The following is a 72,089-nucleotide window of genomic DNA, read 5'->3' on the forward strand; positions in this document are numbered from 1 at the left end:
GTATTATTATTATCTAATATCTATTATAACCTATAGCTGTTTCCACACTTCCCTTTCAAACTGATTCCTGCATTCCAACTGAACCACAAGTTTCACTTGGAATTCTAACAAACCGGTTTGACCATGAACAGATAATATATTATTTAATTGGCAGTAATAACGACCCGTTTGTATTTTTAACAGTAGCCAGCTGTCAGAGGTGATCTGTAACACTCAAAGATATCTAGCTAAGAAATCCATCAGCTAAATCATTAGTCTTCCAGATTAATGAATGAATGAATTAATCTCTCTCTCTCTCTCTCTCTCTCTCACACACACACACACACACACACACACACACACAGGGCATCACCGTGGAATGGGCAGTCGTGTGTCCAAAGTTCGGAGCCTCAAGTTGGATGACAAGGTCTGGACTGAACCATTGATGCAGGTGAGGGTGAGATTGATCATTGGGCTGTACCATCTGTACAGTACACACCACCAAAAGATGGCAGAGGACAAAGATATTTATTCGGATAGTAATCATTATTATAGAGTGTTAGTTAAAGAACCACTTCAACACTTTTCAACCTATCTGCGTATCGGCCACACACACACGCACGCACGCACGCACGCACGCACGCACGCACGCACACACACACACACACACACTCTCTCTCTCTCTCTCTCTCTCTCTCTGCACCGCTCAGTTCACATGTTGGTGTGGTTTTACAACATAATTAAAAACATTGACAGGGAGGGAATCACAATTACTGTGACACTCCAGCCCCCCCCCCCCCCCCCCCTCTCTCTCTCTCTCTCTCTCTCTCATTTCTTATCAATTTAATTTGTTTCTGTCTCAACAAATTAATCACAATCTCTGTCTATTCTTCTTTGTCACGGCTCTGCCCCCAGCTGTTTGTTCGCTACGGTAACAGGGTGGCCAATCAGATCTGGTCTCCAATTATCCCAGCACCAGAACAACTGCTTCCGGATTCTTCCAATGAGCAGAGGTCAAAGTTTATCTGGGACAAATACACCAAGGGACGCTACAGACGAGCCCACCCTCTGGCTTCATCCCAAAGACTACTGAATCAGGTGTGTGTGTGTGTGTGTGTGTGTGTGTGTGTGTGTGTGGGTGAATGAGAGAGAGATGTTGCTCTACAAACCATAACGTCAGTGAAGGGCGCCCTCTAGGGGAAAGTTGTTAATCCATGTGTATTTTGTAGAGTGTATTACATAAAAGAAAAGCAATTCATTAAATAAGATAAATTACTGTATACATAAAATATTTATGTGTGTGTGTGTGTGTGTGTGTGTGTGTGTGTGTGTGTGTGTGTGTGTATCCAGAGGCTGTGTGAGGTTGTATGTAGTGACGATGTAGAAGAGACCATGTTCCTAATCTGCTCTGGAGCCAAGGTTTGAACACTGATATTCTATTCTATTCTATTCTATTCTATTCTATTCTATTTTATAGTTACAGAAAATGTCTAGTAGGCTGTAATGGAATCAAGATAACATTTGGAGAAAATATATATTTTTCAGTACGCTTAGAATATAATGTAGGCTATATACTTTAGAAACATATACAGTACATTCTTCAGCATGGGTAACACTAAGTGTAAAAAATTGTTCTAATTCTTTGATTCAAGTTGCCATTTGTACATGTGCTACAGTGTAGTATAGTTATGTGGTACAGTGTTACTTCATACAGTCTATAGTTTACTACACTGTAGTAGTATGTGTATGGATTAAGTAACAGTAGTAAAGTAACTACAGTGTAACGTCCTGTCTGTACAGGTGTGTCAGGGGGAAGACACACAGAGTGGCTCTCTCACCTCTCTGGCTGAGAAGGCAGGCCGAACCCTGCAGACTGAGCTGCTCAGACATAATGAATACACAGGTACACACACACACACACACACACACACACACACGCACACACACACACACGCACGCACGCACGCACGCACGCACGCACGCACGCACGCACGCACGCACGCACGCACAGTCATTTCTTTATTGCTTTTTTGACATTTGTTGATTCATGTGATTTTATTTCCAGAGGTCCCACCCTACCTTCCTCAGTCGGCCGATCGTGACTCTATCCCCTCAGGTAGGTCTATTACTGGTTTAAACCACTGTCTATTATTCTGATTGAGAGTGTATTCAATGTCTGTATTCACATGTATATTTGTGTGTGTGTGTGTGTGTGTGTGTGTGTGTGTGTGTGTGTGTGTGTGTGTGTGTGTGTGTGTGTGTGTGTGTGTGCGGGGTACGCGTGTTCCAGGTGTCGATGAAGAGGATGAGGAGCTTCATGGAAAACTGGAAGGCGATCGTTTCCTGTTCTCGTTAGAGAATGAATCTGCGGCTTGCGACGTCCTGGACCTAAGAGAGGTCCTGTCTGTGTTCACACGACCCGGGTAAACACTGCTTTACTCAACCACTTGACCACACCACCCGGGTAAACACTGCTTTACTTAACCACTTGACCACACCACCTGGCCGGTAAACACTGCTTTACTCAACCACTTGACCACACCACCTGGGTAAACACTGCTTTACTTAACCACTTGACCACACCACCTGGGTAAACACTGCTTTACTTAACCACTTGACCACACCACCTGGGTAAACACTGCTTTACTCAACCACTTGACCACACCACCCGGCCGGTAAACACTGCTTTACTCAACCACTTGACCACACCACCCGGGTAAACACTGCTTTACTCAACCACTTGACCACACCGCCCGGGTAAACACTGCTTTACTCAACCACTTGACCACACCACCCGGGTAAACACTGCTTTACTCAACCACTTGACCACACCACCCGGGTAAACACTGCCTTACTTAAATGGATATTTCACTTTCAATAACATGTTGGGCCATTTTATAGTCTACTCAGGCTTATGTGAACACCCCAGACAGTTTTTAAGTTGCATGATTCAGTATTTAGATATTATATATTCATTTTAGCTGCCCTGCCCCCTTCCTATACAAACCCATTGTAACTCCAAACTCCATTTTAACCATGTTAGATTCATCAAAAACACCCATCCTTGGTTCTGGTACGTGAGACAAGTGAACGTGAGAAGGAGGCCGTGCTTTTTTTAATTACTTTTCCTTATTTTTAAGAATTGTTTTGGAAAATGAAAAGAAAATCCGCTCAAAAATGCTCAAAAGCAACATCTGGTTTGGAGATGTGTTTGGCCACCAAAAATGTGGGGGAAGAAAGTGAAAAATTACCCTTGGCTAAACCGTGTGTGTGTGTGTGTTGTACTTGTTATCTAGACCCAGTCATGAGTTTGAGATGGTGACGCTGACAGATCGCATGATTTGTGCTGCTGACTCACTGGAGGCGCTGCAGAGTCACTTTTTCCACATTGTGAAGGTACAGAACCGTCTCTCTTCATGCATTCAACTAATGTGAGTGCTCCTACAGTGATGTACAGTATCTGATACTGTGTACAGTGATAACAGTGTACACTGTATCAAATCTAAGAAGCACTTTTACCGTTCGAAATATTTGTTATTATTAAGTAGCACACTTAAATTCACTGTGTCACTATTCTAAGCTCAGTTCAAGCCTTTGCAAACAGGAGAATCAACTACATAACCCATAGGCTTTGTCAATCCATCCATCCATCAATGCATCCCTGTTCTACAGGTGATACTCCCAGGGGGCATGTCAGAATGCGAGCTGGGGACGGTGCTCGCTTTGAGCAAGGTGAGCATCATGGGAGTGGGCGGAGCCCTGGTGCATCCTGAAGCGTGGGCCGTCCTCCTCTTGGGCGGAGCTATAATCTACCCTGCCCCCATGTGTTCGCAAGACCCAATGAGGTTGACAATAGACACACAAACACGTCACAGTGAGTACAAAGTGCGCACGCACGCACGCACGCACGCACGCACGCACGCACGCATACACACACACACACCCACACACACACACACACACACAGATTTCTGTTGGATCCACATCTACAATATACTGTATATGTGCTGCATAAGCCACCAACCACACCAATTCTCCTATACACTCGAAATGAAACCAACTGAACCCTTAAAGGTGCATTTGGTTCCATTTGTACAATCTTCAGAGTTAAATGAACAGATAGATTTTATTGTCCAGCACAACATTGTGGATGTAAAGTGCGGTTATCACCCAGAGCATAGTATTGAACCTTTTAGCAAATCCTGTGCTTTTGTAAAACAAGAATTCTAGGCCTCTAGCTTAAGGGTGGAAAGTAAACATGCAGTAAAGTTGTTGGGTGAACCTTGAAAACAAACCTAACAGAGTTTGTAGGCTACGTCCTATCCTGTCTGGTTATCCTGTCTGGTTATCCTGTCTGGTTTTCAAAATGAAAGGGGAGGAATTTGTTTGCCAGTTAGGCTGTCAGTCAAACTTTCACAGTAGGAACTTGACAGAAAAAGTGAAAGTGAAAATGTGTAATAAAGATCCTTACATCAAAGGAGCCTGGGTCAGTTGTTTTGAACCAAACAACTAAACAACCACCATTCTCAGAAGCTTAAAAACATGCAATTTTGTAAAGAATTGTGAGGGTGACCATTGAATTAAATGGTTGCTTGGCCAGTGTGTGTGTGACCGTTAGACAAACTGCAGCTCTGAATTTCCCTTGCGGTATAAATAAAGTTCTGTCTAATTGCTCATCATGGAACTTTCATCTCTCCTGCAGAAATGGATGCAACTGAACACACCATAGCTCTTGTGACTGGAGAAAGGTCTGTACTAATAATAATTGTAATAATAATAGTAATATACCAATAATAATAATAATAATTAATATTATTATAATTAATATTATTATAAATGATCCATTCCATGTTATGTTAATCGTCCTTCCCATTTCAGGACCGTGTCCCTATGTTTTGAGGAAGACCACAGCTGCCAGACCTGGTTCAGTCATCTCCAGTTCGTAGCCAGTCAGAACTTGGCCGCTCCCCCCAAGTCCCCCTCTCTGCTGCCCAAACAGAACTCTCTCTACCAGCTGACCTGGGGCAAGGTGCCACCTGCAATTGAACGCTGCATCTCGCATATAACCCAGCATGGTGAGTCTGTCTGTCTGTCTGTCTGTCTGTCTGTCTGTCTGTCTGTCTTGTCTTGTCTTGTCTTGTCTTGTCTTGCACATATTTGCACACATTGTCTGTCCTCATGACTTACTTAACATCTGACACTGAAGCATGTATCAAACTCGGTAGGCAATTGATCGCAAGTGTAGCAAGCACACCTTCTGTCCTGTATAATCAGTAATCACATACCATTTTGTCATCAAATCTGTCATTTGCATTAATCAATCAGTCAGTCAGTCAGTCAGTCAGTCAGTCAGTCAGTCAGTCAGTCAGTCAGTCAGTTTTAGTTCAGAGCTCACTAGACTATGTTACACATAAATAGTAACATAGGGGATTTGTAATGAAAATGAAAAATGCTTAATAAAAACTTGGTCACAAAAAAAAATAGTAACATAGCCTATAGCCTATATCACACCTGCCAAATAACACATATCATCTAAAGTCACATGTGCATAAAGGATCACATCCAAACGAATCCACGTCCTGTAACATAATTTGACTGCACCACATCTATTTCACCAGCAGATGTCATATATGTGCACTATATTAAACTAAGTGTCAAGTAGTGAACCCATTTTGATTTGTTTCAGAAAGCCCTTGTTTGCCATTGCGAGGTAGGAATGACAGATACAGGTTACAAAAACCTTGTTTTCTCCCTGGAGTCTGTCCTCCTAGGTGTCATACTTATGTGTTGTTGTTGTTGTTATTATTACTCAAGTGAAATGCAACGTATTGTACTTGACAAATATAAGTGTTTTGAATATTTTGTCTTTTGGATTGCAATCCTTGTCTCAGGCCTTAAGGTGGAGGGTGTGTACCGCCGCTGTGGCCTCGTCACCAAAGTCTCCCAATTGGTAGAAGCCCTGACGACCTCGCCAAGCTCCACCCCTCTGGAGAAAGACGAACAAGGCATCCTGGACACTGCCTCTGCCCTCAAGCAATGTGTCCGCAGGCAGGATTCACTCATACCACTGGATCAAAGGAAACTGTGGGTGGAGGCTGCAGGTGAATGCCCTTAACCACTTAAGCCCTATATACTTAACCCTAAAAGTAGCCAATCTAATAGATCTCAATGCCTCACATTAAGATGTGTTATGAGCTGATCGGCAATTTTCCTTATGTTGGGCATATCATTATATGAACAAATAAATAAATCACATTAAAAAATGTCTCTTTGGTACAAAACCATGTTTTTAATTCTATGATTCTATTCTATATGTCCCTCTTTGTTATAACTCAGCCCTGACAGATGAGCAGGCCAGACTGGTGGCCTACAGGCGGTTACTACGACAACTGCCCTGTGACAACAGAGCTACGCTGAACGCACTCTGTGAACACTTCTACATGTGAGAGACACACACATTCAGAGAAAAACACGCACATCCTCTTTGTTGCTGAGCCAGACTGTAAAAACAGAAAATGTAGAACAAAGTGAGGGGTCGCAACTCACTTTTGAATGCTGAATGCTGAAGAAAAAGAATAAAAAATAGCGTCAAAACAGCACAGGTATACGACGTTTCGACCGTGAGATCTTTATCAAGTATATGACACACACACACACACACTAAATCCCATTCGAACCCATGTAAATAGCCTATCTTCAAGCTCACAATGCGTTGCAGTGTGACAAGTTGTGAACTTGTACATGTGCCATTTTCAGTGAGCGACACTGAGCCGGCACCAGAACACCACTAAAATGGATTATATGAAATGAAAGGAGAATTCCATGCTAGAAGGCTTTCTTACCTTTATTTGTAGTTGTTACGTCCCCACCAAAGAGGTCCAGGTGTTATTTTGTGCAAAAGTGCATTATTGGCTACCAATAATGCCCCATTGAGGGCTAATATAAGCCCTCAATGGGGGTTGGGTTTTTGTGCTAATTCGCTTATTTATATCGAAATAAGTAGTAAAGTGTGCCGCTTGGGATACTATTTACATTATGAAGAGATATACAAAAAAACCAAAAGATTTTTGAGCGATGGAAATAAGCAAATTAGCACAAAAACCCAACACCCCAATGCCCCATTCAATTCAATGCAATTCAATTCATTGAGGGCTTATGGTAGGGGAAATAATGCACTTTTACATAAAATAACACCTGGACCTCTTTGGTGGGGACGTAACTACAAATAAAGGTAAGAAAGCCTTCTAGCATGGAATTATCCTTTAAACATATATGTCGTTTAGCTTCACAATGTCTTAAAGTTTTCCCCCTCCTCTCCTGTCTTCTCTCAGGGTTCAGATCTTCAGTTCTGAGAACCGTATGACATCTCATAACCTGGCCGTGGTTCTGGTTCCCACCCTGTTCCAGGAACTGGCCATGAACCCAGAGATGGTCCGCCTCACCAAGGAACTCATCATCCATCACACCTTGCTGTTCCTGGTATGTGTGTGTGTGTGTGTGTGTGTGTGTGTGTGTGTGTGTGTGTGTGTGTGTGTGTGTGTGTGTGTGTGTGTGTGTGTGTGCATATGGGTTTGTGCAGGCGTACACATGTGTTTGCCTTCAACACCACCTCTCTACAGACTACATGTACCAACAGGCATCCTGTCTAGGTTTAGCTTCACTTAAAACTGTGGTGTGTGAAATTTTGGATACTTGCAAGGTCTGTAAATAAGATGCACTGTATGAAGGTTTCATGGAGACATGACACTAGAGTATGTGCATGACACATGCTGGCCATCATTCTGGCTTGTCATGTTGTCCAAACCCAGCCTGACTCTGCAGTCACGCTGGATTTTAGGCTCACCCGTTTTGACACAACCTAATTATTTTAATTTTAAAAAGACACATTTTTGTTTAGGTACTTGAGCCAGTATATCATAGGTGCCCACACTTTTTTGACTTGAGAGCTACTTTCAAAATGACTCAACAAGATCTACCCATCAAAAAAATGATTATCCATTGCTGAAAATAGTTTAAAAACCTACCTGAGGGGGCATTGGAATAGGCACTGGAATGACCTGGTTAAATGAAGGATGCACATGGATAACTGGAGGAGAGCTATAATATTGACACCATATGATCTCTCCACAGAGCCCTGAGGATGACAAAGCAGAGGAGGGTGAAGAACAGATAACAGTCTTCTAAAATGCCCAGATACAACACAGGACAGGAGAGAGGAAATTAACCGAAGAAAGAGAAGAAAATGGATGAGAGGAGGAATGTCACTTTCCATGCAATGTTTGGGCAGCACATATACCTGTATATAGGCCTACCGGCTACCGCATATTCTATATCAGTGGAGATTAACTTGGGAGTAACAGTTTACATTTGAGCTCTTAGCTGGCGTTCTTCAGCCAATGCTACTGTAATGGAAAACACTCTAGTCTATTTACCATGATCACTAACACAACCAAATGTAAGCGGCAGCAGAGCACAATGGTTTTGAGGTTAGCTGGTCTGAAACAGCAGTTTATACAAGGTACAGGAAGTTTTCTTTTGTAATGGTGGTTTTACCTCTCATGTTAAAGTTTTCTATTATTTTTACATTCAAATTTATGAATGTCTCATTTCATATTACTAATACTTACTAATATATGTATTCTTGTTTGTGGTGAGACATAAGGCCAGGTGTTTTTTTTGTTTTGTTTTTCTGTGCTGAAACTATAGAATGTATCCTCACATTATTGTACATACTCTAGCTGGTAAATTGCTTAATGGTTTTAAAGCTACAATCTGTAAGTTGTAAGTTGCATCGATGTCCAAACTACAATAAACATAGTGCCACATCTGTCCAATCCCAATGCACCGTCTGCTTATTGCCATTGTACACCAGGCACAAATCAGCAGCAGGCATAGTTTTTTCCAAAGAGGGCACTTAATTTGTCAAACCCCCCTATGTATAACAAATACTTACCTATTATTAACAAAGTGATGCGTTGAAAAAGGCTACAAGTAGGCTACAATTATGCAGCAGCACCAACAACAGACAAACAAACAAACGGACATATGTTGAAGTTAGTTGAACATTATAATACTATGTGTGATATAAAATTAAATGAAATGAATAATAATCATTAAGAACTTATATATTTAACATTTGTAAAACATATTAAAATATGTATTGGTAGGGTATGGTACTACTGGCCAATCTTAACTGGAGGGGCAGAATGTCCAATTGGGCATTGGGGGGCAATGCCCCCCTGTAGAGACGCCAGGTACGTGTCCCATCCCAGTTCCAGATGTTCTCAAAGTGGGGTCAAGGGACCGCCAGGGGTCCTTGAGCGGGTTTGAGTGATTGATTGATTGAAATATTTATTAACGGTTTGCAGAATTACAGTACATTTCGAGCACAAACTCAATACAAAGGCTGTTAACTGTGAGTGGACGACCCAATTAAGCATTACACTTGTTGGGTCCCCAACAAAATGAATGAATATATGAAAATCAGAATTCAACCTCTTTACGGTCCCTTTGTTGTACATTGGCTATTTAAAAATAGCTTGCAGATATCTGCCTTTTTTAATCTAGAAAAGAATGCCCCTGGCTGGCACACTTACCGGTGTATTTTTCACTCTCCATCATTTTTCCACTCCTCCATCAGAATCTGTCTCCCCACCGTCCGGTGCTCACATTGAAGAGAGACAGGCATAGATGATAGATGTATGATCAGTGTACAGCCTGCCGAGAAACCAAACGAAGAAGAAGAAGAAGATGTTAGATGTATGGATCTGTAGCCGGGGGACCAGTCGTGGTGGATCTTTACTCTTAAGTGGTGGATATGTTTACTTCTTCTTCGTTTCACCCGGACGAGATAGAGGGATGGTGTCTGGTGTCCGTCCCTTTCTCTCGTCCGGGTTGAGAGCCAAATAATAAACAAAGTCCAGAGAGTGGACGTAAATGCAGATTAAGTCTGTGACTGTGTGTAGTGTGTTACTTATAATATTATTTCGCCGTGTAAAAAACGTGTACCTTGTGTCTGAGAGACTATCGTTTCACAACAACATGTGTACTGTAAAGAAGCGAGGGCGAGGCTTGTGAAAACCGGAGGAATTTAAATTACACAGTACACACATGCAGCTCAAAGACTGTTTTACTTTTGTGTTTTATACCGGAATTTTTTGTTGTGGAAGGTACGTTGTTTTATCTTTATTTTCTTTTTTACAGTTTGAATACCTTTTACACTTTGTAAAAGGTACAGATGTACAGTTGTACAGCTAAACAAGGATAACACAGTGGCAGCGGTGGCCGAACGGATAGCGGCGCGGTCTTGATACCGGAAGGTTCCTAGTTCGAATCAGCCGTCCGACACGTTAAAAATTACCACCGCTGAAGTGCCCTTGAACAAGGCATTGAACCACTACGATGAAATGTGTTCTATGAGCAGGGCCTGGCTGGAAACAAGTTCTTGAGCTTAGCCCAGATACCCTGGGTAAATATAGATTTCATTTCATTACACACACACACCTCCTGTGGACCCACTTGTAAACAAGTGTAGGCTAATGCTTTATGGTGTCGTGCTTGCAAAATGTACTGTAATTCTGCAAACTGTTAATAAATACTTAAATCAAAACACACACACACAACACACACACACACATGGTTTAGCCAAGGGTAATTTTTCACTTTCTACCTTTTTGCCTTTGTCTAGTCAGCAAATATATGAGTGGTCTGACAATTAAAGGGCTAGTCGTTAGTTTGACTTCGTACAGGCCAGTGACCAGACCACGAGTTACAAAATGCAGATATGGGCTCTTTTATGGCGGTTTTGAAGGAGTCATCATCATCATCATAACCTTTATTCCAACTCTGATTGATTTCTGATTGATTCCATCAGAGGGAGCACTGACAGAGAATGCTGCCTTACTTATTTAACCCCATGCCGAATCTGGTTTGAAGTACGACATCAATCAATGGTTGATTTATTGATTGGTTGGTTGATTGATTGAAAATTCTATTAACAGTATGCAGAATGGGTATATTTTAGACAATACACAAACTGTTACTGTGGACGACACAACACCATGATAAAGCATTAAACTTGGTCCACCAATTCACCAATTCATCAGAACATTTAGAGACGTACAAATATCACTTCTATAACAAAAACAGGAAATCATCATATGTACAGACTACGGGTACGAATCCCGGGCGTCTCTCTCTCACACACACACACACACACACACACACACACACACACACACACACACACACACACTGAACCAAGACTTTGAGTGTTGACCTGAAGAGATCATTTCAGTATTATGGTTATGAACCTGAAAAGTGAATGAATTAGTGAGCATTTCCTCCCCTTTTTCTCAACCATAATTTACTTGCACTGGCTGTAATCGGCTGCGTATGTTGGTGTTGTCCGTCGGCCAATAGGGGACCACCGTTCTTGATGACGTAACTACGGTACGTTTGGTGATCGGCTGGGTATGTATGTCGGGGTAAGAATGGTGGTCCCTTATTGGCTGTTGATGGTGACATAACTAAGGTACATTTCAAGGTTGGTATAAGGTCAATAACGGGTAGCAGTTGTAATAGACATTAGTTAGTAGCAGTACTTGCGCGCTGTGATTGCGCACAAGTAGGCCATGTGTACAAGGTGCAATTTGGCACCTCGATAGAGTGCATTTCTAGTTATTATTTTTTTAATGGCAGAATTCATTCTACTTCCCTTTAAGGAGAAGTGATCCTTTTCCAAATAAAATTCAAGACTGCAAAACAAATTGAAGTAAAGTGCTTTGACCAGTGATGAACCCGATAAGATACTTAAATAAGAACAAATAAGATCCCTTCTAAATTAAAATCTCTGGGAATTTAATTGTTTAATTCCAGACTGTGTGGAGTCCAGACTGCAGGTGCAGATGAACTCTCCAGACCCAGTCAGACCTGTTTCAATGGATCAGGAGGAACCTGAACACCAGCCAGAGCTGCCAGACCTCAGTAAGTTTCACTGTGTGTATCATTACATACAACAATTGCTTAGCACTATTGGCAGTGAAGTTATGTGCTTTTTTTAATGTTTATTTAATCGGCCACTGATCGGTGATCGGCCATATCGGCAATTAATCCTATCTGGAGAAACCGATCTTTTATACCATTTAAGTGGTATAAAAGTCAGATATTGTATAATATAATTTTGCATCTTTGTGACGGGCCTAAACATTCTCCCCTTCCTCCCCACACACAGGAATGACAGGAATGATATAATAATTTTGGAAATACGCACAAGATTGGTATCAGCCGATCATGAGAAAAACAATCTGTGATTGGGATCAGCCCCAAAAAACCTGATCGGAGCATCCCTATTATTTGGGCACTTCAGGTTATAAGATACACACTTGTGCTTAAATCATTAGATCATGTTTTTAAGTGGTGCAACCACTTCATTAAGTAGCTTTGTGTGTGTGTGTGTGTGTGTGTGGCTGGCTGCATGGCTGGCTGGGTCTGAGCACGAAAATAGCATTTGGTTGGTTTTCAAAACCAATTGTCACTGTTGTGCAGCCTAACACACACATACATATTAACTGTATACAGTTAATATGTATGTAAAATATCAGGTGTATCAGTACAGTACAGTACAGTACAGTACAGTACAGTACAGTACAGTACAGTACAGTACAGTACAGTACAGTACAGTACGGTACAGTACAGGGAACCCCTGGGGACCCCCACACGGAGTTGCACCACTTACTTCACACGGGTGTGATTTTTTTAAGAAAGTAAAAAAAGGAGGAAAACTAAAAACAAACAGGTATGTGCTTAAACAGTGGAATAGAATTTAAAAAAAGAAATAGAATAGAATATAAAGGTAACAGTAGTACTACAAAACATAATAATAATAGAAACACATTCAAAGACAATTTGACAGAATAGTATAATGTTTTATTTAGAATTTGGTCAGTTATGCATAATAAACAACATGTTTCAATGATTCAATTTAAATATTTCTACATAATTCATTTGTTGAGTAATATATGGATTCAGGTTATTTTTTAAATGTATTTTTCTAGAATCTTGCTAAAACTTTGAAGCCTGGTTTATAGTTTCTAGAACCACCTGTAACCACCTGCACTTATTGTCTCCACCAGGCCGAAGGCATGGGGAGAGAGTATGTTTTGCACTCCGTCCGTGTGGCCGTCCTTCCGTCCGTCCGTTACCAGCTAATGTCCGGCACCGTTAACCCGGTCGATGCCAAACTTTGCACACACACTCCCTGGATGCCAACGATGAACCTCTGCCCCACATTTTCCAGAACGGCCTGTTATAGCGCCACCATGAGGAAGCTTTTCACATTTTGCGCGATCTGCGTGAAACGTTGAATGCACACTCCCTAGAGGCCAAGGACAAACCTTTGACCTGCATTTTCCGCATCTGCCTTTTATAGCGCCACCAATAGGCCGACTTTTGTAAAACACATTTTTTTATATTACTCCTCCAGATTCTGTCCAAAAATCGTTACACAGTATCTCTATGGTCATGTGCTCACGTCGGATCTGTCCGATATTTCATATTCCATCCTAATTGGCTATAATTGACTTTCACAGTTTGCCCCGTTTTGAACAAAATCCTCAAATCATGAATGCAGCGTGCAATTTACGTGACATCTTTCACACATTTTCTTACTAGGCTGAGGAATATATCCCACCCTTTTCACATTGGCCTGTTATAGCGCCACCAACAGGTTGATTTTTGCAAAACACATTTTTGGAACAAAATGCCTCAAATCATCCAATTGCCATCAAAGGCATTTTGCCAAACATCACACACACTCCTATCCTCCTGGTGGAGACCTGTGCCCAGAAGGGCACTTTTTCTAGTTTAGTAACTGTTTGGTCAGTCTTTGTAGGTGATAGCTTTGTACAATGATAGCTTTGGAAAATGGAAAGATAGAACCCAGTGTTGACTTATGTTATTTTTCTGCTCCTAGACATTCTGCACGTCGTTGTATGTAAAGAGGAGGTTTCTCCTGAACAGGAGAGGAGCCCCAGTCTGCTCCAGGAGGAAGCAGAGCCTCCATACATTAAAGAGGAGCAGGAGGAGCTACTTCAAAGACCAGAGGAGCCTGATGGATCAATGCCGACATTACTAGCAGTGAAAAGTGAAATTGATGAAGAAGACTCACGCTGGTCTGAAGTTGAAGTCGAGCTTGAATCTGACACTGAAGTAACTGAAGACAGTGATGATTGGGAGGAGACCTGTGAAGGTCAGTCAGTGTTAAACTCAGGGACAGGACTTACATGTGTGGGGAACTATGGGAGTTGGCACGACTAAATTGGGGAATGAAAAATAATAAGAGGGAAGCCGTAGTGCTCCTAAACAACTGACTGTTTGATGATGGAAGGTCTATCTGTATATTATTTTAACCTGTCCCTCCACTTCTCTCTCCTGCTCTCTCTCTCTCTCTCTCTCTCTCTCCCCCCCCCCCTAGGAGAGATATCCCAGTCTTCTCAGACTCAATTATTCTCCTGTTCTGAGTGTCCATGCGCCTTCACATCTCAGGTCTACTTCCATAAACACATCAGGACGAGACACAATGACCTCTACTGCCAAATGTTGAGGAATGGACAGATCGCTTCAGCAGCCTGTCAGCAAATCATCAGCTCTGTATCCAGCCAGAAACAAGGAGACACAGACCAACCAACATCTTCCAGTCATCACTTGAAAAAGACTTCAATTGGACTAAGAGAAGTAAAGACATCTCATCAGATTTTTCCAGGAAAGAAAACCAACATCTGTAAACATTGTGACAAGAGTTTTATAAAATCAGGGGACCTGAAGACACATCAGCATATCCACACTGGAGAAAGACCTTACCAGTGTAAACAGTGTGACAAGAGTTACAGTTTGTCAAGTCGCTTGAAGACACACGAGCGTATCCACACTGGAGAAAAACCTTTCCACTGTAAATACTGTGACAAGAGTTACATTTTGTCAAGTCATCTGAAGACACACGAGCGTATCCACACTGGCGAAAAACCTTTTAATTGTAAACATTGTGACAAGAGTTTCAGTGAGTCAGGTCTGCTGAAGAGGCACCAGTATGTCCACACTGGGGAAAAACCTTTCCACTGCAAATATTGTGACAAGAGTTTCAGTCAGTCAGGTCCACTGAACAAACACCAGGCTATCCACACTGGGGAAAAACCATTCCACTGTAAATATTGTGACAAGAGTTTCATTCAGTCATCTGACCTGAAGAAACACCATCGTGTCCACACTGGAGAAAAACCTTTTCACTGTGCATTTTGTGACAAGAGTTTCAGTCAGTCAGCTGACCAGCAAAGACACCAGCATATCCACACTGGGGAACTAGATTTCCACTGTGAACATTGTGACAAGAGTTTCAGTAAGTCATCTGACCTGAAAAGACACCAGCGTGTCCACACTGGAGAAAAACCTTTCCTCTGTGAACATTGTGACAAGAGTTTCTGTCAGTCATCTGACCTGAAAAGACACCAACGTGTCCACACTGGGGCAAAACCTTTCCACTGTGAACATTGTGACAAGAGTTTTAGTCAGTCATCTCACCTGAAGTCACACCAGCATGTCCACACTAGAGAACAAATACTTCCACTATAAAAGAAAATTGACACACCACCTTGTCCACGCTGGAGAAAACTGTCACAATGTTAACAGTTTAAGGACCCCAGACGGAGATCACCGTCAAGTTCAAGTGCACTGTCAGTTGCCCGAGACATAGATTGATTAACAGGACGGAGATTAATGATATCAAAACCGGTCGCATCGCTCCACAGCCTAGGAGCGCTTGTTGCCCAATCCTCGGTGTTGCACAACAGTGACACGTCATCGAAAATGTTCCCTGTCTGTTTAGCGGACGACAACGAAAATCTTAAAACGTTCATAACTCGCGATCTAAATCATCCCGTCTAATTATGAAAAAAGATCCTGTGTTAGACGGCGGTCCAGTCGCTAGTCGCGATATATTTATTCTTACCTCCCGTTGTTGTCGATCGACTCTAGAGTGGTGTGGCTATTGTTAGCTGCTACACAGACATTCACAACAACTTCCGGTCCGCCGGTAAAAGTGGTCCGGGCGCTATAAATGATGGGCACATTTTATTAATGGATTAAATAGGCCCGAGCCCTCAAGGTGTTAACAGTGTGACAAGATCTTCAGTCAGTTAACACATTGACTACCATTGATGTTTTTGGTGAAAACACCACCAGTACAATTATATAGTGGCTAAGATATTTATTTATTTTTTACCTTGAGATATGTTTTGTGTTATTCATTTATAATAGAAATAGAATATGATGTCACCATTGAAAGTTCAGCTGCAAAGCTCCCAGGATGTCGCTGTCTATCCATTGAACTCCACTCCACTTGACGCTGTATAAATGACCATTAGTAAACCATATCAGTTGTATGAGGTAGAACTCTTTCTAGAACGTTTTTATAATATGATTTAATGTCATGTTGCTGTATTCCAGGGGTGTCCAAAAGGTAGATTGTGATCTACCAGTAGGCCACAAAGGCTGTGCAGGTATACCAAATGACTTGCCCCTAAAATATTATAATCTATCACTTGGAATTAATATTGATTGACATCAAAAAGGGCCAGTCAGCGCAAACCCACAATGCAATACTTCAAGAGTGTTGTGCATAAACATCAGTAGCATTACAGTTGCAAGAAAACCTACCAAATCCATTTCTCCCCTCTATTTCCTGTTCCAAGTGTGTCTTATGTCAACTTTAAAATATTTCCAGCAAAGGGATAATAATTACCATTATTTTGGTCAGTAGATCTTGTTGAACTGGTCATTTTGAAAGTAGCTCTCAAGTCAAAAAATGTGGGCACCCCTGCTGTATTCTATTAATGTGACTTATTAAATATCAGTTAACTGAGGGGAACATACTTTGTATGCATTTTTTATTAATTATGTCAGTAATTTATACCCTTAATGGAATGGCTATATTATTACTATTAAGTCGTATTACAATTACCATTACTATCATATACCATCACCTGTATGATACGATTGTGATGTGATAGCAAATTAAAGGCTATGCAAAGCACTACACACACACACACACACACACACACATACATGCACTATGTTATTATGCTATGCTATAAATGTAATGGATTATTATCAGGAAGGTGAAACATAAGATATGATCTCATAACATTACTACATTTTGCATGTGTGGAAGAATTTACTCTGGAGCCACTTTAATGTTTGGGAGAAAAACACTTTCCTGGGGTTTGTATGTGGGTAATATGTGTATTTAGATATTTTAATATTTCAAAGTGTCTGGTCTGACTCCCTTCCTTAGTTCCTTTTCTGGACTACATTGGGTATTGGAATTCAGCTTTAGACAGCCCTCCCCCTCTCCACAACTTTCACAAGGGGGTGTGAGTGCACCAAAGCATTATGGTCATCCAGCAATCCAGTCAAACACACAGACTACATTATTGTTCTGGCCTTAGTGCATATTTAAAATACTACAAATACTACTATAAACATTGAGTGACTAGTTTCTTCCAGCAGTGAAATGTCCCTTTAACTTTAGTGTCACATGATTACAGATGTAAAAGAGTGAGTGAGATTATTTTTCTACAAACTCTCAACATCTGCAGCTACAGGAAGAGCTGAAATATATAGAAGAATATAGAGTTAGAGAGTATAGATGAAAGTAACACCTTGCCAATCATAAGGCCCATAGGGTACAGGTACAGAATATCCATTATCCGTCTTCAGACAGTACATTTGTTAATATATGTTAAAAAAAAACTCTGTTTTGACCACACAGGCTCGGCGCTGCCCCGTCCCTAGCCTGACACTGAACCTTTTATTTCGTTTCACTTCCAGAACATATATTTTTTAATGGACGTGGGCGTGGCTAGCGATTCAGGGCTCTGGGGCTGGAGCCAGGCTTAGGCTACCCCGCCCCCTAATGCTCAGCGGCCACGCACAAGTAAACCAGATAAAGTTTTATTTACACACACACACACACACACAGTGTGCACTGTGGAGTAACAGCCACCGTCTCATTCGTTTGTGACCGTGAGGTGGAGAGAGACAGTACAAGTTCCCAGGTAGATCTATATTTAATAATTCGTTTCCATCATCATCATCATCATCCATGGCTTCGGGGGCCGTTATACAAACTGCAGCTCTGAATTTCCCTTGCGGTATAAATAAAGTTCTGTCTAATTGCTCATCATGGAACTTTCATCTCTCCTGCAGAAATGGATGCAACTGAACACACCATAGCTCTTGTGACTGGAGAAAGGTCTGCACTAATAATAATTATAATAATAATAGTAATATACCAATAATAATAATTAATATTAATATTATTATAATTAATATTATTATAAATGATCCATTCCATGTTATGTTAATCGTCCTTCCCATTTCAGGACTGTGTCCCTATGTTTTGAGGAAGACCACAGCTGCCAGACCTGGTTCAGTCATCTCCAGTTCGTAGCCAGTCAGAACTTGGCCGCTCCCCCCAAGTCCCCCTCTCTGCTGCCCAAACAGAACTCTCTCTACCAGCTGATACACACTGGCATCACCTGGGGCAAGGTGCCACCTGCAATTGAACGCTGCATCTCGCATATAACCCAGCATGGTGAGTCTGTCTGTCTGTCTGTCTTGCACATATTTGCACACATTGTCTGTCCTCATGACTTACTTAACATCTGACACTGAAGCGTGTATCAAACTCGGTAGGCAATTGATCGCAAGTGTATCGCAAGCACACCTTCTGTCCTGTATAATCAGTAATCACATACCATTTTGCCATCATATCTGTCATTTGCATCAATCAGTCAGTCAGTCAGTCAGTCAGTCAGTCAGTCAGTTTGTTTTAGTCTTTAGTTTTAGTCCAGAGCACACTAGACTATGTTACACATAAATAGTAACATAGGGGATTTGTAATGAAAATGAAAAATGCTTAATAAAAACTTGGTCACAAAAAAAAAAAATAGTAACATAGCATATAGCCTATAGAATCACACCTGCCAAATAACACATATCATCTAAAGTCACATGTGCATAAAGGATCACATCCAAACGAATCCACGTCCTGTAACATAATTTGACTGCACCACATCTATTTCACCAGCAGATGTCATATATGTGCACTATATTAAACTAAGTGTCAAGTAGTGAACCCATTTTGATTTGTTTCAGAAAGCCCTTGTTTGCCATTGCGAGGTAGGAATGACAGATACAGGTTACAAAAACCTTGTTTTCTCCCTGGAGTCTGTCCTCCTAGGTGTCATACTTATGTGTTGTTGTTGTTGTTGTTATTATTACTCAAGTGAAATGCAACGTATTGTACTTGACAAATATAAGTGTTTTGAATATTTTGTCTTTTGGATTGCAATCCTTGTCTCAGGCCTTAAGGTGGAGGGCGTGTACCGCCGCTGTGGCCTCGTCACCAAAGTCTCCCAATTGGTAGAAGCCCTGACGACCTCGCCAAGCTCCGCCCCTCTGGAGAAAGACGAACAAGGCATCCTGGACACTGCCTCTGCCCTCAAGCAATGTGTCCGCAGGCAGGATTCACTCATACCACTGGATCAAAGGAAACTGTGGGTGGAGGCTGCAGGTGAATGCCCTTAACCACTTAAGCCCTATATACTTAACCCTAAAAGTAGCCAATCTAATAGATCTCAATGCCTCACATTAAGATGTGTTATGCTTTCTGTGCGGAGTTTGCATGTTCTCCCCGTGTCCCCTAGGGTAGGTACCCTCACAGAAACATGCAGTAATCCTGGTCTCTAAACAAACTGCTTCCCCCTGGCCAGCCGGGGCGCCTGATGGAGGGGAAAGGAACTGGTTGGAATAACGTGTTCCTTCCACGCGATACGTCCAACCAGGGAAACTGGTAAAGGAGCAACTTGGACACTCAGGCAGGAAGGAAGCGTGAGTTCAAGTCCGTTGCTCTCCCCATGTCCCCCATATATGGGGACTAGGTTGGCGGAGGGTAGAGAGCCCAGGATCACATTAGATAATTGGCACAGGGGTGAAGAAATGGGTTCCAAAATCGAGGGATAAAAATTTATTAAGATGTGTTATGAGCTGATCGGCAATTGTTGGGCATATCATTATATGAACAAATAAATAAATCACATTAAAAAATGTCTCTTGGGTACAAACAGCCCTGACAGATGAGCAGGCCAGACTGGTGGCCTACAGGCGGTTACTACAACAACTGCCCTGTGACAACAGAGCTACGCTGAACGCACTCTGTGAACACTTCTACATGTGAGAGACACACACATTCAGAGAAAAACACGCACATCCTCTGTGATTTGTTGCTGAGCCAAACTGTAAAAACAGAAAATGTAGAACAAAGCGAGGGGTCGCAACTCACTTTTGAATGCTGAAGAAAAAGAATAAAAAATAGCGTCAAAACGTTTCGACCGTGAGATCTTTATCAAGTATATGACACACACACACACTAAATCCCATTCGAACCCATGTAAATAGCCTATGTGTGTGTGTGTGTGTGCATGCGTGCGTGCGTGCGTGCGTGCATATGGGTTTGTGCAGGCGTACACATGTGTTTGTCTTGAACACACCTCTCTACAGACTACATGTACCAACAGGCATCCTGTCTAGGTTTAGCTTCACTTAAAACTGTGGTGTGTGAAATTTTGGATACTCGCAAGGTCTGTAAATAAGATGCACTGTATGAAGGTTTCATGGAGACATGACACTACAGTATGTGCATGACACATGCTGGCCATCATTCTGGCTTGTCATGTTGTCCAAACCCAGCCTGACTCTGCAGTCACGCTGGATTTTAGGCTCACCCGTTTTGACACAACCTAATTATTTAAATTGTACAGACACATTTTTGTTTAGGTACTTGAGCCAGTATATCAGAGGTGCCCACACTTTTTTGACTTGAGAGCTACTTTCAAAATGACTCAACAAGATCTACCCATCAAAAAAATGATTATCCATTGCTGAAAATAGTTTAAAAACCTACCTGAGGGGGCATTGGAATAGGCACTGGAATGACCTGGTTAAATGAAGGATGCACATGGATAACTGGAGGAGAGCTATAATATTGACACCATATGATCTCTCCACAGAGCCCTGAGGATGACAAAGCAGAGGAGGGTGAAGAACAGATAACAGTCTTCTAAAATGCCCAGATACAACACAGGACAGGAGAGAGGAAATTAACCGAAGAAAGAGAAGAAAATGGATGAGAGGAGGAATGTCACTTTCCATGCAATGTTTGGGCAGCACATATACCTGTATATAGGCCTACTGGCTACCGCATATTCTATATCAGTGGAGATTAACTTGGGAGTAACAGTTTGAGGTTAGCTGGTCTGAAACAGCAGTTTATACAAGGTACAGGAAGTTTCCTTTTGTAATGGTGGTTTTACCTCTCATGTTAAAGTTTTCTATTATTTTTACATTCAAATTTATGAATGTCTCATTTCATATTACTAATACTTACTAATATATATATATATATATATATATTCTTGTTTGTGGTGAGACATAAGGCCAGGTGTTTTTTTTGTTTTGTTTTTCTGTGCTGAAACTATAGAATGTATCCTCACATTATTGTACATACTCTAGCTGGTAAATTGCTTAATGGTTTTAAAGCTACAATCTGTAAGTTGCATCGATGTCCAAACTACAATAAACATAGTGCCACATCTGTCCAATCCCAATGCACCGTCTGCTTATTGCCATTGTACACCAGGCACAAATCAGCAGCGGGCATAGTTTTTTCCAAAGAGGGCACTTAATTTTTCAAACCCCCCTATGTATAACAAATACTTACCTATTATTAACAAAGTGATGCGTTGAAAAAGGCTACAAGTAGGCTACAATTATGCAGCAGCACCAACAACAGACAAACAAACAAACGGACATATGTTGAAGTTAGTTGAACATTATAATACTATGTGTGATATAGAATGAAATGAAATGAATAATAATCATGAAGAACTTATATATTTAACATTTGTAAAACATTAAAATATTTATTGGTAGGGTATGGTACTACTGGCCAATCTTAACTGGAGGGGCAGAATGTCCAATTGGGAATTGGGGGGCAATGCCCCCCTGTAGAGACGCCAGGTACGTGTCCCATCCCAGTTCCAGATGTTCTCAAAGTGGGGTCAAGGGACCGCCAGGGGTCCTTGAGCGGGTCCCCAACAAAATTAATGAATATATCAAAATCAGAGTTCAACCTCTTTACGGTCCCTTTGTTGTACATTGACTATTTAAAAATAGCTTGCAGATATCTGCCTTTTTTAATCTAGAAAATAATGCCCCTGGCTGGCACACTTACCGGTGTATTTTTCACTCTCCATCATTTTTCCACTCCTCCATCAGAATCTGTCTCCCCACCGTCCGGTGCTCACATTGAAGAGAGACAGGCATAGATGATAGATGTATGATCAGTGTACAGCCTGCCGGGAAACCAAACGAAGAAGAAGATGATAGATGTATGGATCTGTAGCCGGGGGACCAGTCGTGGTGGATCTTATACTCTTAAGTGGTGGATATGTTTACTTCTTCTTCGTTTCACCCGGACGAGATAGAGGGATGGTGTCTGGTGTCCGTCCCTTTCTCTCGTCCGGGTTGAGAGCCAAATAATAAACAAAGTCCAGAGAGTGGCTACGTAAATGCAGATTAAGTCTGTGACTGTGTGTAGTGTGTAACTTATAATATTAGTTCGCCGTGTAAAAAATGTGTACCTTGTGTCTGAGAGACTACAGAACAGTATGTGTACTGTAAAGAGGCGAGAGCGAGGCTTGTGAAAACCGGAGGAATTTAAATTACGCAGTACACACATGCAGTTCAAAGACTGTTTTACTTTTGTGTTTTCTACCGGATTTTTTTGTTGTGGAAGGTACGTTGTTTTATCTTTATTTTCTTTTTTACAGTTTGAATACCTTTAACACTTTGTAAAAGGTACAGATGTACAGTTGTACAGCTAAACAAGGATAACACACACACACACCTCCTGTGGACCCACTTGTAAACAAGTGTAGGCTAATGCTTTATGGTGTCGTGCTTGCAAAATGTACTGTAATTCTGCAAACTGTTAATAAATACTTAAATCAAAACACACACACACACACACACACACATGGTTTAGCCAAGGGTAATTTTTCACTTTCTACCTTTTCGCCTTTGTCTAGTCAGCAAATATATAGCCAGAGTGGTCTGACAATTAAAGGGCTAGTCCTTAGTTTGACTTCGTACAGGCCAGTGACCAGACCACGACTTACAAATTGCAGATATGGGCTCTTTTATGGCGGTTTTGAAGGAGTCATCATCATCATCATCATCACCTTTATTCCAACTCCTGATTTCTGATTGATTCCAAGCAGAGGGAGCACTGACAGAGAATGCTGCCTTACCTATTTAACCCCATGCCGAATCTGGTTTGAAGTACGACATCAATCAATGGTTGATTTATTGATTGGTTGGTTGATTGATTGAAAATTGTATTAACAGTATGCAGAATGGGTATATTTTAGACAATACACAAACTGTTACTGTGGACGACACGACACCATGATAAAGCATTAAACTTGGTCCACCATTTTCAATTCATCAGAACATTTAGAGACGTACAAATATACACTGTCACTTCTATAACAAAAACAGGAAATCATCATATAAAGAAAGTAAAAAATATGTACAGACTACGGGTACGAATCCCGGGCGTCTCTCACTCACACACACACACACACACACACACACACACACACACACACACACACACACACACTGAACCAAGACTTTGAGTGTTGACCTGAAGAGATCATTTCAGTATTATGGTTATGAACCTGAAAAGTTAATGAATTAGTGAGCATTTCCTCCCCTTTTTCTCAACCATAATTTGCACAAATCATTGGTAATTATTACTTGCACTGGCTGTAATCGGCTGATGTTGGTGTTGTCCGTCGGCCAATAGGGGACCACCGTTCTTGATGACGTAACTAAGGTACGTTTGGTGATCGGCTGGGTATGTATGTCGGGGTAAGAATGGTGGTCCCTTATTGGCTGTTGATGGTACATAACTAAGGTACATTTCAAGGTTGGTATAAGGTCAATAACGGGTAGCAGTTGTAATAGACATTAGTTAGTAGCAGTACTTGCGCGCTGTGATTGCGCACAAGTAGGCCATGTGTACAAGGTGCAATTTGGCACCTCGATAGAGTGCATTTCTAGTTATTATTTTTTAATGGCAGAATTCATTCTACTTCCCTTTAAGGAGAAGTGATCCTTTTCCAAAACAAATTGAAGTAAAGTGCTTTGACCAGTGATGAACCCGATAAGATACTTAAATAAGAACAAATAAGATCCCTTCTAAATTAACATCTCTGGGAATTTAATTGTTTAATTCCAGACTGTGTGGAGTCCAGACTGCAGGTGCAGATGAACTCTCCAGACCCAGTCAGACCTGTTTCAATGGATCAGGAGGAACCTGAACACCAGCCAGAGCTGCCAGACCTCAGTAAGTTTCACTGTGTCTCTCAAGGTGTTTATCGTTACATACAACAATTGCTTAGCACTATTGGCAGTGAAGTTATGTGCTTTTTTTAACGTTTATTTAATCGGCCACTGATCGGTGATCGGCCATATCGGCCAATATTCACTCCGATCGGTCATCGGCAATTAATCCTATCTGGAGAAACCGATCTTTTATACCATTTAAGTGGTATAAAAGTCAGATATTGTATAATATAATTTTGCATCTTTGTGACGGGCCTAAACATTCTCCCCTTCCTCCCCACACACAGGAATGACAGGAATGACATAATAATTTTGGAAATACGCACAAGATCAGCCGATCATGAGAAAAACAATCTGTGATTGGGATCAGCCCCAAAAAACTTGATCGGAGCATCCCTATTATTTGGGCACTTCAGGTTATAAGATACACACTTGTGCTTATAAATAGATCATAGTGTCCCTTTGTTTTTAAGTGGTGCAACCACTTCATTAAGTAGCTTTGTGTGTGTGTGTGTGTGTGTGTGTGTGTGTGTGTGTGTGTGTGTGTGTGTGTGTGTGTGTGTGTGTGTGTGTGTGTGTGTGTGTGTGTGTGTGTGTGTGGCTGGCTGCCTGGCTGGGTCTGAGCACGAAAATAGCATTTGGTTGGTTTTCAAAACCAATTGTCACTGTTGTGTATGTAAAATATCAGGTGTATCAGTACAGTACAGTACAGTACAGTACAGTACAGTACAGTACAGTACAGTACAGTACAGTACAGTACAGTACAGGGACCCCATGGGGACCCCCACACGGAGTTGCACCACTTACTTCACACAGGTGTGATTTTTTTAAGACAGACAGAATAGAAGCCACCTACATTCAATACATCAACAAAGAAAAAGAAAAAAATACAAATAGAAACAAGAAAGTAAAAAAGGAGGAAAACTAAAAACAAACGGGTATGTGCTTAAACAGTGGAATAGAATTAAAAAAAAAGATAAATAGAATAGAATATAAAGGTAACAGTAGTACTACAAAACATAATAATAATAGAAACACATTCAAAGACAATTTGACAGAATTGTAGAATGTTTTATTTAGAATTTGGTCAGTTATGCATAATAAACAACATGTTTAATGATTCAATTTAAATATTTGTTCTATCTCCATAATTAATTTGTTGAGTAATATATGGATTCAGTACTTCTTACTGGAGTAAGAAAAACAAAAGTTCATTAATGCTGTAAATGTTTATGTTCACTCTCCTCCCAGTACTGTATGAATGAGTGTGCTTACCAATAAACAGAATTAAAAAAAATATATATATGGATTCAGGTTATTTTTTTAATGTATTTTTCTAGAATCTTGCTAAAACTTTGAAGCCTGGTTTATAGTTTCCAGAACCACCTGTAACCACCTGCACTTATTTAGTAACTGTTTGGTCAGTCTTTGTAGGTGATAGCTTTGTACAATGATAGCTTTGGGAAATGGAAAGATGGAACCCAGTGTTGACTTATGTTATTTTTCTGCTCCTAGACATTCTGCACGTCGTTGTATGTAAAGAGGAGGTTTCTCCTGAACAGGAGAGGAGCCCCAGTCTGCTCCAGGAGGAAGCAGAGCCTCCATACATTAAAGAAGAGCAGGAGGAGCTACTTCAAAGACCAGAGGAGCCTGATGGATCAATGGCGACATTACTAGCAGTGAAAAGTGAAATTGATGAAGAAGACTCACGCTGGTCTGAAGTTGAAGTCGAGCTTGAATCTGACACTGAAGTAACTGAAGACAGTGATGATTGGGTGGAGACCCGTGAAGGTCAGTCAGTGTTAAACTCAGGGACAGGACTTACATGTGTGGGGAACTATGGGAGTTGGCACGACTAAATTGGGGAATGAAAAATAATAAGAGGGAAGCCGTAGTGCTCCTAAACAACTGACTGTTTGATGATGGAAGGTCTATCTGTATATTATTTTAACCTGTCCCTCCACTTCTCTCCTCTCTCCTGCTCTCTCTCTCTCTCTCTCCCCCCCCCCCCCCCCCCAGGAGAGATATCCCAGTCTTCCCAGACTCAATTATTCTCCTGTTCTGAGTGTCCATGCGCCTTCACATCTCAGGTCTTCTTCCATAAACACATCAGGACGAGACACAATGACCTCTACTGCCAAATGTTGAGGAATGGACAGATCGCTTCAGCAGCCTGTCAGCAAATCATCAGCTCTGTATCCAGCCAGAAACAAGGAGACACAGACCAACCAACATCTTCCAGTCATCACTTGAAAAAGACTTCTATCTTTACAGAGACTTCAATTGGACTAAGAGAAGTAAAGACATCTCATCAGATTTTTCCAGGAAAGAAAACCAACAGCTGTAAACATTGTGACAAGAGTTTCATTTTGCCAAGTCATCTGAAGACACACGAGCGTATCCACACTGGCGAAAAACCTTTTAATTGTAAACATTGTGACAAGAGTTTCAGTGAGTCAGGTATGCTGAAGAGGCACCAGTATGTCCACACTGGGGAAAAACCTTTCCACTGCAAATATTGTGACAAGAGTTTCAGTCAGTCAGGTCCACTGAACAAACACCAGGCTATCCACACTGGGGAAAAACCATTCCACTGTAAATATTGTGACAAGAGTTTCATTGAGTCATCTGACCTGAAGAAACACCATCGTGTCCACACTGGAGAAAAACCTTTTCACTGCGCATTTTGTGACAAGAGTTTCAGTCAGTCAGCTGACCAGCGAAGACACCAGCGTATCCACACTGGGAAACTAGAGTTCCACTGTGAACATTGTGACAAGATTTTCAGTAAGTCATCTGACCTGAAAAGACACCAGCTAGTCCACACTGGAGAAAAACCTTTCCTCTGTGAACATTGTGACAAGAGTTTCTGTCAGTCATCTGACCTGAAAAGACACCAACGTGTCCACACTGGGGCAAAACCTTTCCATTGTGAACATTGTGATAAGAGTTTTAGTCAGTCAGCTGACCAGCAAAGACACCAGCGTATCCACACTGGGGAACTAGATTTCCACTGTGAACATTGTGACAAGAGTTTCAGTAAGTCATCTAACCTGAAAAGACACCAGCGTGTCCACACTGGAGAAAAACCTTTCCTCTGTGAACATTGTGACAAGAGTTTCTGTAAGTCATCTCACCTGAAGTCACACCAGCATGTCCACACTAGAGAACAAATACTTCCACTATAAAAGAAAATTGACACACCACCTTGTCCACGCTGGAGAAAACTCTTGTCACAATGTTAACAGTGTGACAAGATCTTCAGTCAGTTAACACATTGACTACCATTGATGTAAAATTAGGTCATCTCAAATCCAACACTTGACCGCCATTGCTAAAATTAGTCATTTCCTGTTTTCAGTGATTACGCTAGAGGGCACTCTTTGCCAATTTATGAATGATACTATGACTTCCAGAGAAGATTAAGAAGAATGCACCCGTAAATCACGTGAAACAAAATCCAGCCCGTCCACTCCGACGCTAAAGGATTTTTAAAAAAGGCATCTATCTCTGATTTATTTTCCCAGATTGCGTTTTTGGTGAAAACACCACCAGTACAATTATATAGTGGCTAAGATATTTGAGATATGTTAAACTAGTTTGGTGTTTATTTATATATATTATAATAGAAATAGAATATGATTACAGTTGCAAGTTGCAAGAAAACCTACCAAATCCATTTCTCCCCTCTATTTCCTGTTCCAAGTGTGTCTTATGTCAACTTTAAAATATTTCCAGCAAAGGGATAATAATTACCTTTATTTTGGATACTTACTTACTGCCCTTTATGCCGGCTGGCATGTAGGGCAGCAACAAAGGATCTCCACTTCAGTCTGTCCTGGGCCAGCGTCTTTATAGATCCCCAGGTGTGATGCAGGGTCTTCAACTCTCCCTCCACTGTCCTACGCCATGTGTTCTTGGGTCGGCCTCTTTTGCGTTTGCCCTCTGGTGTCCAGTTAAGTGCAGTTTTGGTGATGTTGTCTTGTTCTCTACGTATTACATGCCCAATCCATTTCCACCGTCTTCTCATAAGGATGGTATCCATGTTTTCTTGTTTACACAGATCAAGAAGGTGTTGGTTGGAGATGGTTTTGGGCCAGAATATTCGTTGGATTTTCCTTAAGCTTTTGGTGTGGAAGGTTGACAGTTTGTGTAGATCATTTTCCGTCGTTCTCCAACATTCGGAACCGTATAGCAGGGTAGACAGGACACAGCTCTGGTACAGTCTAAGTTTGGTGTTGGTGCTGTACTGGGCCGACTTCCAGACGTTGTTAAGCCTCTGTAAGGTGTTTCTGGCCTTGCTGAGCCTGCTTGTGATGTCGTTACCTGCGCCTCCATCATGACTTACTACGCTGCCTAAGTATGTGAAATGTTCTGTTGTGGCTAGGTTTATTCCTTCTATGTGTACTGGTGTGGGGTTTGGGATGTTGAGCACCATCAGTTCTGTCTTCTTCTGGTTGATCTTCAGACCTACTTGCTTTGCAAAAGTGTTCAGACGACTTGTTTTCTCTTGCAACTGTTGGTGTGTGTGGGAGAACAGAGCCAAGTCATCTGCAAAGTCGAGATCTTCCAATTGAGAGAAGAGGGTCCATCTGATGCCTCTTGGTATGTCTTCGGTGGTTCTTCTCATAACCTAGTCTATGACCAGGTTGAAGAGTAGTGCAGACATAACGCAACCTTGCCTCACTCCTGTTTCGACTGCGACAAGGAGGACAAGTTGGTTTGGTATCCCATATGAACGTAGTATTCTCCACAATCTGTCTCTGTGAATACTATCGAAAGCCTTCTCGAAATCCACAAAGTTGATATACAGTTGCCTCTGCCACTCTGTACATTGTTCTATGATGTTACGTAGGGTGAATATATGGTCAATACATCCCCTGCCTTTTCGGAACCCTGCTTGTTCCTCTAAGTTTCTTGTCGATTGCATCCGATAGTCTTTGTATAATAATTTTGGCAAGGATTTTGCTGGGGATAGACAAAAGGGTGATGCCCCGCCAGTTGTTGCAGTTGCTGAGGGCACCTTTCTTTGGGATCTTCACAATTTCACCTTTTGTCCAGTCGTCCGGTACCTTCTTCCTTTCCCATATGGCTCTGAAGAGTTTTAGCACTTTAGCTGCCAGCTCTGGTTCTGCTTTGAACAGCTCTGCATTTAGGCTGTCCTGCCCGGGAGCTTTCCCATTCTTGAGGGATTTGATGGAGGACATGATTTCTTCTATCTCTGGTGGTTCAATCTCAACATCAAGGTCGGCCTCTGCTTCCTGTATATCAGCCTCTAAAGTTGGAGGTGGTCTGTTGAGGATTTCGCTGAAGTGTTCTGCCCATCTAGTTTCGATATCTGCTTCAGATGTGAGGAGTCGTCCATTTTTGTCTGTGATTGGCACGTCGGTTTTTCGGCGGTACTTTCCACATATAGTATTGGTGATCCTGTATACAGTCCCCTGTTCCCCTCTTTTGGCTGCATCTTCTGCCTGCTTCACAAGGTCCTCCATGTAGGCCCTCTTGTCTGCTCTAATCATCTTTTTTACTTTTCGCTCAGCTTCTCTGTACTGGTCTTTGTATCTTTCCTGTTTCCATGACTTTCTTCTTCAGGTGTCTCCTGTTTTCAATGCACTGCCAGGTGTCTGTTGTGATCCAATCCTTCCTTTTGTTTTTGGTTGTTCCTAGACAGGCTTTACTACTCTCAGAATATACTGTTTTAATCTGTTCCCACATGGTGTTGATGTTTTCTGGTTGTATGTGACCATCTTCAATGCTCGTCAGCGCTTGGAACCTGTTGACACTCTTGACTCTGGGAATATGCATTTTCCCCACATCAAAACGCTGACGTCCTAATTCTCTTCGCTCTGTTCTCCTGAGCTTGAGCTTCAGTACTGCTGTTACCAGGTGATGGTCACTGTTGACATCGGCTCCCCTCCTCACTCGTACATCTAGGAGTGAACGTCTCCAGGTGCCATTCACCATCAGGTGGTCGATCTGGTTCTTGTCTCTTCCATTTGGGGAACACCATGTCAATTTGTGTATGTCATGGTGTGGGAAGAGAGTTCCTCCAATGATGAGGTTGTAGGTGGTACACAGTTCCAGCAGCCGTTTTCCGTTGTCGTTCATGGTTCCACAGCCTTCATTCCCCATTGCTCTTTCGTAGTTGGTGTTCTTGTTCCCAACTTTAGCATTCAGGTCACCCATTACAATTTTTAGGTCATGCCGTGGTGACCCTTCCAACTCAGCTTGCAGTTGTTCGTAGAAGGCATCTTTTGCCTCTTCATCACTGTCGTTAGTGGGGGCGTAGCACTGGATAATGGTGGTGTTGATGTGCTTTCCTCTCATCCTAACCTTCATAAGTCTGCTGTTGATGGGTTTCCACTCCATCACACATTTATCTGTTCCTTTCTTCAGTATAATAGCTACCCCTTCATGATGTAGGTTGTCATCCCTACCTGAGTATAGTATTGTCTCCCCTGTGCTGGTCTTTTGTCTGCCGGATCCTATCCATCTGCTCTCACTGATACCAAGGACGTGCAGGTTGTAACGTCTCATTTCGGACGTTACTTGGGCCAGCTTTGCTGTTTCGTACATGGTTCGTACGTTCCAGAAACCGATCTTGGTCTTACATTTAGCGTTCAGGACTTCCAACTTCCTGTCAGTAGCTTCCTTTCGGCTTTCACTACTGCCATTCATACGAGTATCATCTGATGACCCTGGAAGCCCATTCCGTACATTCGTGTTAATTTCCTTTGTTGCTGTTTCCGTAACAATATGTTTTTTTATGGTACTGGGTTGTTAGCCCTGTGCCCAAACCCCAACCTGGAGGACCAGTGGATCGCTCTTTGTCAGTCCTCTACCCTTCGACCTGTCCAGCATGGCTGACCCTGCCAGGAGAACATTTCTCCCGCTGGCATAGCTCTATGGGTCACTGAGGCACGCAAGCCCCTCTACCACGGCAAGGTGACGATCCTCATTTTGGATAGATCTTGTTGAACTGGTCATTTTGAAAGTAGCTCTCAAGTAAAAAAATCACACCCGTGTGAACTGAGTGGTGTAAGGTTTTATATAGCATGATCAGCTGTGGTCTGACGTAATGTCTGACGTAATGAAATAAGGTAAGGTATTATGTAGCCTGATCAGCTCTGATCTGACGTAATGAAATCACACCCGGATGTGATTTCACAACTGGCTTTTTCTGTGCAGAGAAAATGACCATGGTTGCTACGGTCATCCAGTTCACCCGGGTGTGATTTAATTACGTCAGAAATTATTTTGAACATAGCAACCATGCTCATTTTTTTCTGCACACAAAAGCCAGTTGTAGGAGTGGTTTACACCACTCAAAAATGTGACTTATTAAATATCAGTTAACTGAGGGGAACATACTTTGTATGCATTTTGTATTAATGATGTCAGTAATTTGTACCCTTAATGGAATGGCTATATGATTACTATTAAGTCGTATTACAATTACCATTACTATCATATACCATCACCTGTATGATACGATTGTGATGTGATAGCAAATTAAAGGCTATGCAAAGCACTACACACACACACACACATGCACTATGTTATTATTCTATGCTATAAATGTAATGGATCAGGAAGGTGAAACATAAGATATGATCTCGTAACATTACTACATTTTGCATGTGTGGAATAATTTACTCTGGAGCCACTTAAATGTTTGGGAGAAAAACACTTTCCTGGGGTTTTTATGTGGGTAATATGTGTATTTAGATATTTGTGGCCTGAGTGCATATTTAAATGTGTGCTGCTGTTATATCTACTACAAATACTATAAACATTGAGTGACTAGTTTCTTCCAGCAGTGAAATGTCCCTTTAACTTTAGTGTCACATGATTACAGATGTAAAAGAGTGAGTGAGATTATTTTTCTACAAGCTCTCAACATCTGCAGCTACAGGAAGAGCTGAAATATATAGAAGAATATAGAGTATAGATGAAAGGAACACCTTGCCAAGTCATAAGGCTGTTGACCACCTACAAATACTTGGGCACCACATTTGACAGCAAGCTGAAATTCAATGTCAACTGTGATCTGCTGTGTAAGAAAGCCTCTTGTTTGAAGAGGCTCGCCAAATTTCAGGTGGATAAATCTCTAATGAAACTGTTCTACAGTGCTTTTATTGAGTCAATTATATCCTTCTCCATTATTTGCTGGTACGGAAACCTGAACCTAAAGGACAAAAACCAGCTTGGTAGGATTGTGAGAACGGCCTCAAAAATAGCAGGAGTAAATTTCAGTAGCCTGGATCATATCTTTAAAAACCAGGTGCTTAAGAAAGCCAAGTCCATTTCTTCGGACAACTCCCATCCCCTCAGCTCTGAGTACAGGCTGCTTCCTTCCGGCCTTCGCCTAAAGGTTCCAGGGGCAAAAAGTAACAGGTATAAATTATCCTTCGTGCCTGTGTCTATCCAGGCCTTAAATGACGATAGGAGGAGGAGGTAACTTTGTCGCCGTTATGAATTTCCTTTGCTACACTGAAACCTTGAACTGTTTATTTTATTGCTATGTGTACCATGCTCTTTTTACTGTGTTTTATGTGATTCATGTGTCTGCCTGTTATGCCTTGTTGTAAACCAAATCGCCCTTCGGGGACAAACAAATAAATGAACCTGAACCTGAACCTGAAGGCCCATAGGGTACAGGTACAGAATATCCATTATCCGTCTTCAGACAGTACATTTGTTAATATGCCTATAGAGTTAATAATTATATACAAAAAAAATCTGTTTTGACAACACAGGCTCGGCGCTTCCCTAGCCTGACACTGAACTTTTTTATTTCGTTTCACTTCCAGAACATATATATTTTAATGGACGTGGGCGTGGCTAGCGATTCAGGGCTCGGGCTACCCCGCCCCCTAATGCTCAGCGCTCACGACACGCACAAGACCACAAGTAAACCAGATAAAGTTTTATTTACACACACACGGCTCCGTCTTTTTGCAGCCGCCGTCTCATTCGTTTGTGACCGTGAGGTGGAGACAGTACAAGTTCCCATGTAGACCTGTAGATCTATATTTATATAATAATTCGTTTCCATCATCATCATCCATGGCTCCGGGGACTCGCTGTGCGGTGCACGGTTGCACCAACACACGGACACGCCTGGACGAGTGGTTGGGGACAGAGTGCGTGGTCCACCGGCCGGCCACCAAGCGCCAGTGTCCCTGTCCTCCGTTGTTCACGTTCCACACAACACACGCCGAGGAGGAGGATTTGGAGTCACTGATGGAGGCTTTGAATTTGAAGAAGAGAAGAAAGCCGACGCAGAATAACGTGGTCTGTTCTCATCACTTCGTTGACGACAAAGAAGAGGAGATAAAAACAAAGTGTTGGCTGTTTGTCGACGAACTGGTGAGAACAACACAGAAGCCTTTCCCTGAGTTGTGTTTGGGACAACATGAGCAACCACCTGAGAGTCCTTCGAAGAGAGCCAAACTGGAGACGATCTGGAACAATGACCCTGCACCTCCTCAAGGTATGTTATTTGGGTGGGTTATTTAACGTTGACTCGTGGCTGTTTTGTTTTTGGCCTTTACACATTGAATTATATTAATTATTATTTGATTTCGAAATTAAACATTTAGTATTAAACAATGATCATTTATTTGATCAGGGCTATTGTAGGCTACAGGTCTGGCTGGCTATTGTGAAAATAGTTTCATCCATGGAAAACGAATAATAGATGAATAGCTTTATTGTCGATTGTCATTCAACAATACTTAAAATGCATAATTGAAAATAAATGTGGTTCCACTACTCCTTTATTTTATTTTTTAATAATAGCCTACTCAAATACTAAACACCACACAAAAAATCAGTCATTTTATAATGAGACACAATCCATAATAATAGTGTGCACAAAAAACATGTGATGTGACAATACATTTGTCTCTGAATATGAATATATTCATATTTAATGCCTTGCTTTCCCTCCTCCTTTTAGATACTACTGAAGCGTGTTGCAGTGAATCAACTCTTCCAGGCTCCAGTGTCCCAGTGCATCAGGACACTCCGGTCCAGTGGCAAGAGCCCATGCTGCTGCACCACAGCAGCTACAAGTCCACACAGGTGACCATGGTAGACTGTGTCGATGCCACTGTGGCCAGCAGTATGCTCCTTGACGACGGCGCCTCTCTGCTGCTCGCAGGAACACGTCTGGAGCATTTCCACGTCATTGTGTCAGTGTTGATGCCGTTCACCAAGCCGTCGTTTACCCTTCCCGTCGCTGATCAAATCTTGATGACCTTGATGAAGCTGAAACTGAACCGTGTCTTAGGAGAGATCGCTCAGCACTTCGATGTGTCCAAGAGCATGGCCAGCAAGGTGATCGTTCACTGGATAGATGTCATGGGTGAACAATTTAAATCTTTGATCTCCTGGCTCCCCAAAGAAACCATCCAAATGACCATGCCGTTGTCATTTAAAAAGACCTGCCCTCAGACGACCTGCGTCATTGATTGTGCTGAAAGTCTTATTCGGAGGGACAAAAAACTGGACTCCAGGGATGCCACATTCAGCAACTGCAAAGGCACCAACAACACGGCTAAATATCTTGTCGCTGTGGCTCCCAGTGGACTGATCATGTTCATATCGGGCGATTATGATGGGAGAGCGAGTGACAAGGACATCGCCAAGTCCAGCGGGTTCCTGGAGCATCTGAGACCTGGTGATGAGGTGCTGGCTGACCAGGGGTTCGCTATACGAGACCTGCTGGATCAGAGGAGGGTCAGGTTGATCCCTGCATTCCCACACAAGGGTGGTCATCATTTGGCTGATAAAAACACCAGACGAGTTGTGAATCTGCACGTTCATGTCGAACAGGCAATCGGCAGGCTGAAAATTTTCAATATCTTATCCGACACACTCCCCAAATCCATGGCAAAGAGGTTGGCCAAGATCTTAACCATCTGTGCCGCCCTTGCTAACCTGAGAGAAACATGAATCTGGTCCCTAGAGTTTATTCAGATTAATGCTTTGAAAAACAGTGTTTTTTGTTTGATTGTTTTTCAGTTTGGGGGTTTTCAAATCTTTGTATTATTGTATATTATTTGTATTTTTGAGCCAATGGTCAAGGCATTATTTATAGTAAACTGTATTAGTATTCCTCCTTTTTTCATTCTGCAAAAATAGCAAATCTACAGGCTCAACAGCGTGTCATGCTGTTCTGTGAGCTTGCAGATTCTGAAGACAGACCCCAGGGGACCCTGGTCGGGTTCAAGTGGTTAAAGAAGACAATGGCAGCTCATCCATTATGTGCAATGGGTTGACGCCCCAATGGGAGAAAGAATGAGAAAATGTTTATTCTACCAATTCAATTCAATTCAATTCAAAGCTGTGACTGGCCATTGTAAGGCGTTACACCGAAAGTAGTATCAAACAGCCAGACCTTTCACAGCTCCGCCCACAGGCAGAGAGTATGCATCTAGGCGAAGCTGTGAAGAGGCAGGCTATGCGAAACTACACCAAAAGTGGCGTCTTCTTCAAACTACCTACTGAATCAGGGTCAAGAGTCCCGTGTAGCCATATGCCCTGCACCCCTTTGGGGGGCATGTGGGAGAAAAACTTGATTTACAGAGAGGTGGTCTCATCCACTGAAATGTTAATGGCCCCCAGGCCCCCTTCCCAGCCATTTTAATGGTAGCACATGCAGCTCTATTCTGATTTATAGTGTTCAGTAACGGGGGTCTTTCCAGCTCTCTATTAAACTGAAAATCGCTACATTTTCAGTTTGGGATGCCAATTTGATCTTTTCAAAGACTAACCACTAGCATGGACGGAAATTGAGCCCATAGGGCCCTATTTTTCGTCAGTGCCTTACCCCTTATCCATTATCTTCTTTGAAAAAATATAAAAAAATTGTTCAACTAGCCAATCTACATCGCCACGTTGTGAGCATGTAGATCGGCTATTTGAACTATTCAAAAATGTTTTAAATAGGGCCCATAGTGTTTTGTAGTCTGTAGCACATAGGTAAATTACATTAGAAGATGCAATATGACAATGTCATGTTAACTAGCTGAAGTTAGTTAGTCCAAGTGCAGATAGCTGAGCTAGCTAGACTGTGCTTTTTCTTTTCTGTAATGATAATTATACTCTTTTAATCTTAGTTGTGCCTACAACTCTTAACATTTTAATCGTGGTTTCATGCTTAGTGTTGTTGCTGTTATGACACCTGTATGATTCAATAAAGGTATACTGCATACCTAGCTGTGTATTCATTGAGACAATGGCGAAACTCAATATTGTGTTTAAAGGCTTATTCATACTCCAGCTTTAGGTGATAAGGTGGCCAGACCAGGCTCCAGACTTCCCAAAATAAATTGGTCAGGCTACTACTTGGCCTCACTCCCCGAACCCACCTCACCCCTGCCCATTTTGACAGGCTGGAATGGCTTAGGGTTGACGACAGAGTACAGCATCTCGCAATGGGTCTGGTCCACAAGATTCGCTACGGCATCACTATACCCATGTATCTTAGTTGTGAGCGGCGGTGGCTCAGGGGTAGAGTGGCTGGATGGTAACCGCAAGGTTGCCAGTTTGAATCCGGGCTCCCCCAGAGTTAGTGTCGAAGTGTCTTTGAGCAAGACTCTGAACCCCTAATTGCTCCTGATGTGCTGGTTGGTGTCTTGCATGGCATCTATAAATGCACCATTTACCATTTATCTGTCTAAATACTTCCTAAATGTCAACGAAGACAAAGTCCACACCCATAAAACCAGAGGGAGTTCAACAAACCATGTGCAACCCTGATTCGGCATAAACAAGGGACTAAATTAATTTTGGTCGTATGCCACCAAAATGTGGAACACCCTACCAACAGTCATAAGACATGTGATGGTGTGAATCCCTTGACTCCTTCAAAAACGCTCTCAAAGGGTTACTCCAAAGTGGAGTAACTAAAAGTATTTTTCTTCCAGTGAAAAAATAATAATAAAAGATTCTGGCCAAAATGTGCATTTTACACGTGTGGTGGGGTGCTCAGAGTGCATCCACCGTGGAAAGTAGACTTTCTTCACAACAAAACCATCTTTGTATTGGTGAGTAGCGAAACCGATCCATTTATTTTAGTAGTGTCGAGAAGCTGGTCTGCATTTCATGTGAGGGCAATACATTGAGAGTCCCATAGCCAAGAGACAACGGCTTAATTGAGACTATGGACCAGAGACGTGATGAAAGCTGTGATGGATGTAGGGCTGACTTTCTAAGTGATTAAGCTATGGATTACTTTTCCGTTTAATCAAAGGATCGAGGAGCTGTTTTTTTTTCTCCAACAAACTGAAATTACGTCAGACCTATATACATTGCTGCACAACGGTACAGTGTTGTTCAAGACTTGACTGAAAATAGTTGATCTACAAACTCAAAAACACATCGCACTGTGATGCGATGTGAGCTTGTAGATCTGCTATTTTCAATATTTTGCCTATAACAATTTATAAAATGAATGATAACTATATTTGTTTAAATAATCATTTAAGTTGATTTGTTGAATTAACTGTTCAGTGTTGCACTTCTCTTCTCTACAGGTCTGAAAGGTCACATAGTAGTTACTAGTTAATTAAGGTATTTTCCTCTAATGCCGCAAATTCAAAGGAAAAGAGGGTGCTGATTCTCCTTTTTTGCCAATGGGTTCTCAGATTCGTTTTCTACACCTCGTTGCATATTTCTCTCACACAATCTGGCAACACTGCTTCCGGAACACGTATATGGAATTATGGATTCGGATTTCGGAACGCATATGGAACAGTGAACACACAGCGCTACACAACACAACAACAAGCATGGTTACTAAACAGACTCAGAGACGCAAGTTTGATGTTAAGTTCAAAGAGGACGTTTTACGCTATGCAGCGGAGCATTCTGGAGAGAAAGCCGCGAAGCACTTTGATATCGATTCTAGACAAGTCAGATATTGGAAGAAACAAAAGGACGAGCTGATGGCAGAGCCTGACAATAAAAGAGCACGTCTACCTGGAGGAGGGAGAAAGAGAGCTAGCGACGAGATGGAGACACAACTTTCAGATTGGATACGTTCAATGCAGCGCGACGAACACGACCGAGTGTCGAGGAAAACGATACAAAACAAAGCGAAGGAAATCTACTTAACAGTGAGTGATGGAGGCAAGGCGTTTGCGGCCAGTAAGGGTTGGCTGCAGAAGTTTCTGCGGCGCAATGGCCCTTCACTGAGACGACGCACCACCGTGGCACAGACAAGGAACAACCCAGGTAACTGTAAGTCAAAACAACAGCAAAAACCTTTTCATATCAGGATCCATTATTCGTTCAGCATTTGAGCCACACGGAACACCATTAGCCTCTCAGACCCAAGACTTGGAATATTGTGTTGTTGATACGATTTTGTCCACAATTCCATGCTGTATTGATGTGTTACCATAGGAGAGATAACAGTGAAATAAGTGGTACATCATTAGCCTATTATCATTATTATTATTTGTAACAACGTGTCCCGTTTAGATATTTAAATCTAAACGAGCATTAATGGGGCTTATGTGAGAATTCAGAATCATAATATTATGATCTAGAATTCAGTTCAGAATAGTGTGTGTTTGTTTGTGTTTCAACACAAACGCACTATTCTGAACTGAGAGAGTCGGACTTGACTGTGTCCGTCCCTCTCTCTTGTCCGGGTTGAAACACATCCACCACCACTAAAGACCCGACCGGTGAGTGTGAACTTGGTGTGAACTATATGGTGTGAACAGGAGCGGGAGGAATACACAAATTCAAAGACTGTTTGTTTTGTGGCCTAATGCTAAGTATTAGTTGAGAGAGTCTAGAATCCTTGCCCACTTTAGAGGTGTTGGAGTGTGTTCTGTTTTGTACCAGAATAAATTGTGGGCGAAGGTATGTTTTTTTTGTTTTAGTTTTGTTTACACAATAAGAATGTAACTTGGAGTGTTGACCTGAAAGAAAGGGGTATTTTCAATATTATGGCACTGAACAGTGTTAAAGTCAGTAAGTTGCTCGGTTCAGTATTTCGATATTCATGAATCATGTTATCAGACATGCCACCTTATACAAACCCATTGCAACTTCAAACTGTATTTTAATCATAAACACCCATCCTTGGTTCAGTGGTGACTGATATTGATTGATATTGGAATTTGTATTAACAGTTTGTCGAATAAGCACAGTTCAAGGAAAGCAGAGGAGAACGTTTGACTTGAAGTTCAAGCTAGCCGTTGTGAAATACGCAGAGCAGAACTCTGGAGAAGCATCTGCCAGACACTTCAACGTGGACCCAAAGCAGGTCCGTGAATGGAAACAAAAGAAAGGTGAACTGGGCTCGCTGTCGGCCATACATGGCAAACGGGTTCGCTTGTCAGGTGGAGGGAGGAAGAAAGTGACTGAAGAGCTTGGTAAGATATTTTTGACAGTATCTTTTACCATTTTGCACAAAAGAACATGCTGGACAGGAATTGTAACCAAATAATGGCCTGGTAGAGGCTGGTGCAAAAAAGTATAGTACAAATATACAGTACTATGCAAAATAAAAGCAAAAACATCAGAACCTCTTAGAAATCAAAAGGAAACAAAATGTGTACAGTAGAGTTTTTCTATAACCTTTTTCAATTATGTTTCATATTTTATTTGGAAAAAGAAAAATACAAGAAAATAAAATAAATAATAATAATGAAGAACTAATTGACAAAACACGACCCCTTATGTATTAGGAGGGCAGTATGAGTCACCAGAACCAAGGATGGGTGTTTTCGATGAATCTATGGTTAAAATGGAGTTTAAAGTTACAATGGGTTTGTGTATAGGAATATCAAATATCTACTGAATCAAGCAACCTCTCCAGGGTGTTCACAAAAGCCTAAAGGCCTATTCATACATAGTTTTATGTGATAAGGTGACCACCGGTTAGTAAAAACAGAGAGATGTGTTTTGGTGACCAGGGTGAGTGGTGAGTCGCTTATCACCGCGGTGCGAGGTCATGTTGTAGTTTTCGGGGATCACCATTCACCGTATCACCTATAACTGGATGAATAGGCCTTCAGAAGAGGATAAAATGGCCCAACATCTTAAATATCCTTTAATAACTGAAAAAGAAGACAATATTTTTTAATATTAGTATTTCATTTGCGCAAAACATGATAGTCATTTTTAAGAAAAAATATTAAAGAGAAAAGGGGTCTTAAAGGTTATGAATTCTAATTGCATATTCAGGAATTGCACTATGAAAAAGTAAAGTGATTACGCAAATAATTATTTACTCCTTCCTTATTGTCTGTTATTGTGAAGATAACTGCAAGAGGAAGTCTCTCTTGAAATTAATCCTGAACTTTGGGATTTTCGTCTTTTCATTGCAGATTCTGTGGAGTCCAGACTGCAGGTGCAGATGAACTCTCCAGACCCAGCCGGATTTATTTCAGTGAAAGAGGAGGACCCTGAAGACCAGCCAGACCTCAGTCAGTTTCACTGTCTTTCTTACCATTCTCTAGCTTCGAGGTGTTTATTGCCAATACAGTTGCTACGTAGCTGCACTATAATTGTCTCCACCAGGCCGAAGGCATGGGGAGAGAGTATGTTTTGCGCTCCGTGTGTGTCCGTCCGTCTGTGTACAGCTAATCTCCGGCACCGTTAACCCGGCCGATGCCAAATTTTCACACACACTCCCTGGATGCCAACGATGAACCTCTGCCTCAAATTTTGCAGAACGGCCTGTTATAGCACCACCAGGAGACAGACTTTTGAAAAACACATTTTTTGATATTACTCCTCCAGATTCTGTCCAAAAATCCTGCAAATCGTTACACACTATCTCTATAGTCATGTGTTCAAGCCAGATCTGTCCGATATTTCATATTCCATCCTAATTGGCTAACATTGGCTTTCAAAGCGTGCAATTTACATGCAATCTTTCACGGACTTTCCTACTAGGTTGAGGAATATATCCCACCCTTTTCACATTGGCCTGTTATAGCGCCACCAACAGGTGGATTTTTGCAAATCACATTTTTGGAACAAAATGCCTCAAATCATGAACGCATCCAATTGCCATCCAATGTGTAAGAAGAAATGGCACCCTTTTCACATTGGCCTATTATAGCGCCGCCAGAAGGCCACAACCTGACCTGCCCTGGTGGAGACCTGTGCCCCAAGGGGCACTTTATCTAGTTGGCAGTGAAATCATTGTGCTTCATCAGTGTGGAATAAGATATAGATACAAATTGAATATATATATATATATATATATATATATATATATTATATATAGCAGTAGAAATGGGTCTGGATGATTGTTTCTGGTCATTGGCCACATGGCCTTTTCCTCTGTCCGTTCTATAGCCAGCAAATCCCAAAAGTCAGCGTGCAAGCCGTGCATCCTGTTGGCAGAACAACAGGATGCAGGATGATGATCAACAGGATGTCTTTGTAAGTTCGTTCAGATCTGCTTCTGCGCAGACTGCACTCGCTGTTGACTTGAGTGCAACAGTCAGACAAAATTAGTCTCCCATTGATGTTTATCCAATTTGTCCCACACCTTTCGTTAACATGCAATGTGTTCTTTAATTTCCTGAAGCCCATTGTAAAGTCTGGAGATCATTCTATAGCATGATTCGGAGTTTAGTTAAGCATCTGTACACTTTGAATAGCCCTGATTTGACCTTATGTGTTTACATTTCAGAAAATGTGTTGTATTTGATGGCTGCACCATGCTTACTGGTATCTTTTGAATCTTGGAAACTCTTAACCACCCCTTTCTTTCCCATTTCTTTCTCATTTCCCATCCAATATTTGGGGCCTATATAAGGATTCTTGGCTGTAGAAACATTCAAAACAGGCCATTATTTTCATTGCAGGATTCCATCTTTTGACATGTTTCCTTGTGTAATCTGAAGTTGAGCGTGATTGCATCCCTAACATATATACTGTATGAACCTCAATCTTTGCTCCCAATTATAATTTGGAGAGTTGGCCATAGGCTATTTTGCCTTTCTCTCTGCAAATATTAGTTATTCTTTACACCACACTATGTCTCCAGTTAACACCCCGATGGCCCAGGACGAAGTTCACCGTCTTTTCAATTAGTAACACCCAGCGCCCAGGACGAAGATTGATCAAAAAGACGGAGGTTATTGATATCAAAACCGATCACATCGCTCCACAGCCTGGGATCGCCTGTTTTAAGATTTTCGGTCTCGTCCACTAAACAGGGGGGGGACATTTTCGATGACGTCCCACTGTTGTGCAACATCGAGTGTTGCACAACAGTGGGACGTCATTGAAAATGTTCCCCCCCTGTTTAGCCGACGAGACCGAAAATCTTATAACGTTAACACTCTAGAGGCGATCGACAACGGGAGGTATGATTTAAATCTACCGCGACTAGCAACAGGACCGCGGTGGGCTATTTAATAGTGTAAGCTGACAGGAAATGGGGGAGAGAGATGGAGAGTGACACGCAGCACAGGTGGTCGTGATCGGGTCGATCGAGTCGAACCTGCGACACGCTGTCAAGGCTCGGGCCTCCAGTTATAATTATTGATGCCACTATGTCTCCAGTTATTCAAGTCCTTATTCATATTAATTTCAGACCAGTGTGTGGAGTCCAGACTGCAGGTGACAATGAACTCCCCAGACTCATCCATGGCCATTTCTATTAAACAGGAGGAACCTGAAGAGCACCAACACCTCAGTAAGTTTCATGTTTTCTCTCCACACACACACACACACACACACACACACACACACACACACACACACACACACACACACACACACACACAATATTTATTTCCTGAAGACCTTTGTAAAGTCTGGAGATCATTCTATAGCATGATTCGGAGTTTAGTTAAGCATCTGTATACTTTTAATAGCCCTGATTTGACCTTATGTGTTTACATTTCAGAAAATGAAATTTGTTGTCTACACCATGTTTATCTTTTGAATCTTGGAAACTCTTAACCACCCCTTTCTTTCCCATTTCTTAATAGGCGCAAGTCAGCCATATCAGGTGTCCGGCCATGTGTTTCCTGCTGAAAGAGGTAATATATGCATGTTAATCATAACCGTTTACAAACGACACCAATCCAAATTCCAAACCATACAGTTGTACACAATATATGTTTGAAACTTACTTCATAGAAAGAAGTGTGCAGCTTCCGCATCCCAGCTACGACATCTACTTTGATGACAGTGGTAAGAGAATTATGCATATTACTCAAGACTATTTACAAATTAACAATTACAAATCAAGCCATAAAGCTGTACACAATAACATGTTGAACCTTTCTTATTAGACGAAACTCAGCTTTCGCAAGGCTCCAGGCAGGACCACTTTGCTGTTGAAAGGGGTAAGATTAAGATATGCATATTAACATGCATGAAGCCAAGACAGAAACAACTCAAACCCAATGTAATATATGATTTTAACAGTGTGTTTGACGTGATACAATACAAAGTCCATTTCAGTGCAATGTAATAAATGGTTGAACCTTTGTTGAATAGGATCCAGTCAGCAGCAGACGGCCTCTGCGTCTGGGCAGCTGGGTGCAGGGACAGACCACGAGCCACCGGATGCCTTTGAGCAGAGTGTTCTGCATAGCCTGCAGGAGCTGAGGGAGGAGGGCCGCCTGGAAATGGACACGCATTACTTTATGCATTTTGTGGGCCATCGCATGGACAAATTAAATGCCAGGAAGAAGGCCAAACTTCAAATGGCCATTCACCAGGCACTTCTAGATGCTGAACGCAGCGACAGCGACTAAAAGTATTTTGTTTTATTCTTTATCGGAGTTGGTATTTGGCACACGAGGAGGAAGGAGAAGGTATTATTATGCAGCGTAAAGATGAAGAGATAGAAGCCCTTATCGCAATATGGCCAGACGATCACATTTATCAAATGCTGAAAAAACACTGCAGCATACAGGATATTTAGCGAGAGAATGGAGGCGATTGGGCTCAATGTCACAGTAAAGAGTTTGCAGCACTCGCAGTACAGATCTGAACCGGGAACTCTGAGTCTCTGACGGCTCCGCTGATCTGGAGTCAGATAAAAGTCGTAGGTTTGTTTGCGTAGACAGTAGGCTACTCCTATTTCAATCTGAGAATCCCATCGTCAAATATTCGGGAAAACAGTGGCCCCTGACGCGAGGCAACAGTCTGTCTTGAGAGACTACTGCTATTTTAACCTACCAGGTTTATTTATTTATGTATGTAGGCTAGCCGCTAGGCTACTTTACAAAACAAGTTGGTAAAGTTGTAGCGATCTGCTATTGCGCGCGCACGCACACACACACACACACACACACACACACACACACACACACACACAATAATCTACTAGTTCCCGACACACCCTCTGCATCCACGTTACTCTCATTTTACGTCCTAACTATTACTCAAGGTATAAGTTTAACGCCATAGATTTCACTGTGTAGTTTATGAATTGAACACATTGACAAAGTTCCTTACTGCGGTTACAAAGCAGTGTGAAAGCAAACGCAGCAAATTTAAAATGCAAGAATGATGCATCTTCACTCCCAATTTCACCGAATCTACCGAATTACAGGTGTGAATGTGATGTGATTTCACTATATTATAGTCACACTTTGAAATTAATGAAGAACTAAAGTAGGTTGCAGTATACACTGCAGTTACAATTTACAATTTAGGCATTTAGCAGACGTTCTTAATCCAGAGCGATTTACATTAAGCAAGAACAAAAAAGCGTGGCAATACATCACATACATAAAAAGTAGTTATCATGAAACATGCGTAAGCTAAGAACGTAACAGTGGAATATCTATATAATGAAACTATACATATAAACTATATACTATACTATTGTACTATATACATATATACATAGTATAATATAGTGAAGTGCTATGACTACATACAATACAATTCTAGTGCTGTCTATGTCTACATAACATGCTATTATGGAATTCCAAATTAGTCCACTGTAAATGGAGCATTTTCTTTAGCCATTGCTAAATTTATTCATCATAAATTATTTTGCATTAATGATTATGAAATATTTATCAAATGGTCATGTGTTGGTCACATGAAAGTGAGCATTGTCTAATTCACTATGGGAGACCATTTTGACCAAGTGTTACAATATCATAATTACCAAGTGACTCAGGAGTTGGAGCGTCCCGTCTTGGAATTAGCCCATCGCGAAGCCCCACCCACTCTGCGATGGCAAGCTACTTCTCGCCCATTGAGATGCTTGTTAAATGACGGGATTTCTCCATATAAATAATTGATAGTTTCAGTAGCAAGAGCATCAAAATGTCTTCTAAATCTAGTCAACCAGGCCTGCAGTAGGCTGTGCACTGGACAAATGTAGCGAGGAAATGTTAGAGGGAGAAACAGCTTGAATCTGACACTGAAGTCACTGAAGAAAGTGATGATTGGGAGGAGACCAGTTGAGGTCAGTCAGTGTTAAACTCAGGGACAGGAACTACATGTGTGGCGAAGGGAACACTGGGAAATGGCAGAACGACTAAATTGGGTAATAAAAGAGGGAGATGAAAAAACAATTTAATTAGAAATAATAACAAGGAAGCTAGTGTTAATTTGATGATGGAAGCTTTCAAGTACTCACCAGTTCTAACCTTCTAAGCTCTCTCTCTCTTTCTCCCCTGCCCCCCCCCCCCCCCCCCCAGGAGAGATATCCCAGAGTCTTTATGGCCTCTACTTCCAAATGCTGAGTAATGGACAGACAACATCATCAGCCTGTCAGCAAATCTCAAGCTCTACAACCTGGGACAGGAGAAAAACCTTTCCACTGTAAACCTTGTGACGAGAGATACGCCAGCGTGTCCACACTGGAGAAAAACCTTTCCACTGTAAACACTGGCAAGGGTTTCAGTCAGTCAGGTAACCTGAAGATACGCCAGCGTATCCACACTGGAGAAAACCCTTTCCACTGTAAACACTGGCAAGGGTTTCAGTCAGTCAGGTAACCTGAAGATACGCCAGCGTATCCACACTGGAGAAAAACCTTTCCAGTGTGTAAAAAGAGTTTCAGTCAGTCTGGTCACATGAAAATACATCAGCGTATCCACACTGAAGAAAAATCTATCCACTGTAAATCAATAACTCCGCTCACTTGAAAAGGCACCAGTGTATTTACACCAAATGCAGGTGGATAGAAAAGCAGAAATACTATGGATATTCATACTGCTCTTGTCAACATTCCCCAGTTCTTTCGTTTATCCGATTAAATCCTTACTTATCCTCTATTTATAACATTCATCTTGATTCATATTTATGTAATTATGTTTATTATTTTTATTATTACTAGACCATCGGCCTACTTGAGAACGATGCGATCTGGAGAACCGTGGGTCCGACCGACTCGATACCGGGCACTGCACTCCCTGGGGGGGGTGTGTGGAACGTGTGTGTCGTATTTGAAGTCGGTGGGTCAAACGGTTCTCGAGTTACCTGCATTACAACCGTACACACACACACACACACACACACGCAGACAGAGACGTGGATGCCATTATAGTCCAGGGTCAGACGATAAGGACTGCCCGCTTGTCCGGGGCATGTTAGAAAACCACCTGCCTATTCTGAATCTCATAGGCTGAACAGTGCTCTAGATCAGGGGTTCTCAACCCTTTTCAAGGTCCATTGTTTATTCGGCATTTGAGCCACAGACCACAATTTGATGACATTTAGCCTTTCAGACTCAAATAAAACATAGAATATCTTATCGTTGAATACGATTTTGTCCACAATTCCATGGCGTTTTGATGTGGTACCATAGAATATCAGGCAAACATTGATCAAAATAAAACTCCTTCTTCATTCTCTCTAGATGTGTCAACTTTTTGTAAATTAAGTAATACAGATGTTTAACAATAATGTAACTGTATTCAGTTGAGTAGAGTTGACAGAAAATAATTCATGCTCTCTATTGTGTTTGCACAGAGACCTGGCAGCAGAGATGGTGGTTGCAGAAAGGCAGGTGTTCTTTGAAAGCACATGGTTGTGGTTAGCTTCACATCTGTCATTTCTTGCTACTAAACATGATCTATGGTTTTTGCTTCGGTTAATGTCCCTCTTTTTAGTACAAATGTTGAGATACAGTGGTAAAATATATTCATGATTAAATTCATGTGATGTGTGATATTCTGGTGCCGTGTAGAGTGAGGTTTATTTAACCACATTGGTTGACTCATAAGGGAAATCTTGGTTGCATTTAATAGTCAAATGCTAAACCTATAGTGTGGACACTGGATGGGTCCCAGGAAAGATCCCACCAAAGATCAGTACATCAAAAAGAGATGCAAAAAGTTATAAATTATCTGTGGTGTTCATTTGATGAAATTAAGTATATGCACAGGCTCCAAGTTTATTTTGGCATACTGTACATCAGTCAAATACACATCATTAGAGCAGTATAAACATACTGAAGTTGTGCATATTAAGGGGATGCTGCACCCTCACTAGCAGTTACAATAAATCTGTGATGTGTGTTATGTTGTTTGAGAGTATCACGGAGCTCATTCTTTAATGCTGGCAACTCCTGTCCATTTAAATAAATTATCCATTGTGGCTATGAGTGTGCATCCTTTTCTTTACCTTTGATGACTCCTGTCCTTGGTTTATATCCCCTTGTTATTGTCTTAGTAAAATTGCGATAGTTTTAACCCATCAAGACCTGAGGCCTATTCCAAAAACTTAAAATTAAGCAGATGTACAAGCTGACAGCACGGCACAAAATTGCGTGCTGTGAACTTATATCTGCTATATTTGAAAAGCTAACGCAAAGATCGATACAATCCATACGTTTTGATTGAGGGAGGTAATTGCAATGATGTTCAAACGAAAATAAAGTTAAACATTGCAAGCAGTGTTAAATCCTGTGCTCCATCTGCTTATTGACTGTCAACCAGGTGACAGGAGTCCTACAGTTGGAGGCCATCGATATGGTCCTTTTCTTTTTGCTGAGGTTTGCGTGATCTGCGCAAAAGGACAGTTAACCCATTTTGGGCGGGAACCCCTTTTGGTGTTTTAAACATTGTTATAATTTAGCTATTGAAAAATAGCAGATCTACAAGCTCATAGCGCGCCACCGAGTGGCGCGCTACGACCATTATCTCATTATCTCGACCATTATCTCCCTGACCATGTCTCTTTAACTCGGGGGTGGGCAATTATTTCCCCAAGGGGCCAAATGAGAACATATTGTGGAGGGCCGGGCCAAAAGTCTGAATTCAATTCTACATAATATTAATTTTATTTCTATATAAAAAGCAGTAAATTGAGTATATGTTTTTGTATTACCTCTGACTTCAGTAAATAAATACTTAGTAGTATTAAATACTTAGTAGTCCATATTTTGAAACCTCTACATTTGGCATCCACCTTTCTTTTTTTGGCATAAGCGGACATTCTTTGATGAGAAGGAAGGTAATAGGTTGTCAATCACTCGCAATTCAGGCAGGAATTGCAGGAAACCGATTGCGTGTACATGAATAAACAGGCTTCAAAATAAAAGCAATGCAGTTTTAGTCAGATTAGATCGTTTTATTTTCAAATTTCCAAGTAACCTTTCGCGGGCCAGTCAGAGTCAAAGGGCCATATTTGGCCCCTGGGCTCTGTAATGCCCTGGTCAGTGTAATGCCCTGGTCTGCTTTAACTCATATGCTCTGAACTTTCATTCCTTTCTTTAAAAAAAAAAGAAATTGTGAGAGAATAACGGGCCCATTTACATGTTTTTTCAAATCCATGTAAATGGGCCAATTTGCTTAATCTACTATCCAGTCGGTGTAGCCTATGCTTCCCCCTCTGTTATCCTCAGTATTCATATGCTGTACATTCATATATAAACAATTCAACAAAAACAGTTGTTTCAATGCACACACATATCGTTAAAAAAGGAAAATCCAGATACAGTATACAACAATAATGATCACAAATGTATTTCTGATGCACACTTCTCGTGGGTAATAGCGTATTTGACCAAATTACCTTCTACTAGACCGGTGCCCGGCTGTAGAACACAGTCGGTAACGATGGAAGTTGGAGATCCATGCCCCACCCGGCTATGCAATACCCGTTGTACCCGTGTCAGAGTACCCGTTCCACCCATCTGTCTGTGTCCCTTTTTTGCCCATTATGGAGATTTCTGCATCTGTCTCTCTGTGTCCCTTTATTCCTATATAATTGGAGTTCTGTGTCAGGCATGCCCAAATATGGAGTGTTGTGATGTCAGAACAGGCCAGCTCCATACAGTATATGGAGCCTGGGCAGGGGCCCTGTCCAGAGCCCGGGCAGAGGCCTTTTGTGGCGGTTCTAGACAACCGTGGGTCCGACCGACTTGACACATGCGTTCCACTCCCTGTGGGAGTGTGGAACACGTGTGTCGAATTTGAAGTCGGTGGGGCGAATGGTTCTTAGTTACGTGGATTACAGCCGTACACAAGACAGACGTACAGAGACATGGTGCATTTATAGATAGATATTTTGACAAACATATTCAACGTTTTTTGATTATATTTCTGTTGAGCTGAAAGTCATTTTCATACAAAGTTGATTTTCTTTGTCATTGTGATGAAATGGGCATTGTCAGTTTTACTCTTCTTTTATGGTGATTTTCTTTCTTTATCTACTTCCATTACCGTGTAACGTTATAGCACTCCCATGTATTAAAAATACATTGCTGATCAAGTGTTAGATTTAGATGATGGTTGTCTATGGTTCTATGTGCTTTGTATGGGGTCTATTACAACGCTTATTTTTAAATTTGTTAACGAATATTCTGCAGGGCAAAATTAATTGCTTGGGCCCCAGTTATCCCTTCAGTAACCGGTGCACCTGGAACTGTCGGATTTGTGCACAGGGCAATACATAGTCCACCATCTATTGTTGATCACCTATTTTGTATCAAAAGATCATCAATTCAACTTAAGCGTCTCGTGAAACTTGTTTAGAATTTCTTCATAGGAGTCCTTTCCAGAGGAGTCCTTTCCAGAGGAGTCTTTTCTAAGGAATGGAACCTGCTCTACAACATAACGCACACCGCTCTCCAAAGTGCGATAATATCTTCTTAGCTCCTCCTTCTCCATCTTCAGCCTTTTCTCCTGTGTCTCTCGCTCTTGCTCGGACTCTTTCAGCTTTCTCTCATACTTGGAGACGAGGGTTTGCGTTTCCTGTTCCAGTTTCTTCTTGTACAAGACTTTGAGTTGTGCCTCTCTCTCATCCAGCATCTTGACCGTTTCAAGGTAGGTGGGGTTGGAGTAGTATTGCCCTTCATTTGCACTGACCATCTCCTTCACCTTCTCCAGTAGCTGCAGTACCTGCTCCCGTTGGCTGGCGTTAGCATTGTTGAAAACATGATACCTGTTTCCCATCTTGGTGAGGATGTCCTTGAGGTCCGCTCCAGCCTCTTCCAGACATTGTTCAATGCCACCGTCCGTCTTGTCAACCTCGTCGCCGTGGGTGAAGAGCATCATGGTGTACCTCCAGCAGTCTTCCCCGAAGATCTTCTCCACCTTCTTCACGGCTTCTCGCTCCTCTGCAGTGAAAGTCCCCGCCTTGACCACGATGAGGATGGCATGAGGGCCCGGGGCTGACATGTTGATGCACTTGGAGATCTCCCTCTCGATGGTCTCCATCGGGAGGAAGGTGTCAAAGAGGCCTGGCGTGTCAACAAGTGTCACCTCATAGCCGTACACCCCTCCTGCTTGCTTGGAGCATTCTCTGGTTACTGAGGAGTCACATATAACATCCACATTATACAACAATCTAATATTATATTAAATCTATCTATATCTGTTCTTTTATTTTTATACCCATTTTATTCATATTAATATTACTATTTTACTATCCGCGCCGTGATTCTTTTCCACCTTAAAACATGATCATCAGGTATTATTATAATATAAGGAGGAAGGGTTTTTTTTCAAAAAAGTGTGGTTTGACTGTCAACCTCCAGGAGGAAACCCTAAATACAAAGGGCACACATCATTGCACATAACAATCACACGAAGGGGTCTAATGAAGTACTGTCACCTCATAAACACGTGAAAAACTGAAAAAAATCTACAAAAATCATGTCACTCTATCTTTAATTGATAATTATTTGGAAAATGTGTTTCTGTCTTTCTTTGTCTCACACAAGCACCTACGACATGTGGTTGCTATTATAATTTATCTCCGTAATCTCAGTTCAACAATGAAGACGGAGGACAGGACCAGGGAGAAGAATTACTGGGGAAGACGGGAAGTCCAGCCACCTCAGTAAGGCTCCCCTTCTAAAAACCTTTGTATTTGTGTGATCTTTCTTTATATACTGTGTGTGTGTGTGTGTGTGTGTGTGTGTGTGTGTGTGTGTGTGTGTGTGTGTGTGTGTGTGTGTGTGTGTGTGTGTGTGTGTGTGTGTGTGTGTGTGTGTGTGTGTGTGTGTGTGTGTGTGTGTTGTGTGTAATATATCAACGGTGCAACCGGTGCAGCCTCTTGGGGGGCTGGGCCCCCCAAGAGGCTACTCTGTCGCAGGAAGAGTAACACCAAGGATTCGTCTGTGATGTCACTGACTGACTGGTTTATAAACAGCTTCAAGTCCATACTACTTCGTGTTGCATAACAGTGACATCACTGTCCACTCTAGCTACTCTCGTAGATGTATTTATCGATTCTAAATACATCTACGAGAGTCTAAATCTTAGTCCGCTATGTCCACTCCTTGGTATCTTTACCACAGCCTTGTTTCAACGTGTGTTACTGTGTTCATGCAGCTCAGCAGCACAACAAAGCTCAGCTATTATTAGTATTAGTATTTTGTCACGTTCCGTCGTCGCCGTGCGAATGAAACATTATTATTATGTCAGCATTAAAGTACAACTATCAGAAGATGTAACCCAGGTAAAGTAATCTGTCACTCTGCAAGTTTAACTAAAGTTTTTTCCATCTGTCCAAAGTCATTTCTGACTCATAGTCTAGACAGACATTACAGATACATACAGATTGATTGAAAGTGAAACATACAAATTGATGTAAACATACATACAGATTGATTGAAAACAGATCGCTTAGGTACAGTTGAAAGACGCGTTTGGTACAATGAAACGAGACGCACCGTGGCACGCGTGCGTGCGCGCGCGTGTGTGTGCATGTGCATTGTGTGTTAGATTGTACCTGAGCGCTGACTGACAGCTGATTTGAAAGCATCAGTCCCTAGTATTGTGTTTCCACAGGAGCTCTTTCCTGATCCTGTCTTCCCCACCAACACCAGCCTGACTGCAGAAACCCAGAAAACATTCAGAATAGAATAATACATTAATTAATACAGCTGGCAGAAAACAGCAGGTGCATTTTCAAAGTGTATAAGACAGCAGACAAATTTACCAGCCTTTAGTAAAACCGTTTGTAATTGTAACAAATGACAACTATTATAAATAATAAATGATCTAATGGAAGATCATGTTAGCATCACAAATGTTTCATTCATTCTGCAGCGTGATTCACGCTGCAGAATGAATGAAACATTTTTTTTACTTAGTCTGTGTAGAGTAGATTGTTTTGGTTTTGGTTCCAGTCAATCAATTTGTCAAAATAGGATTTACACTATATTACAGTTAAATACACACAGTACTATAGCTATCCAGTCATAATTAAAGACTCTCCTAATGTCTATAACCTGAAAGCCCATCTCATGTATCTTATCTCCGGTTCTCATGTTTTTAAATTTTGTATTTAATATCAACATTCACATAGCACCCTAGGAAATGATGTATGAATTGAAGCTCATATTATTGAGGCCGGGGCTCTAGTGAGTCTAGTCCCTCCTCCAATTGTGTCCTCGGCCAGGAGGCGAACCCGTGACCTCGTATCAACAAGCCGCATACGTTACCAATCGGCTAAAGAGCCCGATTGGCCTGATAGGCTTGAGTAATGGTTGAGACGAAGCAGTGAAAGGTCCTGAAAGATACCTAACGTCAGTCTTACCCAATACCCAATCTTTATGTTTTATGAACACAAGGCTGCCGTACTTAAACTTAATATACTGAAAGAAGTTTATAATTTTATTGTATTTATAATGTATTAAAAATACAATCTACAAATATATTTACTTAAAATATGCTAAGAATGCATTTAAAAAAATACAATCTACAAATATATTTTTAATTATTATAATTAAAGTACATCTTACAATAAATGCATGTTCAGGATAACTAGCTATGAATATATTGATAAAGTACTTAAAATAATAATAATAATAATTCAAAATATATTTGTAATTATATGTATTTAAGTTAACTAAAAATATAAAATGAATGCACTTAGAAATATATTTCTCATTTAGTACACTTATCACAAATGTGCTAAATTACAAATTATTTTATGTTCACTTATATTATATTTAGCAAAAAATATAATTACAATGCATTCTCAATGTAATAATTACTATTGTACTAAATATGAATTGGAAAAAGATGTACTATTAATATGATCCGAAGTACAAGTTTACCTTAACATACTTTCTGTGCTAAAAGTGTACTTTTTTATATATATTTTTTCGCCTGGGAAGGTATATGAGAAGAACAGTACTCTGTAGTCACAGTGCAAGCAATGCACGATCAAGATAAATATAAATGTAACTATATATAACTATATATGTGTGTGTGTGTGTGTGTGTGTGTGTGTGTGTGTGTGTGTGTGTGTGTGTGTGTGTGTGTGTGTGTGTGTGTGTGTGTGTGTGTGTGTGTGTGTGTGTGTGTGTGTGTGTGCATATGTGCATACAGTATACACACCCACACGCCCTAACATGCTAGTATAAGCATGCTAGGACACATGCTAGTATAAGCATGCTAGGACACATGCTAGTATAAGCATGTGTCCTAGTATAGGCCTATATAGTGGGACACTCTCTGTCCAGCTCAAATCTAGAATAGCTAAAATGGAAAAAAACAGCCATGAAGGTAATTGGTAGGAAAGATTCTCCATCTCTTCACACAATCTTTGAGAAAACGGTGCTCAGTCTGTCAAATAGAGTGTTGTCTGATCCTTCACATATATTATCTTCAGAGTAAAATGAGCTGTTACCCTCTGGTAGACGTTACAGAGCATGCCGTTGCAAGAGCAACCGCTTCAAACTTTATTTCCTTCCCACTTTATTTCCTTCACTTCAATTGTTCTACTGAACAACAGCCACATAGTTCATAGCTCTGTGGGAATGGACTTCTGGACCTTCGTCTGTTATTTATTGTTCTTACCTTGTGATACTATAGCCTACCTTGTGAATACTTTTGTACTTTTTATATTCATATACCTTCTCCGATTGCAATTTTGCACTGATCTCTTGTGATACTATAGCCTATTGTACAATGCTGCTATTGTGTATTGTTTGTCTGTGTTTTAAAAACGTTGATGTACTACTACACTTTTGCCCAAGACAAATGTCCCCCTGTGGGACAATAAAGTATATCTCATATCATCTCATTAGTATAAAAGCCCCCACTCACAATGAAGGGGAGTGTCTATACTCGTTCTTCTTCTTGGCTCTGTTTGAGAGAGAGAGAGAGAGAGAGAGGGCGAAATAAATCTGAGTAAAAGTGCCATCATATAGGCTATATACCATACATAAACATTTTTGAGCCGTTTCAGGTATTTCAATTTGCACTATTTTTTGAGGGGCGCTATGTCCAGCTTTGAGGGTGTGACTCTGAACACAAACATATTGTGTCCTACACAAACATTAAATGCCATTGGCAATGAATGGCCATGCTTTGAGTGTTTAAACACAAACATTGAGTAAACACAAACATTGAAGACGAATTAAGGTGAGGACAAAATTCTAATTGACCGGAATGAGATGATGTTTTTTTGATTGATTGATTGATTGATTGATTGAAGTATTTATTAACGTACAGTATGCAGAATAGGTAGGCCTACATTTCAAAAGCACAACTCAATACAAAAACTGTTACTGTGGACGACACCATAAAGCATTACACTTGTTTACCATTTTCAATTCATGTTGTAGGCCTGGCTTATGGTGATTAGAGGGTAGGCTAACAGTTACGGTCGCCCCTTTTCCATCTCGCCCCACTACTCTACCTAGCTGTAAATAACAAATAATTCATATTGGTGATTATATAAAGGTATTATCGTATTAATGTATTGTTTGTTAAGTTAACTCTGTATATCCACGGGCATAATAGCATGATGATGCCATTACAAAACATGGGCTACATGGAAGAAATGTGTTTAATAAAATAAAATTATTACTGCTAGAAGGTCCTAAATTAACTTAATTAAGCAGTCAACGTCTCTGTGTCATGTTATTCTTTCTTAATTTTACAGAGTAGGCTATAGAGACTACTATACAATCAAATAAATCTGTATACAAGATCATTTCAGATTTCAGAGAGGGAAGGAAATACTAAATGAACTGTTAACGACATTAAAAAATATCGCGGGGCGAGTTGGTAAAGGGGCGAGTCGTTTAGAGCGGCCTCGCGATCGCTTACATTGGTGTGATTTTTATATTAACTGAGAGTCGAGACAAGTTAAACATAATCTGTCCCTGAACAATATAGCCACTCAAAATGACTAGAATAATTAGTTAGGGAAGCTGCATGGAAAACAAGTGGGATACATCTTCGGAAGACGGAAACAAACTATAGGCCTACCGGTATGTAAAAACAATAATAATAAAATAGAAACTTACTAAATCCAGTTTTAGACGCCATTTCACCAACGCACAGAAATTGTATACATGACCCTCCTCGGAATGTGTGAGACAAAGGTAACAAGACAACTCACCCTTTTTGCACCTCCAAGTGAGTTGTCCGGACATCTCACTCCGAAAGTCCGGACAACTCACCAGACATCTCACCTTCACTTTCGGGGGTGAGCTGTCTTCACTTTCGGGCACTTTCGGGGTGAGTTGTCTTCACTTTCGGGGTGAGTTGTCTGACTGAATATGTATAGCCTACCCTTTAAGCTCTTTTATATACTTTACTGAATATTTCCCATTTATCCTTAATATAATCTAGATTCATTCAACCTTATCTTCCTGAATTACGGCATAGACCCACTGTTCTTGATTTCTCTCTCTCTCTCTCTCTCTCTCTGTGTGTGTGTGTGTGTGTGTGTGTGTGTGTGTGTGTGTTAAACTTCTGAAGAAATGTGTAAAACTGTGTTGGCAACTTGGCCATAGAACTGTGTTCGTTGGGAGTGCAGTCTAATTAGTAACTTTGTACAGCTGTGAGACTCTGCCTTTGAAGCGCAAACATAGAGAGAGTGAGAGAGAGACGCTCTACTCCTTACTTACAACAGTGTTTCATCAGATTTTTACTGTTAAATAAATAAATAATTAGCGCGTGGCTGCGCACGTTTGTAGGAACCGATCCGAAATTGAATTACTGTAATGGGTGCCACGGAAAGTACAGACAACTCACCCCACAATGTCAGAAAGTGAAGACAACTCACCGGGGTGAGTTGTCCGGACTTTCGGGGTGAGCTGTCCGTCCTTTCCCTTTACCAACTCGCCCAACTTGCCCCAGCGGAAAGTACAGACAACTCACCCCGCCATGTCAGAAAGTGAAGACAACTCACCGGGGTGAGTTAACTTGTCCAGTATTCGAGACAAACCTCGCGTCACCAGGCTTTATCATTATAGTGCGTTAGCTTAGGGCCATATTTTAGAGGAATGTGGACACGGCTGACAAAAGCACCAATTATTTTCCACATGCTCTCCATAACCATACATTTCATTTTGGAAGGGGAGCCACGTCATCAAGATGGCAGAAGACGGCCATCTTGGCGCTGAAAGATACCATGTAATATCCATAAGTGCCAATATCTCGGCTTCCAGGCCACTTAGGTCAATCTTGGTGTCAAAATATATGTTTTTGGGGTCAAGGAATTCAATTAAGCCATCAGGAATATCAATAAGTGACTATGTCTGCCAAGATTTGAACATTTGGTTAATTCTGCCAATTATTATTCAATTATTCGCTGCAGATTTGAAAATGTACTTCTAAGCACAGAGGACAAAAGCACCAAAATCTTTTCCCACATGTTCTCCATCACCATAACTTTAATTATTTTGGTAGGAGCCAAGTCATCAAGATGGTGGAAGGAGGCCATTTTGGATTTCAAAGATGGCTACCATGTAATGTATAAGCGCCGATGGCTTTCAAGCCACTTAGGTCAATCCTGGTGTCAAGATTATAAATTTTTCTGCGTCAAGGAATGCATTTAATGAGAAGGCCACCAGAAATAAACATGTTTATTCTAGCAATTAATTTACAAAATGTTCATATTGGTTAGCATGGCACATGGATAACACGCATGAAGTGAATTGAAGTTTATTTTCTTCACTTTCTAGGATAACAACACATACAAATTTATCACATTGACAACTGCAAAGATCTGTGTAATTCCAGTGTGCCTAATTGCATGAGCACTTTGCACCAAAATCACTTGTCCAGTTTAATGCAGGCTTTTGACACCATCAGTAGAATTCTCCACACAGGAAGCCAGACCTGGTTGTCAACATCCAATGTCCACCTTCTGGACTGGGTGTCCGCAGCTGGGTCAGTTCAGACGAGGCCCACATTCAGACTGGTAGGCAACTCACTCACTTCACATGCTGCAGGAGTTGAGATGGTGGAATGTGTTCCAAAAAAGGTGGAGAGGCTTATTGTCAGTATCAGCTGAGAATATGGGAGTTTATCCCTGTTACAATGCACTAGACCCCTCAGATATGGATTGCTGACGTGGTGCCACACATAGCATCAACTCCCAGTACTAACTGCACAATTTACGACACCCAGCCTGTGCTACGGTACTCAAGTTGATGGTGCCCAGGATCAAACACATGACCTTGTGGTCGAAAGGCAAGAGCTCTACTGACTGAGCAGAATCCTGCAGAATGCTGATGTGTCACAGCCTGTATAAAAGTGAAATATGGGAAGTTAAGTAGACTTTGCTCATAGCATGGAAGATAGTATTCACTGAACCCTACATTTCCTCCAATAGTCAGTGCTAGTTTGCCACCATTGGTGTGGGAACTTGGAAATGATGACGCTGGCGTTGACTGCTCGCTGCTTCACCTCCCAATGTATGAATGAGTGGACCATTGTAAGCACTCAAATATGCATAGAAAAGCACTATGAATATGCAATTGATTGTTATTATTAGGTCTCCTGCTCAAACTGTATAGGAGTTGTCCTTGTGCGGGCCATCCACTTATTGAATGCTGAGGGATTCTTGGTCAGTTCCACTGCACCTCAAGAACCCTTCACCAGATCACTATTCTGCTGCAGCCTATCTCATTTTTTATTTTTTTAATACATTTAGAATAGCCAATTATTTTACCCCCCTTTCTCCCCAATTAAATTGTTATGCCAATTCATTCCTCCCCATACACATTTTTGTGTTGTCACTGCTGTTGTATCCTATACCGACTCCTATTCTACTGACTCACCTGCCAGTGAGGAGCCCCCACCGGGAGGACGTTGGGCCTTCATCCTACTCTTTCCACCCAACACTGCCGCCCTCAGGCCGTAGGAGTATGTGCTGCAGCCTTTCTTATCACAGTCTCCACATATGCTACTCTGTCAAAGTTCTGCAGTAGTTACATGCAGCTTGCTGGAGCAAACCAAGTGAAGGCTACAATTGGAGGGGGTTCAACACTTGCTTCCTGATGTAATTCAGTAATTCATTTGAAAATTAATAGGAAATAAGAGTCAGATCTGTCAAGTTTAATGAAAATCATACCAATATGTTGTGCATATCAAGCCGAGGCATACAAAGTTGTAGATATATTGCCAGAATTAACCAAATGTTCAAATCTTGATATTCCAAATTGCTTTATTGAATTCCTTGACCCCCAAAAACATACAAATTTGGACACCAAGCTTGACCTTCTAAGTGGCTTGGAAGCCGAGATATTGACACTTATGACAGTTACATGGCGGCCATCTTTGAACCCTGTTGCGAAGGCTTTCACTTAGAGTTCCATATATGGGATAACCCATAGTCCCATATATGGAGACAACAGCGCTATCCAGCGCTGACATCAGATTAATGTAGAAACTCCAAAGATGGATATACACAGTGGTGACATCATCGTAACACTAGACTTGCACAGCATAAAAGGCGGCTCCCATGGCTTCTAAACCTGAGATTCCAGGCAACGCACGCGGTATCTCCAACAGGTCAACATATACGAATCAAGATATCTGGCTTTACAACCCATATACCTTGAATGGCTTGTATTACCTTGGGTACGAGTCTTCTAGATGAGACAGAATAACTGGCTAATGGCTAAGCAACTCGTAGAGCATTGAAGTAGAGGTTTCCACATCCCGGTTAAGTTCGTATCGAACACCACTGTAGTGGGTCCTAACGAAATAATCAGCACTGGTTCGAGCTATTTTACAAACCCCAATATGGCCGCCTTCTGCCATTTTGATGACGTGGCTCCCCTTCCAAAATGAAACGTATGGTGATGAAGAGCATGTGGGGAAAAAATTGTGCTTTTGTCAGCCAGTCCTCTGTGCTGAGAAGGACGTTCTCAAATCTGGACCTAAGTGATAATTGCCAGAATTAACCAAATGTTCAAATCTTGGCAAAAATAGTCACTTATTGATATTCCCGGTGGCTTCATTGAATTCCTTGACCCCAAAAACATATATTTTGATACCAAGCTTGACCTTCTATCTATATTTTTTGTACAAACTGATGTTTTTCTAAAAAAAAACCTTTTGTTTACAATGTTGTGCTTGTTTCTATATTTAAATAAACTACATTACATTTGACCGTACATTTGACTCTTGTGTTATATTCTTGTGAAATGTTCAAGTATTCTTGTGAAATATTCAGTAAAGTATATAAAAGAGCTCAAAGGGTACATATTCACAGAAACAAACAGCCAAACACTCACAGACAACTCACCCCGAAAGTCCCCGAAAGTGAAGACAGCTCACCCCCGAAAGTGAAGACATCTCACCCGGGGTGACCCGGGGTGTCTGGTGAGTTGTCCGGACTTTCGGGGTGAGATGTCCGGACAACTCACTTGGAGGTGCAAAAAGGGTGAGTTGTCTTGTTACCGCCCACAAAGAGAGAAGGAAGAAAGGAAGACAGCGGGCTCTGCGTTACTGGTCCGGTCCGGTTTGGTTTCAGGTTAGTTTTTAACACATTTCTATATAACTTTGAAAGAATGTTAATTTGCGATGTGTGGTTTGTCTCACAAGGTGTGAATTAAGCAAGAAGATTATTAGAATTAAACAAAACTAGATAAATAATTAAAACTAGTTAAAATAAAAACAAGGCTTTACAACAACAACACAATGGCGCACACAACGAAAAAAAATCATGCCAAGCCTTTTTTTCCTTTTTTTTAAATAAGCTGTATAAGCCTAGTGTTAGTGATATTAGCCCTAGAATGTCTCTTGTAACATCAGATACATTCTAGGGCTAATATCCACCAACTAACACTAGGCTTATACAGCTTATTCAATACTTGCCAATGTATGTGGCAGCGGTGGCCGAACGGATTGCGGAGCGGTCTTGATACCGGAAGGTCGCCAGTTCGAATCAGCGGTCCGACACGTTAAAATTACCACCGCTGAAGTGCCCTTGAACAAGGCATTGAACCACTACGATGAAATGTGTTCTATGAGCAGGGCCTGGCTGGAAACAAGTTCTTGAGCTTAGCCCAGATACCCTGGGTAAATATAGTAATCATTTCATTTCATGTAACATCAGAGACATTCTAGGCTTTTTTTTAAATTGTAGGCTATGATTCGTTGAGTTTATTATAGCTACAATACATTTTCTGACTATAGGCCTACTCTCTTTTGGTTTTGCAGCATATTATAAAAAGTGTTTTGCTTGATTGATTGAAGTATTTTAACAGTTTGCAGAATTACATTACATTTCAAGCACAACTCAATGCAAAAACTGTTAACTGTGGACGACACCATAAAGCATTACACTTGTTTACAATAGGGTCCACCATGTTCAATTCATCATAACATTTAGAGACGTAGTAGGCTACAATTCTTTATAGCCAAAAACAGGAAATCATCAAATAGGAGGTTACACTTGTTTACAATAGGGTCCACCATTTTCAATTAATCAGAACATGACGTACAAATAGCCTATACACTTCTATATAACCAAAAACAGGAAATCATCATAAAAGGAGGTAAAAAACATATAAAGTGAGGGGGAAAGGGGTGGGGGGATTCAGATTTTATGGTGGCCAGTTTCGAATTGCAGCTGTCCATAGGTGCCCTTTGAGAGCGGTTTTGAAGGAGTTGAGGGATTCACGGTCTTAATGACTTTTAGGGCGTTCCACATTTTGGTGGCATAGGAGCGGAATGAATTTAGTCCCGTTTGTACCGAATCTGGGTGGCACATGGTTTGTTGAACTCCGTCTGGTGTTGTGCGTATAAACTTTGTTAACATTAAGGAAGTATTTAGACAGGTACATGGGTATCTTGGTGGAGTAGTGACCTTAAGCCATTCCAGCCTGTCAAAATGGGCAGGGGTGAGGTGCAGGGTTCGAGGAGTGAGGCCAAGTAGAAGCCTGACCAGTTTGTTTTGGGAAGTCTGTGGAAGTGTGGAGTGGAGTGGGCCCACTGGGCTGGTGGGGATGTCTAGAAATCACAGTAGCAGCTTTAATGACTCCAGGTTATATACACATCATCAGAGGGAGTTCAACAAACCATGTGTAACCCAGATTCGGCACAAACTATGTGAATCCCTTGACTTCTTCAAAACCAAAGGGCACCTACGGATGGACCCCCCCCCCCACCCCCGTTTTCCACTGTATGTTTTTATCCTTTTTACCTCCTTATATGATGATTTCCTGTTTATTTTTTATTTTGATATAGAAGTGTTTTGTACGTCTCTAAATGTTCTGATGAAAAGGGCGGACCCGTAAACTACGGCTATTCGCAAGTCCGAGACTGACTTACAGGGATCCACACTTGCGTAGGCTATATGTTTATTTATTTATCTATTTATTATTTGGGTGTATTACTATTATACACCCTCATACACAAATGAGGGATGATAACAAAACTAAGAGCTGTATTTGCTCCATTGTCTTGTCTCCCCAGGATGGATCAAGTAGACCTCAACGTTGTCCTGCTGGGGAAAACCGGGGCTGGCAAAAGTGCCTCAGGGAACACCATACTGGGTGAAAAGGCATTCGTATCAAAGCTGTCCTTCAAATCAGTGACTGCAGAAATCAAAAGTACAACTGCAAATATCTTTGGGAAACAAATCTCTGTCTTTGACACACCAGGAATCTTCGACCACGAGAAAGAAATTAAAATATTGTGTAACGATCTGCTTCAGTCCCCCATACCCTGTCTATTTCTGGTGGTAGTCGAAATTGCTAGGTTCACAGATGAAGATGAACGAGCTGTTGAGACGGTCATGACGCTATTAGGGTCTGAAGGCTTAGAAAAGAGCTACATGCTCTTCACGAGGGGTGACGCCTTGAAGGGAACACTAGTGGAAGATTTTATCTTTGAAGATGAGGAGGGAACCCTTCCAGATGTGGTCTCTAAATGCTTTGCAGGAAGATATCACATGTTCAACAATGAAGACGGAGGACAGGACCAGGTAGAAGAATTACTGAAGAAGTCCAGCCACCTCAGTAAGAATTCCTTTCTAAAAACTCTTTATATTCTGTGTGTGTGAGTCTCTCTCTCGCTCTCTCTCGCTCTCTCTCTCTCTCTCTCTGGTGCTAGTTTTGATGTGCCACCTCCCTAAAATGTAAACTTCAATAATTGCTATGCTAAAGAAGGTAGGGAAAAAAGGCCATGCATGATTTCTTTGGATGGTTAGCACCTGTCTTTTTAGCACCTGTTTAATTTCTTTTGTTTTTTTGGGGGGTTAACGTTGCAAATGTAGACTCATGTAATGCTGTAACTCTATTTCACCAGATATTCCCAGAGTCTCTGACAGCCCAAAGGACAGGAGGATAATTCTGCTGGGCTTACCGAGGGTTGGGAAGAGTGCGTCAGCCAACACCATCCTGGGATCAGACAAGTTTGCAACAAGCTGTGGCTTTAAACCGGCCATCAGGAAATGTGAGGCTAAATCAGCAGTGGTGGAGGGATGGCATGTCACTGTAGTGGACACTCCAGGGATCTCAAGAGAGAACCCTGGAGGAGACACTCCACTCTCTCCAGAGGAAGTATACCTGATGATGTGTGAGTGTATTATGGAATGTACACCAGGCCCACATGCTCTTGTCATTGTAGTCAGGCTGCCGCTTGGTAGTGCCGAATTTGCACTACTTAAACTCCTACAGTTACTATTTGACAAAGATGCTCTAAAGCATACAATGATCCTGTTCACCTACGGCAATGAGCTCAGTGGCCAGTCACTCGATGAGAATATAAAGGCAGATAATGTTGTGTCAAAGTTTGTTGAGAAATGTGGTGGTAGATATTGCAGCTTTGACAACACGAGAAAAGGTCACAAGCAGCAGGTAAGGGGATTCTTGAATATAATAAATGAGATGGTTGAAGCAAATGGTGGCCAGCACTACAGCACTGGGGTCTGCAAATTGGCAACAACCTTCAAAGCAGAAGCACATGCATGTGCATGTGCATGTGCTTCTGCATGTGCTTCTGCATGTGCTTCTGCTTCTGCATGTGCTTCTGCTTTGAAGGATGTGTGGGAACGAGTGATAAAATGGATCAAAAGGCAATGCCGCAGAATTTTAAGAACTTTAATGAAATTATTGGATCGACTTATTGACCCTGGTAGTGGCAAACCAGGTATTGGCAAATGTTCCATGGCTAGGGTACATTTGCAATTTGATGCTTAGAACGAGTAGTACGAGTATACTTCTAAATCATCAAATGGGTCTAAAGCTAAGTGCTGAGTTGACAGATATAATAGAAATGAATCTTGCACCACTACTTCAAGAGATGAAAAACAATTTGGAAAGGTGGAAAATAATTAATCTTACTTTATGGGGTAAAGTTAATACTATTAAGATGGTTATAGCGCCACAATTTAATTATGTATCAATGATGCTACCACTGACTATTCCTAGTGGGATATACAAACAATATAATCAGATGGTGAGAGATTATTTGTGGAATGGGAAAAAGCCAAGGATTAATATAAAAAAAGATGTGTTCCCCTAGGGAGTGTGGCGGCTTGCTCTTCCGAATGTAGAAATGTATAATCTATCTTTTGAATTGTCTAAACTAGCGAGGCATTGGGCTGAAGGGGATAACCAACTGGATTGGGTAAAGATAGAAACGTCTATGGTAGCTCCTTTCAAGCCCATACAGGTTCTCTCTCAGATTAAAATGGTAGAAGGGGGGAAGAGTCCCATTTTGAAACATTCCCATTGGGTATGGTCTGAGGTCCATAGGCTGATGGGGAAATCCAAATATAAACAGGGATATTCTTCTATATGGGATAATCCACGCATCTCGATAGGTAAACATTCATTCTGCTGGGAGCCTTGGCAAAGAAAGGGCATAGGTGTAATTGATGATTTATATGTGGATGCAACTTTTAAGTCATATCAGGAGTTGGGTAATCAATTTAACCTGATGGGTAGGGGTGAATTTTGGAAATATCTTCAACTAAGAAGTAGTGTTGGAAGTGTGTTCAACCTTAACAGGGGTATAGAGGAATCTAATATGTTGAAAACTATTTTTGACTGGCCACCAACAATGCATAGGGCCTCAATAATTTACAAAAATATAATGGAATTACAAAGTGCAAAGACTGAAAATCTTAGATTAATATGGCAAAGGGATTTAGGATGTGAAATAAGTGAAGAGAAATGGTCAAATATAATTTCCAAAGTTGGGTGGGCCACTAGGGATATTAAAAGCAAATTTATACATTACAAAATTATACATAGATTCTACTATACCCCTGTGAAACTGTTTAGGATGGGCTTGGTGGAAGACAAACGGTGTTGGAAATGTAAAGGGGAAAATGGTACATTTTTACATGCTTTTTGGGAATGTCCTGTGGTTATACCATTCTGGAAAGAGGTACTGGGGAAACTTGGAGACTGGATGGGGCTAATACTACCAGAATGCCCAAGGTTATGTCTCTTGGGTGATCGCACAGTGCTGCCACAGGGGGTCACCAAGGCACAACATGCATTAGTGACTGCAGGTCTTATTACTGCAGCCAGGTTGATTTTGAGAAACTGGAAAAGCTCTGTTACGCCAGAGATCACAGACTGGACCCAACTTATGACGGAAACTGCATCCTTCGAATACTCAATTGCCAGGAGGAACAAAGTCAAAGGGAAGTTCCATGAAATATGGGACTACTTTTATTTGTATATTAAAGGATGGTTGCATTAACAATTTGTAATTGGTAATACATTACGGATATAATCACTATTGTCAGCAACAGAATGTGGAGGGGTGTTGTCCATTGGGGTTTTTCTTTTTTGACTGCTAGTTTTGTTTTGTTTTTTGTTTGTTTTTCTTGTCTCTTTCTTTTGTGTAAGTCATGTGTATTTTGTATGCTTTATTGTAAAATCATTAAAAAACTTTGATGACAAAAATAAATAAATCGTCAAATGACTGATGATGATGATATATACAGACAATGTCGGAAGTTGTATGCTCAAGCAAACACTATTGCCCGAAAGTTCTGTCATTGTTCCACTAAAGTGAAAGTGTCCTGTGAAGTGAAAGTTGCAACACAGGTTGCACTTGCAACTAAGTTGCATATAATGATGCCATGAGAATACTCCTTAAAGTTAAACAACCCAGAGGGGGCAGTGCTAGCCAGATGTTTGTCACTGCTGGAGTGAGGACTTTTAAAGCACTTCTAAGAAATCTAATGTTTAAGTTTATGAAAAGGCTGGATGTGTCGACAAACCGTATCATGGTAGCGCTTTCAAGCCCCTCAGTGAGCTGTTATACATCAAGATTAAGGGTACACTGGCTGAAATGCCTGTATGTTCTGCCTGTGGGTTAACGTTAAGTTATGTAAGTTATGTATTTGTTTTACATTCTTTTATGATTTTATTGCCTGTTGTATCTCTTGTATGTTGTAATTGTAAAGGTCCTTTCAAATGGGCAGTGATTAACGCACACGTTGTTGTCTGGATCAACGACAGGTCTTTGTGAACTATAGGTGTGTTAAATCACTGCCCGTTTGAAATGACCTTAAGGCATTTTATATCGATATAAGAAAGCCTTGCTGTTTTCCATTTTTAGACGGTAGTAGGGCCCCGCCTGCACTGTTTGTGTTTGCGCACATCCATTAGCTTCTTTATTAGCCACTATCTTTAGACACTGTTTTCTTAGGAACTATGGGGCTACGGGGTCGATGAGGTTCGGAGCTCATTTCTGATTTTACGGCGCATCGTGATTAGAATATTAACGTTTCTGGAGAAAGGATGGACATTGCCATAGCTCGCTAGCATTGGTGCTTTTGCTACATGCATTTAAGCTTGTGACAAAACGGAAGTGCGTCATAGTAAAATCTGCCTGTATTCGCATAATCATTTTACGGGTTGTAAATATGTGTATAAAGTAATTCAAATAAAAATGTTATGACTATTAGTAGTTGTAAAAGTAGTAGAATATATTTGTTGCCTATGGTCGACAGTCAGTGTGTCTGTATATTGCTGGCATTAGAATTCACTCTCTCTGTGTATTATGAGATCTAGACTAGAGGGTTTATTGTCATTGTGTATCAATTGTTCAAATGGCATTTACTACTGTTGAGGTCATATGACTTCTATGTTTAGTCCATTTACTTATGATATATTTTTGCTAAAGAATGTGTTGTATGTTTTTTCTCCAATGTTGTTGACATAGTGAAGCTGGGGCAGGCAGAATTCTTACAGAAAAAAAAATCAGCATTAGGGCACAGTCTCACCAAAGTTTAATTACTTGCGCAAGCAGAGCGTGCAAGTAATGTTATCAGTCAGGTTCTACGATGCGTATGTCCCTTAGCAGCACATGATATGACGTCATATGCTGGCACGAAGCAGACCGTGCAGGTATGTTTTCCGTCATGCTATACGAAGTGTATGTCCCATGACGTGATGAAGATATGTACCAATGACCCTTAGCAGCAAAAGATATGACGTCATATGCGGGACATACGGAAGCAGACCGTGCAGGTATGTTTTCCGCGTATGTCCCATAACGTGATGAAGATATAGTACCAATGCCAGGGTATAATTGGTTTACGATGGTGACATAATGATATGTTTCAGTGTCGGGTGGATTCAAGGGACATACGCATCAAACCACCCGAGTAACCACATTATACCACTAACCAACTCAGAAATTACATACCGGTATACATAGACATATCTTTATTACGTCATCATTGAGAGCCAGTTATAACCCGTCACTCACCCGTATTAATCACATCATCACTTAAATGATTCTTGTTGATGACGTAATGAAAGAGTGATTTTGAAAAGGTTAAAAGGAATTACCATCTTTGATGTTAAAAGTATTTCATAGAGATATATATATATATATAAAGATAACGTTGCAAAGAGATCAATTTGGACCTTGTATTGCGCCAGGACAAAATAGACCTTTAGCCCGGATAGAAGAAAAAATCACACCCGTGTGAACTGAGTGGTGCAGTGACGTCACACACTAACCATAGCAACCATGCTCCTTTTTTGAGTGGACAGGTACACGAACATACAGACAAAGCTGGTTGTTGGAGTGGTTTGCACCACTCAAAGAATTGCAAATACTAAAGACCATCGTCGGCTTTAGAGGCAAGTTAAAGACAACAAGACAAGACTCAGGAAGTCTTGGAGGAGAAGAAGTTGACGGTAAGAAGGTTTTCCCCAAGAGCTAGAGAGATATATATAGTTGCAGAGAGTTGCGCCAGGACAAAATACATCTTTAGCCCGCAGAGACGAAAAAGATTGGAAATACTAAAGACCATCGTCGGCTAGTTAAAGACAACAAGACAAGACTCGACATCTTCTATTATGATACTAGGGGGTTTAAATGATGACCTGTATAATGGAAATATAAACACCTTCATGTCCGGATTAGGCTTTAAACAATTAATCACAAATCCAACTACAGATTCCGGAAGTATTTTAGATCATGTATATTTAAATAAATATGAAGATTTCATTACAAACATTGAAGTTAGAGACACCTATTACTCAGACCATGATTTAGTATTGATATCAATAAAGTGTAAGATTAAGTACATTTAAAGCAATGTTATTGAGAGTTTAAAATAAATAATATTATACTGTATACGTGACAACATATCTTTTTTCGAATAATATACATTTATTTTATCTGATATCACTAGTAGGCCATTTATGGCCTACTTGTGTGCAACAAGCAAGTAGGCACTCGACAGAGTGCAGTTCTAGTTCTACCTATGATGAGGGTGGATTGATTCTGCCAATGCTTTTCAATGGGAACGGAGCGGTTTATTGCCATTTGAGGATTTCCGCAAAGTAATGCTCCTTTCCCATTGAAAAGCATTGGCATAATCTGCCCGCATAAGAACTAAAGTTTGGTGGGACTGCACCCATAGTCAAAAGATTTAAAGTTCCAAAACAACATGTTGTTCAAACAGACAATTTCCCTATAAGTAAAAGACAACTAGACGACTATTTACAAAGTGAATTACAAATGACATGCTTGCTTTACCCATTAAACTATAAAAAATAAAAAATAAACTAGAGTAGGCAAGTGATATTAAAAATCAGCAAATGGACCATCTGGCCATGAATCGATTATATTCTCTGTCAGGCCCATGTGGTACTGTATGAGTCCTAATTATTTAATGCACTGTAGACTATTACAATACCTTCTTTCGTTAGAAGAAGTTCATATTTCGTATTTCCGTTCGTATTTTTAGTTCATATTTCATATTTTGATTCAGACCTATAGGTATGAGAGGAAAAATGTTAACATGTTCTTTGGAATAAGAGGGTATTTGCTTCCCGTGTCATTTGTCTGCATACAATTCTTCCGCATTACGCGTTGTAACCAGTTAGGTGAAATCAGACAATCTGGGATGATTGTATTAATTTCATCTACTGGACTGAAACATTCTGCTGTGGCACTTTGTTACATCATTTGATAACAATCAGAGAAAGAATGATGGTGCGCTGCGTTTGAGAGTTTATCCCATAATGTAAACATTCAGATTCTGAGCTGGTTTCATGTCTCAGGCATGCAGTATATGTCCTCCGACTCCTCCATGGGCACTGATGTTCGTGTTGTCGTGGGTTTAATGGAAGCACATACAACTGTGGAGAGAGAGGACAGCATGTTAGCAGGTACTGCTGACAACAAGATGTCCTAACAGGGATAGAAGAATGAGGATCTTTTGCTGTTCATAATAAATTGTTGTTTTACGGAGAGGGTCAACTTTTAGGATTAAGTAGTGATTAGGGTTAAGGTAGCCTGGGCAGCATTCCATTTCATGTTCATGATCCGGTGGGGAGCGGATGGTAACTATCATCATGTTGTAGTCAATGATTTGTAGTCACCTGGCAGGAAACCACAACCTGATGACTACAAATCTGACTACAACATGACGTAAATTACTATCCCCTCCAGACCGGTTCACACAGCGATTTTGGAACACAGACCAGGCTTTCCTCCAAGGTGGAAAGCCTGGTGACTCGAGGTTAGGGTTAAGGTAGGTATGTATAGTCGTTGGTTTCAAAGGTTGGCTATGTAGTATGTTCAAGGTTGTACTCTTTACTACTACCAAAATCAAACCATTTCTTTCTGCGCAAGACCTTGAGATAGGCATCCACACCCTCATGCCATCCCAGTTAGACAGACTAAATGCAGCTGCCAGACTCTTGAGTGGCACCAGGAAGAGAGACCCTATCACCCCTGTCCTGGCCTCTCCACTGGCTACCGCCTACCGATGTGGTTTAGAATCAACTTCAAGATTCACCTCTTCGTTTACAAAGCTCTATAGGGCTGGCCCCTTCCTACATTGCTGACCTATTTATCCTTTACCCCAACCATTAGGACCCTCAGGTCAGCAGACAGGGCGAGACTGAATCTCAGGGGTGCCTTTGCTGTTGTCGCAACCGCCCCCATAATGGTGACTTCTGCCCCCTCTGTGAATTCGGGGTGTTTGATACCAAATCCAGGAGCCCAGGACATGAGGTCACAATCCAGGAGGGTTTTGGCAGCCCTCACTATTATAATTATAGTTAAGAATGGTTTGCCTTGCTGCTTTTAATGTTTTTCTACTGTCTGAGTATGTCTGTGTACCTGTACAATGTGAGTTGTTTTTAAATGTGCTATATAAATAATCAAATTTGATTTGATGTAGGCTGATGTAGGCTATGTACTATGTACATGTTGACAATAGAAATCAGCACAAGTATGTACAGTATATAAGTGCAAGAATGTTTGTGTACCATAATGACACTCCTCTCTGTCTAACTCCAGGTTCCTCTCCTTCTCTTTCTGATCGCCACGGTTACCCCTCATGTCCACATAGACGTTCTCTTCCTGTGGACCTGAAAACAAACATGTGAGATTATAGTCTATTCTGTGAAAGACATGAGATTTAAATTCTAAATTCACATTAGATCATAATTTCCTGATACATATCTCAAGAATGGTACCGTAAGTCTCATGTAGCCAGACAATCAGAGATCTCTGCCTATAGGCGAAGATCTCTGATCGTGGGGGTAGTTTGTTGGCCTTTATAGCTGCAAATTACCCTAGGTCACTCAGGACAAGGACTATAGGACTAGGACCAACTGCACCAAAAACCTCTTTGAGAAGCCTGCATGGGGGTAATGTAGTCAGAGGGACAATTTGACATCATTGTTATAATGCCATAACAATCTGGCAGTGAATTGCCAGATTGTGATTTGATTCCTTTTCCGTAATCTTTATTTATTATTATTATCATTATCATTATCATTATCATTATCATTATTATTATTATTATCATTATCATTATCATTATCATTATTATTATTATTATTATTATTCCTACCTTCTGTCTTCATCCCTTGCTGTCTCTTCTTCCTCAGAATGAAGATGGTTGAAGCCATGGATATAGATATGAAGCCTACCACTGCGGTTAATGCTGAAACATGAGCTGTATAGAATGAAATAAGTTGAAAGAGGTGCAGACTTCAATTTACATTACATTACATTATATTGCATTGCAGGACAATGCAGTACTGTGACATCACATAAGACTCTCACTCATCCTAATACAGTATGCAGCAAACATTCATTGGGAAAGCGGGAGAACTCATTAAATAATTATGTCTCTACTGCTGTTCCAGACCCTAACCCTAACCCAGTTGTGTCCAGAAGGGGATGTCATGCTCAAACTGAACTCCAGAATCCAACCTCAACGTCTCCTCCTTCTTACCTACTAGGCTGATGCCAGGGCGACACATTGAGGTTAGACAACACACTCCATATTTGGGCGTAGCGTAGCTGTGTTGGGAACTCCTTATGGTTTTATACATATGGAGACTTATGGTTGCAGGCGGACGCCTGCCATTTTTTCCCACACTTTTTTATGTCTGAAGAACTTAAACGTTTTTTAAATAAGTGCAATACAAATAAAGTGTATTGTTGCGA

The 72,089-nt window shown here is 41.2% G+C and overlaps 5 protein-coding genes across 10 annotated transcripts in view; 4 read left to right on the plus strand and 1 right to left on the minus strand.

The window, feature by feature from the left end:
• Positions 1–8,875, plus strand: part of LOC306928651 (arf-GAP with Rho-GAP domain, ANK repeat and PH domain-containing protein 1) — a 24,856-nt gene extending 15,981 nt beyond the window's left edge. Inside the window, exons 14-27 of the mRNA XM_079508921.1 lie at positions 345–430; positions 895–1,077; positions 1,330–1,398; positions 1,780–1,882; positions 2,045–2,095; positions 2,270–2,402; positions 3,276–3,375; positions 3,652–3,853; positions 4,682–4,727; positions 4,858–5,054; positions 5,871–6,080; positions 6,316–6,421; positions 7,311–7,458; positions 8,110–8,875. Of these exons, the coding sequence (XP_079365047.1) occupies positions 345–430; positions 895–1,077; positions 1,330–1,398; positions 1,780–1,882; positions 2,045–2,095; positions 2,270–2,402; positions 3,276–3,375; positions 3,652–3,853; positions 4,682–4,727; positions 4,858–5,054; positions 5,871–6,080; positions 6,316–6,421; positions 7,311–7,458; positions 8,110–8,163 (1,688 nt within the window). The 3' untranslated portion in view covers positions 8,164–8,875. The remainder of the gene's footprint in view (positions 1–344; positions 431–894; positions 1,078–1,329; positions 1,399–1,779; positions 1,883–2,044; positions 2,096–2,269; positions 2,403–3,275; positions 3,376–3,651; positions 3,854–4,681; positions 4,728–4,857; positions 5,055–5,870; positions 6,081–6,315; positions 6,422–7,310; positions 7,459–8,109) is intronic.
• A 975-nt stretch (positions 8,876–9,850) lies between these two features.
• On the plus strand, positions 9,851–16,886 carry LOC306928316 (uncharacterized protein). Its single transcript, XM_079508334.1, has 4 exons — positions 9,851–10,148; positions 11,857–11,964; positions 13,952–14,227; positions 14,453–16,886. Exons 2-4 carry the CDS (start codon positions 11,886–11,888, stop codon positions 15,601–15,603), a joined length of 1,506 nt encoding a protein of 501 aa, XP_079364460.1. The 5' UTR covers positions 9,851–10,148; positions 11,857–11,885; the 3' UTR covers positions 15,604–16,886.
• A 16,493-nt stretch (positions 16,887–33,379) lies between these two features.
• LOC306927818 (uncharacterized protein) lies at positions 33,380–36,727 on the plus strand. Its single transcript, XM_079507672.1, has 2 exons — positions 33,380–34,000; positions 34,469–36,727. Exons 1-2 carry the CDS (start codon positions 33,574–33,576, stop codon positions 35,464–35,466), a joined length of 1,425 nt encoding a protein of 474 aa, XP_079363798.1. The 5' UTR covers positions 33,380–33,573; the 3' UTR covers positions 35,467–36,727.
• A 1,527-nt stretch (positions 36,728–38,254) lies between these two features.
• Positions 38,255–48,075, plus strand: LOC306927769 (uncharacterized protein). 6 transcript variants are annotated; one of them, XR_013790577.1, is made up of 10 exons: positions 38,255–38,757; positions 39,663–39,905; positions 40,863–40,961; positions 43,091–43,192; positions 43,491–43,541; positions 43,642–43,695; positions 43,797–43,850; positions 44,005–44,266; positions 46,173–46,468; positions 47,449–48,075. XR_013790577.1 is itself a non-coding variant. In XM_079507618.1 (9 exons), the coding sequence occupies exons 1-8, from the start codon at positions 38,307–38,309 to the stop codon at positions 44,262–44,264; spliced, it is 1,314 nt and encodes a 437-aa protein (XP_079363744.1). In that variant the 5' UTR covers positions 38,255–38,306; the 3' UTR covers positions 44,265–44,266; positions 46,173–48,075. The 6 variants fall into 6 exon arrangements, 4 of the variants coding, with proteins under 4 accessions (XP_079363744.1, XP_079363745.1, XP_079363746.1 ...); XR_013790578.1 differs by having other exon boundaries at positions 46,173–46,386; XM_079507618.1 differs by having other exon boundaries at positions 46,173–48,075.
• Positions 48,076–50,420: 2,345 nt separating this feature from the next.
• Positions 50,421–56,239, minus strand: LOC306928652 (GTPase IMAP family member 9-like; the record flags this gene model as incomplete). Its single annotated transcript, XM_079508922.1, has 4 exons — positions 56,195–56,239; positions 54,987–55,025; positions 52,660–52,761; positions 50,421–51,232 (listed from the first exon to the last, which is right to left on the minus strand). The coding sequence occupies exons 1-4, from the start codon at positions 56,214–56,216 to the stop codon at positions 50,421–50,423; spliced, it is 975 nt and encodes a 324-aa protein (XP_079365048.1). The 5' UTR covers positions 56,217–56,239.
• Positions 56,240–72,089: the final 15,850 nt, after the last annotated feature.

The sequence above is a fragment of the Electrona antarctica genome, assembly GCF_951216825.1.
Source record: "Electrona antarctica genome assembly, chromosome: 8".
NCBI classification, from domain to species: domain Eukaryota; kingdom Metazoa; phylum Chordata; class Actinopteri; order Myctophiformes; family Myctophidae; genus Electrona; species Electrona antarctica.

Excerpts from the sequence above, each read along its gene's own strand:
- LOC306928316 (XM_079508334.1), top strand. The coding sequence starts at position 11,886 with ATGAACTCTCCAGACCCAGTCAGACCTGTTTCAATGGATCAGGAGGAA. Across the intron at positions 11,965-13,951 it reads GCCAGAGCTGCCAGACCTCA|ACATTCTGCACGTCGTTGTA; the intron begins GTAAGTTTCACT and ends TTCTGCTCCTAG. Across the intron at positions 14,228-14,452 it reads TTGGGAGGAGACCTGTGAAG|GAGAGATATCCCAGTCTTCT; the intron begins GTCAGTCAGTGT and ends CCCCCCCCCTAG.
- LOC306927769 (XM_079507618.1), top strand. The coding sequence starts at position 38,307 with ATGGTTACTAAACAGACTCAGAGACGCAAGTTTGATGTTAAGTTCAAA. Across the intron at positions 39,906-40,862 it reads GAAAGTGACTGAAGAGCTTG|ATTCTGTGGAGTCCAGACTG; the intron begins GTAAGATATTTT and ends TTTTCATTGCAG. Across the intron at positions 43,193-43,490 it reads TGAAGAGCACCAACACCTCA|GCGCAAGTCAGCCATATCAG; the intron begins GTAAGTTTCATG and ends ATTTCTTAATAG.
- LOC306927818 (XM_079507672.1), top strand. The coding sequence starts at position 33,574 with ATGGCTCCGGGGACTCGCTGTGCGGTGCACGGTTGCACCAACACACGG. Across the intron at positions 34,001-34,468 it reads TGACCCTGCACCTCCTCAAG|ATACTACTGAAGCGTGTTGC; the intron begins GTATGTTATTTG and ends TCCTCCTTTTAG.